Raw genomic sequence first — 71,787 nt, forward strand, 5'->3', positions numbered from 1 at the left:
GGTTCACTGATTTTTAGTGGATTTTCACTAACTGTGATTTAACTTCTAGTGGTGAAACTTATTAAAACCCACAGTTCATAGTTTCGACAACTTCATCAGTTTCAACACGTTTTCACAGGGATTCACTAAGTGAAACATAATAAAAAGATAACAAACTCATATACACAAGTATTACCACAGTTCAGAAACATTTTCACCAACATTCTAGTAAGATTTTCGCCAATTTTTAGTGTAGTTGCATCAATTTGCAATTTTCATCAAGTTTAACTAAAATTTTACCAAGTTTCACGGTTTCATAAGCCTTCAGATCAGTTTCAACAAGGTTTCAATGATTTTCACCTAGGTGAAACTTGATGAAAACTAGAGTTTTAACTTAAACTCAAAAAAAAAAAAAAAAAAAAAACACATAATGAGTAACAAAACTCATGCACACCCAAGGTGCTAAAAAGCTCTAAGCTTTAGTTGGGCGGACATGGCCTCCGAAGATTAATGGTTTTGTATTTAATATTTTTATAATTTTCAATAAATAAATTAGTCTAAAAATAATAATATAAAATATTTAAATATATATATTTAAATATTTGTTACATTAATGTCTTTAAAAAAAAATAAAGATGTGCCAACAAAATAACATTTTGATAGCTTTTTAATTTAACTTTTGGTTATTTAATACGGATTTTAGGGAAGTTCCTCTATATTCTATAAAAAAAACATTATTGGTTTGGTTTCTTAAATTACTTGTACTTGATGAAGGTTACATTGTGACAATATTTACCAATCCAGACACCAAAAATATAGTTTGACAGTTTCATATGATATAGCAGTAGCAGACTTAAGTTTATTAACAGCTGATGGCATTGCCAGCTTGAGTGACTTTAAAGAAAACGAAAATGTTGCATATATTATTATTATTATTTATATAAGAAAATTTAATCTTTGCCATATATATATAAATAAATAATGGATTACATAAGCAAAAGCTGTATTTCATCGACTGGCTCTAAATAGTGGACTACATGTATTTATTTACTGAGAAAGTTACATATACATGAGCAGAACTGGTCTGCTATGTTACATACGCGTTTTCATTTGTTGAGCCAAACAAACCTATTCTTTTATGCATTAATTATTAATTTCTATTACCTACTTCTTCTTTTCATAATATGCCTGCTTGGGCTCATTCCTCCTTTTTTATTATTATTAATATAATAATACTAATAACTTCACAAACTAGTTAACTTGTAATTTGGCCATTATTTGAAAATAATATATCATTGTCTATAATAATGGCTCAACCGTAAAAAAACAACACAACGATTCTAATTATACTATGTTATAAAAGTTTCAAAGGAAACATTCTAATTATAACTAACAACTAATGAGAATGCACTTTAAGTCTAGGGGACATTGTGTCATAAAAATGTATAACTTAACTAGTTTAAATGGTTTCTTCATAATACCTTCACATGAGTTTGATTCTGGTTATCGTTGTTGGAGTCCCAATAGGTTGAATACGTAATATGTTTAAGCTTTTGGTTTAAATAGTTCAATGAGATCATCCTCAGTTAGATTTGATTCCCTTTATTGATATTAGAATCCTCATAAATCGTTCATTGACAACACCCTCTCTTAGATTTGATTCCTACTATCGTTGTTGGAGTCCTAATAAATGGTTCCTTAATAGCATCCTCACTTAGGTTTGATTCTCATTTATTATTGTTAGAGTTCTAATAGGTTGAGCAATACGTAAACTCTTTCTCGTAAATTCTTTTATGGTTTTAAGGTACCCTACATATCAATACTATGCAATTGAAATTCATCACTTACTTTAACAAAAAGAAAAAAACATTAATTATGATACATTAATCTCATTTCTACACATGTTTGAGTGGTTGCACCCAAATAATCAGATCAATGAATTGATCTTCGTTGAACACACTGAAAAATATTATAGTTTGAAGCAAATTGGCCATTTGATTATTAGTTAATTCATATGCTGAAAGAAAGACATGAGCTGCACCAAATAATTGATACATATAAACACAAGTCAGCTCTTCAGCTCCTTGACCTTATCTAACCCCTAACATAAACAATTCCCTATAAACGACATTTTCAAACCCTTACCTTAACTATAAAATGCAGCCTTCATCTTTCACTCCTACAACAAAAACAACTTCAACCATAAGCAATCAAGCAAATGGCTACTCTCAAGCTCCTTTCCTTTGTTTTATCTCTCCTTTTCATCTTAAACCTGACCACTTCACAAGGGTTATACCTTGGTTTTTACAGCAAGACATGCCCCGACGCCGAGTACATTGCCCTAAACGTCGTCAAACAATTCGTATACAAGGATCCAACACTTGCTGCTCCTTTGCTTAGAATGCATTTTCATGACTGTTTCGTCAGGGTAATTAACTAGCCATTATTTCATAGCTATTCAACACTTAAAATTCAGTACTCATAGTTGTAATTATACAGGGTTGCGATGGTTCGGTGCTGTTAGATTCTACAAAGAAGAATCAAGCTGAGAAAGCTGCAATTCCCAATTTAACTCTACGAGGTTTCAATGTGATTGATGCTATAAAATCTGCAATTGAAAAGAAGTGTCCTGGTGTTGTTTCTTGTGCTGATATTTTGTCCCTGGCAACTCGAGATTCAGTTCACATGGTACATATACATACATACATACATATAATCTGTATAATTAATTGAAATATTTGTATATTTTATATCTAAGGATGCATTTAAATTGAATTTCAGATTGGGGGGGCATTTTGGGAGGTTCCAACAGGACGTAGAGATGGAAGAGTATCTAGATCTTCAGAGGCTTTAAATGAGATACCATCTCCTTTCGATGATATATATAAACTGAAGAAGAGATTTTCAGGAAAAGGGTTAAATGTGAAGGACTTAGCGGTTCTATCAGGAGGACATACAATAGGAATTGGACACTGCTTTATAATACAAAACAGGTTGTACAATTTCACTGGGAAAGGCGACACAGACCCTTCACTGGATCCATTCTACGCAGCTCAGCTAAAGAAGAAATGTAAGCCTGGAAATAACATGAAAACAGTAGTAGAGATGGATCCAGGAAGTTCTAAAACATTTGACAAAAGTTATTACAATGTTGTTTCTAAAAGGAGAGGCCTTTTTCAATCTGATGCTGCTCTTTTAAATGATGTTGATACCAAATCTTATGTTTTGAGTCAATCTTACTCTAATAATGGCTTCACTTTTGCTCATGATTTTGCTCAATCAATGGTGAAGATGGGTCATATTGGAGTTCTCACTGGGAAGAAAGGTGAAATCAGGAAAAAATGTTCTTTTGTGAATTAAAATGGGGGGTGTTTTTTTTTTTATGTTTTGTGATTGTGATTTGTTTTCTCATTTTCGTCATTCAAGGAAACCAAAGGGTTTCATAATTCAATTTGTATGATTCTTACTTTTTTCTACATTTGTACTATTCATTTTTATTTACCATCCAATGATGTATATGCATTTTTTTTTGTTATTATCAATGAGAAACATTGCGTCCCAATACTTTTATTATATATCTAGTGAAACCCTGTATAACTATTTTTATCAATTAGTTTATGGTAATTCAAGTTTTCAATTGGTGGGATAATGATACAGATTGAAAGCGATAAATGGAGGTTTTAATCGTAAACCAACAAAGAGGTTCTTCTCTAGCTAAACTAGAAGGAGTGAATCCCAATAACAAGGTATAAACCTTAGGTTCTCAAAGAGAATGATATTTGATTGATAAAAGTTGTCTCATCCTTACAAAATGAGGGTTTAAATACATCCCCCTAATGATAATAAAAGACAAGGACTACCCCTACTAGGGTTTTAATAAGGTTATCCATAAAAGGGTAAAATATGTGATACGCCCCGACAATCAGTACAATGGTACAGGTACGGATTGTTAGGGTTGTTGGTGAATTACTTCGGGAGGAAGTAAATCTAGAGATCCGCCCAGGGTAGATGTTGATACGCCTCTTTGTGTACTCCTAGATCCGCCCCGCTCGTATGTCCTGGGGATCCGCCCTCCTTGGTATAACCTCCGTGGGTTTGATGTCTGAGGATCCGCCAGAGCACGCGTGATCAGTGCTGCCAGTTAGGATGTCCGCATCATTCTCTCCTTCTTTAAAAGATCTCGGCACTGATTCATCTTTGTTGAACTCCAAAGGACCATCTGACTTCCACGGGCTAAGGTCACGGATGTTGAACGCTGGTGATATTTTACTGAACCAATTCGGCAATGCTATATGATAGGCATTGGCATTGATCTTCTTGGTGACCTTATATGACCCGTATTTCCTAGGCCGAAGCTTGCTGCTTGTGGCGTTGGCAAGTCTCTCTTTGCCCAAATATACCATAACCTCATCCCCAACTTCAAACTGTAGGCCCCTACGGTGCTCATCCGCCTTAGCCTTTAATTTCTGATTTCTCTCCTCAAGAGTCTCTCTCACCTCTTGGTGCATCTGTACATAATCTTTAGCCAGCTGGTTGGCAGTCACGTTTCCTTTAGGAAGATGGGCTATATCAAGGACGTGATTTGGGGTCTTTGTGTATACTACCTCAAATAGGGATCTCCCGGTTCCCAAATGTACAGAGCCGTTGTAGGCGAACTCAGCTTGGGCTAAAACCACATCCCACATCCTGGGCTTATCCTTACATTTGCTGCGCAGTAGGTTACCCAAAGTTCTATTGACCACCTCAGTCTGTCCGTCTGTTTGAGGGTGGGCGGTGGTACTAAACTTCAGAGACGTATCAAACAGAGCCCACAACGTCCGCCAGAAGTGACTGAGGAACTTCGTATCACGATCCGAGACGATGCTCTTGGGTACGCCATGTAGCTTGACAATCTCTTTGAAAAATAGCTTAGCAGTCGCTAAGGCATCATTAGTCTTACGACATGGTATGAAGTGAGCCATCTTTGAAAACCGATCAACCACGACAAAGATGGAATCCATGCCCCTCTGAGTTCTGGGTAACCCTAGGACGAAGTCCATGGACAGATCCTCCCATATGGTCTCTGGCACAGGCAAAGGTAACTGCAATCCAGTATTTGTAGTGCGTCCCTTAGCGGTCTGGCAAATATAGCATCGTTCTACTAAGTAGGCAACATCTCTCCTCATCTTAGGCCAGAAATAACGAGAACTCACTACTTCATATGTCTTGTCTCGCCCAAAATGTCCTCCAAGGGATCCGCCATGTAGATCACGAATAACCTTCTTGCGGATGGAAGTGCAGGGTAAGCAAAGTTGGTTGCCCCTCATGAGATACTCATCCATCAGGTGATACGCCCCATCCCCATGCTGATGTTGACACTTCTCCCAGATACTGCCAAAGTCAGGATCCGCCAAGTATTCTCCTCTGATGTGTTCAAAACAATCGGTCTCCAGGTTGACTGTTTTTATTAGTGACACCCTTCGACTCAAGGCGTCCACCACCTTGTTCTATTTTCCAGCCTTATGGATAAGCTTATAGGGGAACTTATCTATGAAGTCGGACCACCGGGCATGCATGGAGCTTCGAAGCTGCTTTTGACTTCCCAGGTACTTGAGAGCTTGGTGGTCAGTGTAGAGGATGAATTCTTTCCCCACCAAGTAATGTTCCCACACTTTCAACGCCCTCACTACAGTATAAAACTCTTGATCATACGTGGCCCACTTTTGCCGTGCCTCACAGAGCTTCTCACTGAAATATGCAATGGGCCTCTTTTCTTGCATCAAGACTCCACCAATCCCAACTCCACTGGCATCACACTCAACTTTGAACAGTTTATCAAAATTGGGATACGCCAGCACGGGCGCTGTACTCAACTTTTCTTTGATCAGGGCGAAGCTCTTCTCTTGGGCATCCGCCCACTCGAACCCCCTTCCCTTCTTCAAACATTCCGTCAACGGGGCCACTATGGCACTGAAGTTCTTGATGAATCGGCGATAAAATGTTGCTAGCCCATGAAAACTCCTGATATCCCCTACATTCCTCGGAGTGGGCCATTCTCGGATGGCTCTTACCTTCTCCCCATCAACTTGGACCCCATCGCCACTAACCACGAACCCAAGGAAAACCAGGCTTTCCATGACGAAATCACACTTCTTAGTGTTGGCGTATAACTGGTGTTTCCTTAACAGGTCAAACACTATCCGTAAATGCTCCACGTGCTCCACCAAGGTCTCACTATGAATCAGGATGTCATCAAAATACACAACTACAAATTTTCCAATCACCGGGCGAAGCACCTAATTCATCAGCCTCATAAAAGTACTAGGGGCGTTAGTCATCCCGAATGGCATAACTAACCACTCATACAATCCATCTCTGGTCTTGAAGGCGGTCTTCCACTCATCCCCAGATCGAATTCGTATCTGATGATAACTGCTCCTGAGATCAATCTTGGAGAAAACTCGGGATCCGCCAAGTTGGTCTAGCATATCATCCAGCCTTGGAATAGGGAACTTATACTTGATAGTGATCTTGTTAATAGCCCTGCTGTCCACGTACATCCGCCAAGATCCATCCTTCTTGGGCGTAAGTAGGGGTGGGACGGCACATGGACTCATACTTTCTCTAACGTATCCCATTTCAATGAGCTCTTCCACTTTCTGCCTCATGATGTCATTTTCCTTTGGACTCATTCGATAATGGGGAAGGCTTGGCAAACTAGCCCCGGGCACAAGATCGATATGATGTTGGATGTCCCTCAAAGGTGGCAACCCACTCGGCAGTTCTTCAGGGAACAGATCTTGATATTCGCCAAGTAGGCGGGTCACTTCATTCGGCATCTCCCTTTCGCCCCTTTGGGAGGGTTCGTGATTCGCCTTAACCATTACCACATACACCATCTGGCTCTCTTCACATTCGCTGACAAATGATTTGTGTGTAGGACAGACTACCAAGGTAGACTTCTCATCGGCCTTTGGCTCTCTCATCATTAGCGTAAGGACGAACTTCACCCCATTCTTCACAAATCTGTAAGTGTTCTCTCTTCCTGCGTGGATGGCGTCGTTATCAAACTTCCAGGGTCGGCCCAAAAATAGGTGGCAGGCATCCATATCGACCACATCACAACAGACTTCATCACTGTAATCACCAATCACAATAGGTACCCTGCATCTCTGGATCACCCTAAGTTCACCCACGTTTTTGATCCATCCCACCCTATAGGGGTCGGGATGCGCCTCCACCAACAACCCGAATTTCCGAACGGCGCTGCTGCTCACAATGTTCTCTTGGCTCCCACTATCTATTATCACATTGCATCGCCCACCTTTCACAAGACAGCGGGTCCTGAATAATCGGTGCCTCTGATCTCCCTCTATCCGGCTGGAGACTAACAAACATCGTACCACATGAATGGCGTATCTCTCTTCATCTGCCTCATCATCATCTTCTCCCAAGGGTTCACAAAATACTTCATCCCCTTCGTCATAGTCATCTTCATACCTCTCCACCATGTTGGCGCTCTTCCTCCTAGGACATTCGTTGGACCTATGGCCTGGCTCATTGCACCGAAAACATTTAAAAGGCGCTGGACTCGCATACGGATTGTTTCTTTTAGGTGGTATAGGTGCTTCCTTGTACGGCCTAGTATCTCCGACAGATCCCCTTCCCACACTGTTGACCTTGGCCCCACTGGCACTCGCCACCTGCTTGCCTTTGTCATAAGACTTCATGTTATCTCTTCCTCCAGGCGTATACTCAGTAGTGGCGGATCTCCTGGATCTTCCGGTTAGTTGAGACTCAGTCTTGAGAGCTAAATTCCTGGCATCTTGTACCCGAACCACCATCTGTGTGCCAATATGATCCTGGATGTTGTATCTCAACCCTTCTAGATACCTAGAGGTCTTTTGGCTTTCAGTTTCTGACAAGTTGGCCCTTGCCGAAAGCCTCAAGAACTCGGAGGTATACTCATGGACACTTCAGGTCCCTTGAGAGCATCCCCTGTAGGAGCTTTAAATATACTGCTCATAATCCGGCGGTAAGAACCGCTCCCTCAACATCGCCTTCATCCGTAGCCAAGATCGAATCGGATCTCTGCCCCCTCTTCTTCTCTCTTCCCTCATCTGATCCCACCAAACTGATGCGCCACCCTTCAAGCGATACGCCACCAGCCTTACTTTCCTCTCATCAGGAATCCCAGCATACTCAAAGAAACGTTCCACTTCCGATAACCAGTCTAAGAATCCCTCTATATCCAGTTCGCCTCCAAAAGACGGTAAGTCTATTTTTAGCTTAAAGGTATCATCTCTATCAAAGTTTCCTAGACCTGGGTATACTCTAGCAACCTCCACACGTCGGTTGTCAACAGGCCCAACATCCCTCATAGTTCTAATGGTATCATCATTCCCGATACCCTCAAAGTCATCACTATCACTATCAGCGTTATGCACAAGGACAAAGTTGGGTCTTCTTACCTCAGGATCCCTAGGACCCATTTGTGGAATCTGTTGTTCAGGGACTCCTTCCTTTCTCTGGGTTGATCCTCCCGCGGTTGGTCGGATTAGAGCCAGAACCCCCAGTTTGAAGTTTTCTAGGGAGGTGGCTAGCTCCAGGAACCGTTGGTCGGTTTGCCTCTGCCGCTCATGGCTGGCTTGGATCTGCTCCGCGAGGTTCTCCCTCAGCTCCTCATACCTCCGGTCACTGGTTTCCATGGAATCTTGCGGTTGTCGGGGTTGAACCATTGCAAAAATAAGTTTCGGGTCAGGAAACGATCGGCTCTGATACCAACTGATACAGATTGAAAGCGATAAATGGAGGTTTTAATCATAAACCAACAAAGAGGTTCTTCTCTAGATAAACTAGAAAGAGTGAATTCCAATAACAAGGTATAAACCTTAGGTTCTCAAAGAGAATGATATTTGATTGATAAAAGTTGTCTCATCCTTACAAAAATGAGGGTTTAAATACATCCCCCTAATGATAATAAAAGATAAGGACTACCCCTACTAGGGTTTTAATAAGGTTATCCATAAAAGGGTAAAATAGGTGATACGCCCCGACAATCAGTACAATGGTACAAGTACGGATTGTCAGGGTTGTTGGTGAATTACTTCGGGAGGAAGTAAACCTAGAGATCCGTCCAGGGTAGATGTTGATACGCCTCTTTGTGTACTCCTAGATCCGCCCCGCTCGTATGTCCTGGGGATCCGCCCTCCTTGGTATAACCTCCGTGGGTTTGATGTCTGAGGATCCGCCAGAGCACGCGTGATCAGTGCTGCCAGTTAGGATGTCCGCATCAGATAAGATGAAAAAAAAATAAAAAATAAAAACTCCTAAGGTTGATAGTTAGAAGCAATTTTACTAATAACGTTGGTAGTTAAGAGTAATTTTACTATTAATGTTGATAAGTTGGGTAAATTTAAGAAAAGTAAAAAGCATCATATATGAGGCCTCTAAACTTTCATTTTTTTTATGCATTAAACCTTTGATTTTTTATTTGAACATATTAGGTCATGATATTTATTTTCTGTCAAATTGGTTACTTGTGAATAGCTAATATACAGTTAAAAAAAACGTTATTAATTTCGTATGTGTTTGAAATTATATTTTTTACAGCTTGAAATACGGTTTTTATAGTTTTTCTATAGTTACATTACACATATTACTGTTTCGAACTGTTAAAAATAAAAATTTATAACACATGTGTAATGAATATATAACACTTTGTTAATTGAGTTTTATATTCAAAACTAACTTTTATGATCATCAAAGGCTTAATGTGACGGAAAATAAAAGATTAGGGGCCTCATGATGCGTGAATGTTGTTGAAAAATAATAAAAAATTATACTGTATTTTATACAAGTTGGACAAAAAAAAATACAAATATTTCGTTGAATTTAAAAATGTTAGATGTTGTTTGATAAACCACTTAATTACTTAAATTAAAATATTAAACACTTATTCAATTTAAGTGCGTTTGATAACATTTGTTTCTCTATCACTTAAATTAGTTAATTAAGTTAAAAATCACTTATTTTGATAAGTCAAACTATTTAACTTAATATTTTAAGCTAAACATTATTAACTAATATTTTTATAAAAGTTATATCATTCAATATTTTCAGCACTTATAATATTCAACACTTCAAATTCAATACTTATTTTTTCAGCACTTGATTTTTAGTTTTATCAAACAGCACCTTAATCTCCAATTCTATTATTAAATCATAAAAAAATGTTAAATATTTTTTTTTAGATCCAAGTGATTGGCAATTGATGCAGAATAATGAGTAAAATATTTGTGTTTTATAATGATATCTGAAATTGATATAAACTTACCAACGTTAGTGGTAAAATGGTTCTAGGCTACTAATGGCAGGAGTAAAATTGCACAAATATTAGAGGTAAAATTGCACAATTTTAGATGTTAGGGCTAGAATTGTTCCTGAATGTCAATGTTAGAGGTATTTTTACATGTTACCCCTAAGATAAATAAATTCAAAGTTTGATAGATAAATGTATAGTGCGGGCTATTCTTCAATGAGATTCTGCCAAGGTATAATAAACAAATAGATCGTATTCGTATAAAGCTAGTTACAATGAGACTATAAGAGTTTTATATAGAGGTGGAGCTAGTCCGGAGCCTATGATCTCACCACCCTTGAGGAATAATGGTGTGGTCCCAGATAGCTCTCTAAGAGAGTTATATTTATACTTATAAAATAGAACATGATTGTAAAAAAGAAAATTATTTGGTATAGTTTGTTTGAGTAGTACCTAATAACTTTTCTATTATAACCAAGTGGTATCTAGTTTGAACCTCCAACTCCTCATTTTTATATCTCATTAAATCCTAGTTTTTTTTTTCTATTTTAGCTTCAAGTTATAAAAAAATAATTAAATGAGAGTTTTAAATCTCTAGCTAAAAAGTAATTAGATTATATGTAAAATTCAAGCATCTAAACTCTAATGTTCAACTGAATAACAGAAGCAAAACATAAAACTAGTAAGCTACTTGTTAAATTAACGCGCATGCAGTGAACGAGTGCTTCTACAGTTGTCCCGGACCATAATTGTGCGGAACGGCTCAAATGTTGCCATGTTGTGAGTGAAAAAAAATGAGTTTTGAAATGGAGGTGACATTTGTTGGTCCCGTGTGAGTAGTTCCAATGGGGGGTTAGGAACTAATATAACTTTTTGCTTTTTAATTATGCTGACTTAATATAATTCTTTGAGTTTTACAACTCAGCTTTGGTCAGCACGGCCGAGTGAGGCATAAGACAGTTTTAGTCAGATACTGACTAGAGCTGTTTTACTTGCGAGTTGGGAAATGACACTTTTATGGTCAGCTTCCAACTCAGCACTCTGATTTACTCAGTGTCAGTTTAAACAATTTATATTCTTAGTAAATATAACAAGCAACACATACAGATATATATTGAGAGAGAGTTATAAATTACTCAGCACGACTTATCCTGGTTCGGCCTCTCCGTCTACGTCCAGTCCCTAGAATCCCTTCGGGCTTTTTCAATCCAATACTGAGCTCTTTAAAGGTAGAGCACAAACCGTTTACAAGGCAGTTGAATATGCAAGAGTACCATCCTCTATTCGTCTACTCAACTCCTACTAAGTGCTATAACCGAACACCTAGATTTCTTTACCGCTGAGTACTTAAAACCGAGTACTCAGCACTACTCTCTCAATTTTACAATTGATACAGAATTGTTCTTTTTCAGACAAAGAACACTTTAGATGATTACAAAAATCACTCTAGCTTTTACACAGAAATGGAAATTTGGTGTAAGATCTTTTTCTTGTTTTGGTGTGCTTTTGTATGTATGCTTTTTCTCTTGTATTTCGGCTAAGGATCTAAGAAGTGTACTTGTCCTTTTATAGGTGAAATCTGAAGCAGAAATGATTTGAATCTGGAATTGTCCGTTGGATTCAAACGGCTTTTTCTTGCGACATGTTCTGGTCAGCTTCAGATTTGCAGGCCAATCCTGTCGTCTGAATTCGGCAGGCGTCAGGCTTGTCTTCTTCTCGCAGGTTTGTCTTCTAGTGCAGGTTTCGTCATTTAGCCAGCGGACATTTGACCCATGCGTCTCGAAACTGTATCCATGCATGATTCCAAAGCTTCTGAATTGGTGCAGATCTCTGTCGGATCTTGTCTTTTAGCAAACGGATCAATGGTGATGTCCTTAAGATCATTCAGCATGACTTTGATAGCCGTTGTCTTTGATTGTTGCCAATTCCGATACTGAGTTGCCTTTTACTCAGCTTCCACGGTCAGCTTCGTTCTGCAAGATATAGTTCCAAAAAAGACTTTTCTTCTTTTATGCTGAGTTGCTTTTCACTCAGCTTCTGCGGTCAGCTTCATTTGTAAGCTTCGGTTCTGAAGAAGACTTTCCTTCTTTCATACTGAGTTATTCTTTACTCAGCCCATGTTATGTTAACATGCTGACTACGTTCTGTCTTAATTTGATTCCTGTTCTTATAAATATTCTTATACTCAACATTGAACAAACGCATTAGTACAATTAAATCAAAGCACTTAAAGTTAATTGTCTTAATCATGGATTAACATAAATAATTTTGTCAAATCAAAATCATGTTGGAAAGGTGTTTCAACAAACTCCCCCATTTTGATGTTGGCAAAATATTTATGGAACTCAGTTTTGAAATTCTCCATGATTGAATTGTCTTTCGTTCTTCTGAAATTACTCCCCCGTAAGGGTTGCATCTATTTGATTCAATTTAACTCTAAACCTTCCAAGATTTAATTGAGAAAAATCAAAGCATGATTGTACTGACTAAGTTCAATTCTAGACCTTCTAAGATCTAATTCAGATGAGCCTAGGTCAGCTTTCAAAAGAGATCAATATGTTGGAACATGTGTTTACTCAGTTTGATACTCGGTCAGTTTTAGGTATCAGAGAGATTATATCTATGAATTTATGTATCAGAGCAAAGTGTTTTCAGGTATCTGAGTAAATGTGTGTTGAGAGTTTCATGCATGTTCCTTTTTAAGTTCGATTGTTTGTTCATTTAAGACAGTTCAGCATATAGCGCAATACTTAAGCATCACAAATAGATAAGTCAGTTTGAAATAAAAGATGCTTTAAAATAGATAGTTTAGTCAGTAAACAAACAGATAGAAAAATGCCAAATAAGTACTACAAGTCAAATTCTAAAATTAACTAATCTACTTCTTCCTGTTGACTTGGGCTTGGTGGGCAGGATTAACTTTGCCTTTTCCCTTGGTGTTTCGTTGTTGCTGACTACCTAATGCTTCTCCTGCTTCCCCTGATCTATGCTGAGTTCCATCAGCTTGTTCTTTCTCCCCCGTTTTGCCAGCATCGGGCGGAGGAGGAATGAAAGTGTCATTGAGAGAAGCACGAGTTAACCTCACTGAGTACGCCTTAAGCTGTTTTGTGCTCTCCCGGAGACCGTCAAAAATAGGAACGCCATCGTCTAGAACGGATCCAGAGACTCGGATGGATGCACTAAACATACTCAGAATATATTCTTGTGATTTCCCAATCCAGGTCAGCGTGTCAGTCAGCCTATCATAAGCTTGATGATACATTTTGAGTAAGGCTGAATCGTAGAACTGACGTTGAGCATTAGTATGACGCACATGTTTGAAGGTGGCTTGGGAGTATTGCAGGATTTTATTTTTTTTCACCAAGTCAGTATCCATCTCTTCCATACTCAAGTTGAGTAGACGGACAGCTTCGCTAATTTGCTCGATCGAACACTGGGAAGAGGAGGAAATTAGCCCACGAGTATCGATCAACTCAGAGTGTAGCTTGGTGAAGTGGTGGTCAACCTCAGCAGAAGTAGCATATCCCGTGTTTACTGCAGACAGAGCATTTATTTGGCCTTGGAGGGAATCCATGTGATTCACCATCATTAACTGCAGTTCAACCAGCTTCACTGTGCAGTCTTGCTTGGGTTGTTGAGTTTGAACAGTTGTCATGACACTCACAAGATCTTTGAGACCTTTGATTTCATTCAGGAGCTGAGTGACAGAAGAAAGTTATGTTGACTCAACATTAGCGAACCCAGCAGCATCGGCATGAGAGGAAGTCAAATCCTGGAGAATGGATTGAGCTGAGTCAATGATTCGACGCCCAGACTCAGTAGCATTTAGGTAGGCATAATTTGCCTCAGGAGTTCGCTAAGCAGCCAGTTTTTGAGTAGGTTGCTTTCCAGTACCAGATGGGCCAGTATTATCAACAACTGGACTTTTGTTCAAGTCAGCACCAGGAACTGACTGTTCAACATTCTGCGATGCTGGGTTAGGAAGTGGAGGATCGGTAGAGATGTTGACCTGCTCAACATTGGTTTGAAATTGAGTTGGTGCAGGAGAAGGTACTTCAGAATTTAAGGGATTTTCCTTTGCTCGCTCACCTTCTTGAGCAGCTTGAACTTCGAGCTCTTGCTCGATAGAGATTGGATTTTCAGGAGTCTTGGCGTGTTCCTCAGTATGAGTAATAGATGCTTGTTTTTGCTGAAACTGGTCAGGAGTTGGCTCGATGACGGAGGAGAAGAATTCATACTGAAGTCCAGTCAGGTCTGTAATTGGTTCTCGAAGAGGAGAATCAGCCAAAAGATCTAGGGAGTTGGACTTGTAAGCTTTGCGTTTGAAACGCTTTTCAGAACTGACCTTGTTGGTTGGAGGTGAGGGGTCAGCAACAATTGAGTCAAGAGACTCAGATGAATAATTGATCCCTAGGACATCATTAAAGTTCCTCACAGCATGAACACTTATAGTTGGGTCAACTTGTGGTTCAATTGGCTCAGCATCAACTGACTTAGTTTACTCAGCAGCGTCCTTATCTTGCTCATCATCAATATTAGCTGTTTGCTCAGCTTCAAACTGGCCTCCAAAATCTCCTAAATCATCTTCCTGTTCAGAGGGTGTTTTCTCAAGATCAATCTTTTGACTTCTCACGAAGTGGGAATCTTCGGAGACGACAAAGTCAAGAGGGGCAGCATTAATGGGACTCAGATCAGATGTTCTTCTCTTCTTCCTTAGATGTGTCTCTAGAGTTTCCTCTTTCTCTTCTTCCTCAGGCTCAGCGGGCCTTTTTCCTGCTGACTTAGCTTGCTCAGCAGCAGCTTTCTGCATGCTAGAGACAATCCGAAGTTTCTTTGGGATAATATTGATGTCTTTAGCGACTTGGTCAGCTTTCCGCTTTTTATCTTGCCGAGTTCGGTCAGTATGGGGTTTCACCACTGCTTTCTTTCCCTTCTTGGTCGGCATATCTTGTGCTTCTTCAACCGCCACTCCTTTTCCTTTCTTTGGTACAATTGGTTGATCATAAGCTAAGCCGAATAGAATACCTGCAGAAATCTTCGTACCCCAAACTTGAATTTCTTCTGCTAAGCTCACTCGGTGATCTTGAAGGATCGTTGTAATAATGGACCCCAACCTGAGTGTCCCTGTGCTCCGCTGAAATCCACCGATAAGGAATACAGGCATGTTGAGTGGCTGGTAGGTCAGCATGTGCCATATAAAGCACTGCTCGAAGTTAGATGTAGAGGATTGGGCATTGATTTTGGAATAGATGAAGTTGGTCAGTATGTAGTGAGCCATCTTTTGATTTTGAGCCATACACATGCTGGCTATTTCTCTCTTGTGATCTTTCGGTTTACAGAACTCCACGGGATAGTCAATTTTGGTGGAATCGTTTGTGGTTCTGAGTTCGGCTCCTTCGTTCTTTAGGTTTAGTAGTGTAGCGAGATAAGGAGGGTTAACAAAGATCCTCTTCCCCTTGACCTTAGTGACCATGTAGTCACTATCATCGTCAGCAGCTCGCAAGTTGGCATAGAATTCCCTTACTAACTCAGGATAGGTGGCTTCCCGAACAGAAAACAATCCAGTCCCGCCATTCTTAGAGATCCATTCGCAGAAGGGCTTTTCAGCTTCGACAAACCCTTTAGAGAACCAGCGGGAGCGATCAATTTTCCATCCCCTAACGCTGCCAAAAACTGGAGAATATGTTCTTTCTGGTTCTTTCTTTTCCTTCTTCTTCTTTTTCGAAGAGGTCGCGAGGTCAGCTTGGGGGCTCTTGCTTGGAGTTTGGTCATGCTGACCTTTTCCTTGAGACTTAGTAGGAGTCTCGATGTATTCCTGCTGAGCAGAATATGGAGGGTGTTCATCGGAGTGATTGCCGTCATAACCAGCTCCGGAGATGTTTTGGGAATCCGACATGATTTTTAGGGATTCTTTGAGAGTGTTTGAAGATTGGGGATTTAGACAGAAATCAACTTGCCAGAGATTTCAAAGTGTAAAGAAATGTGAGTGGGAATTCGTCCACTATTTAAAGAGGGTCGAGTTGATCTGGAATGTTGGAGTAGCTATTTTACCTCGAGATGATCAAATGACAACAATCTGGCATTTATGACACGTTCGGCGCAGTTGTTTTCTAATTATTTCGCTTACGTCATCCTAGGTGGCTATTTAATGTCCAAGTGAACGTTACTCGACATTTATAATTCCAAACATTTGAGATACTAAGTGCTCAGTTTTACGTAGAAGAAATTTTCATACAAAAGTAACTCAGTGTGTAGTAATCACTCAGCATGTATGTCTAGTCAGCATAGGGTGATTCTATGTTATTCAGCTTGGCTCAGTTTGAGTAAGTTACTTAGCATGCAATAACTACTCGGCATATAGTATAATCACTCAATATTGATCAAGAATTTATTGAACAGGATTACACATACCGATAGCTTCCCTTAATATGCTGAATTGCTCACGAGCCAAAGGCTTAGTGAAGATATCCGCAAGCTGTTCATCTGTTGGTACGTAGGTCAGCTTGATCTCACCTTTGAGTACATGATCTCTGATGAAGTGATGCCTTATGCTGACATGCTTCATCCTGCTGTGTTGGATTGGATTCTTAGATAGGTCAATAGCACTCTTGTTATCGCATTTGACTTCAATTCTTTCTGTTTTAACTCCGTAATCCTCAAGCTGTTGCTTAATCCATAGGACTTGGGCCACACAGCTTCCAGCAGCTATGTACTTAGTTTCAGTTGTAGACAGGGCAACTGATGACTGCTTCTTGCTGAACCAAGACACTAGACAGCTTCCAAGGAAGTGACATCCTCCAGAAGTACTCTTACGCTCTAGCTTGTCCCGTCCATAGTCAGCATCAATGTATCCAATGAGTGTGAAGTCATTTGAGTTTGGATACCATAAACCTGCATTAACTGAGCTCTGCAAATATCTAAAAATTCTTTTCACAGCTATAAGGTGTGATTCTCTAGGGTCAGCTTGATAACTAACGCAATAGCATACTGAGTACTGAATATCAGGTCTACTAGCAGTAAGATAGAGTAGAGAGCCAATCATACTTCGATATAACTTGCTGTCTACTGACTTACCTTTCTCGTCAGCACAAAGGATAGTATCAGTACCCATTGGAGTTGATATGGGCTTACATTCTTCCATATCAAATTTCTTTAACATTTCTTTGGCGTATTTAGACTGACTGATGAAGATGTCGTTCTTCCCTTGCTTGATTTGAAGTCCAAGGAAGAAGTTGAGTTCGCCCATCATAGACATTTTGAACTCAGTTTGCATCTGTTTGCTAAATTCTTTGCACATAGACTCGTCAGTAGCACCAAATATTATATCATCTACGTAAATTTGTGCCAGCAGGGTATTTTTACCCTTTTTCTTAATGAATAAGGTTGTGTCAGCTTTGCCTCTGACATAGTTCCTGGTCAGCAGAAAATTGGTCAACCTCTCATACTAAGCACGAGGTGCTTGTTTCAGGCCATACAAGGCCTTCTTGAGTTTATAAACGTGGTTTGGAAACTTTGGATCTTCAAACCCAGGAGGCTGACTAACATATACCTCTTCGTTTATAAAGCCATTAAGAAATGCACTCTTAACATCCATTTGATATAGTTTGAAATTCATGTAACTAGCATAAGCACATAAAATACGTATAGCCTCTAACCTAGCTATGGGTGCAAAGGTCTCACCATAGTCAATGCCCTCTTGCTGACTATAGCCTTGGGCTACAAGTCGGGCTTTGTTTTTGACTATATTGCCTTGCTCATTTAGCTCATTTCTAAAGACCCACTTAGTTCCTATGGTCTTTTGATTCCTAGGTTTTGGTACTAAATCTCATACCTCATTTCTTTTGAACTGATCAAGCTCCTCTTGCATAGCATTGATCCAGTGTTCATCGTGCTCAGCATCAGCGAAACTCTTTGGCTCATGTACTGAGACGAATGCAACATTGCTGAGATACTTTCTAAGCTGGTCTCTTGTCATTAGCTTGTTGTCAGCAGCATCAAGAATGGACTTCTCCGAATGTCCTCTTGGAATTTTGATTTCTTTGGGTAATGTTGAGTTGTCTGGAATATGTGTTTCTATAATATCTGCAGGAGTATTTTGGTCAGCAAAGGTAATTTCGGTTTCGTGCTTACCTTTGGTCAGTCCTTGTACTGATGACTCAGGGGCTCCATTTTGATCAGCAGAAGCTGAGCTTGGTTCATCTTCAGCGGACTGAGTTATCTTTCCTGTAGGGTCAGTTTCATCGAATTCGATATGGACAGACTCTTCTACAACTTGAGTTCATTTGTTATACACCCTATATGCTTTACTGTTAGTTGAGTACCCGAGAAAGATTGCTTCGTTAGCTTTAGCATCAAATTTAGCAAGGTTATCTTTGGTGTTGAGTATAAAGCATTTACACCCAAAGGCACGAAAGTAGCCAATATTGGGCTTCCGTCCTTTCCAAAGTTCATATGGGGTTTTCTTAAGAATAGGTCTAACTAAAGCCCTATTGAGTATATAGCATGCTGTGTGGACAGCTTCACCCCAGAAATACTTTGGAAGCCTATTTTCGCTCAGCATTGTCCTAGCAATTTCGACAATTGTTCTGTTCTTCCTTTCAACAACCCCATTTTGTTGAGGTGTTCTAGGAGCAGAGAAATTATGGTCAATACCACTGACTTCACAGAATTCGTCAAACTGTTGATTTTTTAATTCTCCGCCATTATCACTTCTAATATGAGCTACTTTTAGGTCTTTGTCATTTTCAAGCTTTTTAATCAATGTTGTGAACATCTCAAATGTTTCATCCTTGCTACTCAGCAAGATGATCCAAGTATACCGAGAGAAATCGTCTACAATGACTAAGGAAAATTTCTTACCGCCCAAGCCGAGTGGCTGGACAGGTCCGAAAAGGTCCAAATGTAGTAATTCCAATGGTCTCTTGGTTGAGACAATGTTTTTACTTTGAAAAGACTTTTTTGTTTGTTTTCCTTGCTGACAAGCATTACATAATTGATCTTTCTCAAATTTCAATTTGGGCAATCCCTCAACTAGTTGCTTTCTAGCTAATTTGGCAAGGAGGTCCATGCTTACATGACCAAGTCTCCTATGCCATAGCCAGGAGTTATCCTCTTTAGATACTAAGCATATATTTTTGGAAAACTGTTTTTCTAAACTCAACATATATACATTGTCAACACGAGGGGCAGTTAAAATCAAATTATTTGTTTTTCCCTCGAGTATCCGACAGTGAGTAGCATCAAATATAACCTGTCTACCGTTGTCACACAGCTGAGCTACGCTCAATAGGTTATATTTGAGACCCTTAACTAATGAGACTGACTCAATAGTGGGGTTACCTCCGATAGTACCTGAACCTACTATCTTACCCTTTTTATTGTCTCCAAAGCTTACGTTTCCACCTCGTTTAAGCTCAAGTGTGATGAACTGAGTTTCATCACCAGTCATGTCCCTCAAGCATGCGCTATCAATATACCATAGTTTTTATTTCTCCACACATCTCAGGCTCACCTGCATTTTAAACTATTCATCTTTAGGTACCCAATTCTTTTTGGGTCCTCGCTTGTTAGCATAAACAGGTGATATATCATGTTTTAGTTTGTGACGACATATATTTATTGTGTGGCCAGCTTTACCACAGAAGTCACAAAATGTTACCCTTTTGGGGTGACTTTGTTTTTGGTCAGCACCATTGTGCTGAGCATGCCAGCATACCTTGGTGGTATGACCTTTCTTTCCGCAGAAGTCACATTGGACAATCCGCTTATTATACCAACACACGTCTATTGTGTGTCCTCTTTTCCCACAACAGTCACACTGAGTGAACTGTCTACGCTGACCAGTACCTGAGTACTCAGCATGAGATTTATTTGAACCTTTCATTTGGTTCTGTAGATTTGTGACATCCTTTCTCAGTTTCTTTGAATCTGATTGGACTTCCGAGACAAACTTATGCATGATTTCCATATTGTTATGCAAAGTTGAGTTGTCTTGGAGAACATATCGAAGGTCACTTAGTTTGACCTATTCAATCTCGTCGCACCGCCTGCTGAGTGCCTTTATTTTCTTGTTACACTTTTTAGTCAGTGTATATAAATCACTCAGGGCGTTAACCATTTCATTTCTAAGCAAGTGTAAGGAAGTTACCTCATTTGAGTATCCCTCCTATTAAGATTCTTCAGATAAGTCAGCTTGCTCAAATTGAGTGTAGTCAGCAGCAGCATCGGCCATGAAGCATATGTTTGCTGACTCGGTGGCATCAGCTTCAGATGATGTTGACTCATCGCTGTCACTCTATATAGCCACCATTGCCTTTTTGCTTCCCTTCTTTTCTTTCTTTAAGTTAGGATAGCTTGACTTAATGTGCTCAGTTTGATGGCACTCGAAGCATATGACAGGCTTGGAGCTGTCCTTTTTGCATTTGTCACTGGACTCAGCTTTGTACCTATCGCCTCTTCTAAATGGCCTCTTGCTGTTCTTTTCATTCTTTCTGAACAGCTTCTTCATCTTCCTTGTGAACATGGCCATTTCCTCATCGTCTGATGAGTCAGCTTCGGTTGAATCAGCTTTCATGACAAGTGATTTTTATTTCTTGTCCTCTGACTTTTCTTTTGCTTCGAAGTTTTTCATAGAGATCTCATGAGTCAGCAGAGATCCGATCAGCTCGTCGTATTTGTATGTGGTCAAGTCCTGAGCTTCTTCCATAGCTGTCTTCTTAGCTTGCCAGCTTTTGGGAAGACTTCTCAATATTTTCTTCACCTGTTCCTCTTCGGTGAAGTTCTTTCCGAGCCTCTTGAGCTCATTTATAATATTGGTGAACCTTGAGTTCATCTCCGAGATGTCTTCATTTTCATTCATCTCGAACAGCTCGTATAGTCTCATATGTTGGTTCACTTTGGACTCATTGACCTTGCTTGTGCCTTCATAGGTCACCTCCAGCTTCTTCCATATCTCTTGTGCTGACTCGCAACCTGAAATCTTATTGTACTCTGCAGCATCTAGAGCACAGTGAAGCATATTGATAGCCGAAGCGTTATTTTGTAATTTCTTAAGGTCATCTTCTGACCACTCAGTTTCACTCTTAACAACTTTCTTATTGTCAACAGTTTTATAAGGCACATATGGGCCTTGAACTATTGCAAGCCATGCACTCATGTTTGTGGCTTGAATAAAGTTCTTCATCCTATTCTTCCAGAATGTATAATTAGATCCAAAGAATAGGGGAGGCCGACTAATTGATAATCCTTCAGGGAGTATCTGTGTTGTTTGGTTCCCTGGAAGGAAGCGAGTGCTGTTCTCAGCCATTTATCGGGATCAGCTCAAGGTAGTTATATCTTTGAGTAGTGAGCTATTAGGCTCTGATACCACTTGTTGGTCCCGTATGATTAGTTCCAAGGGGGGGGGTTAGGAACTAATATAACTTTTTGCTTTTTAATTATGCCGACTTAATATAATTCTTTGAGTTTTACAACTCAGCTTTGGTCAGCACGGCCGAGTGAGGCGTAAGACAGTTTTAGTCAGATACTGACTAGAGCTGTTTTACTTGCGAGTTGGGAAATGACACTTTTGTGGTCAGCTTCCAACTCAGCACTCTGATTTACTCAGTGTCAGTTTAAACAATTTATATACTGAGTAAATATAACAAGCAACACATACAGATATATATTGAGAGATGATAGGGGTCAAAAACCCCTATCTTTGGGTACGGTTTTAGGACGGGTTTTAGCATTATTTAGTTAATAAGTGAGCATTTCTCGCATTTAAATGCTTTTGTGTGAGTTAGTTAGGAATTGGAAACGTTTTATTTATTTTTCATTGTTTAGGCTCGTTTTATGACCAATCTAGGCAATTACGGTCAAAATAGCACGTATAGTATAATTCCGTTATCTTTTGAAGCTAATTGGTCCGTCAAAAGTCGCACCAAACGAAGCGTTTGCTCAAAATAAGCGATTGACGGATCAATTTAGCCTTTGGACTAATGTTATCTGGAGTTTCTGTACGTGCGCAGGTATAAGTTCGGACGACAAAGGCATCGACGGCAGTCGGCAAGCACGCGGGGGCATACCGAGCAAAAATGCTCGACGAGCGGGCCTCCGTAGGCCATGCCTGCTCACCGAGCAGGCCCTTGGTGGCCTACTCACCGAGCAGGCCATGCCTGCTCGCCGAGCAGGCCACCAGAGGCCTGCTCGGGCGAGCAGGCCGCTGCTCGTCGCGAGTAGCCCTGCTCGCCGAGCCACGCCTATAAATAGAGTTTTTCCAATGTAAATTGGATATCTTTCAATTTTGTAAATTATCTTAGCTTTCCCCTTGTAATTCCTCTCCATCTCCTCCATCTTCTTCGACTTCCATTGAAGCTCCTTCAAAGCTTTTTCTCGAGGAATTATCAAGGTTCGTCCTTAAGATTAAGTCGCCGGCTGCAGAGTAAATAGGTTCCCTGAAAGGGATTTTTGTATCTCCGTTTATCTTTCCTTGTTTGTACTCTTTGATACAGTTGCCGAACTTAGCTTATTGTATCTTGTGACATTTATCTTCGCCTTTAATAATAATTTAGCTCTTGTTTTGTTCTATGATTATTTGTCTAATCTCTGTCTTACGCTTTATTCAATTGGTTTAACTCATTCAAAAGCCCCAAAATCTAGTAGGCACATATTGCGAGCTGAATCTGACCTAGTCAGAGCCTAGGAGATTGACGACCTCTTAGTTGATTAAGCGCCAATTTACTGAGCCTTAGACCTAGTTTCGGCCTTAGGGAATCACGCGCTAGGAACCTCAGGAGGGTAAGTAGGGTTAATCGCCTTGAATACAAGTGACTCAGATTAGGTTTTTATTCAATAGACCTAATAATCTATCTTCATTATTATCGTTCATACCATGTTCCTTCGGATAATTGCATTAGTGAAAGATCAATTAGGAGTAGTTTAACTTAATTAGGGGTAGAGTAATTTAATTAGGCGTAGAATAACTTAGTTAGAATCAGATAACTTAGCTAGGATTAGTATAATTCAACCTAGGAGTAGATTAACTTAAACAAACCAACTCAAAACCCCCTAAGCCTAGATAACATCTGAAACCGAGTAGCTCGATACTTGCAGAAATAAATCCTGTGGACGATAACCTGGACTTAACCAGAAATTTATTACTTGATAACGACGGGGTACACTTATCCCTTAGTGAGGCTTCTTCACGGAATCCGCATCAAGTTTTTGGCGCCGTTGCCGGGGATTTATTTCTTCTGCAATATCGAACCAAAGGTCGATTTGTTAGTTTAGGCATTCTTTGTGAATATTCCTTGTTAATACCGTTTATACTTGTTTATAATAACTATACTTGTTTATAATCATGATACTTGTTCATACATATCTATACCGTTTATACTTGTTTATATATACTTGTTTATATATACTTGTTTATAATAGTCGTCCTTGTTTATACTTACGCTTGTTTATATTCGTTTGTACAAACGTGTAGTTATACTTGTCAACTTCATCTATACATGTCTGTATGTGTTTATTTATACCGTTCTTATACTTGTACAAAACTGTGCAACCTTGTATGATGTGTATGATTCTCCTTCCGCTTTCATTTATTTCTGTATTTATCTTTTCTCAGCATATGCCTACGAGATCAGCGAAAATACCGTGTGTCCCTCTTAACCCTGAACTTGAACGTACTCTTCGCAGGAGCAAACAAATCGGAAAGCTAAAGCAAGACGAGATCATCGAGCCTATCAAGATGACTGACAATGAACGGAATACTGAGAACACCGGGCCAGAAAATGACACTCGTCTGATGAGTGTGATCCTGGCACCACACCGGCACCAGCATTTGTCAGGCATTGCCGCTCCAAATATTCCGGCTAATACATACGAAATCAAGTCCGGAATAATCCACTTGATCCAACAGATCGGACTGTTTGGAGGAGAAGCACATGAGAGCCCGAATGATCATCTGGATTGCTTCCTAATGTGCGCAGACACTGCAAGAACAAATGGGGTTCCCCAAGATGCTGCTAGACTGAAATTGTTCCCGTTTTCTCTGACTGGGCAAGTTTTGGAATGGCTGAGAACACTGGAGCCCGGATCAATCACGACTTGGGCAGGGTTGGAGAAGGAATTCTTGTCCTATTACTTTCCTCCCTCGAAGACAGCAATGCTCATGGGTGAGATCACATCCTTCCACCAACCCGAGCACGAAGCGCTACACACATCTTGGACCCGATTCAGAAAAATGTTGCGCATGTGCCCTCATCATGACATACCCAAGCATCAATTGGTAAGCGTCTTCTATCACGGACTGACACCCACCAACAGAGCTATTGTAGACTCCGCAGCGGGTGGAGACTTGTTTAGAAAGACAGCAATAGAGGCATATGACATGATTAATGAGCTGGCCAGAAAGAGTGTACAGTGGCAAGAACAGAAGCTCGCTGGCCCCACAAGGCAGCGGGTATTTGCTATGGAAGAACAAGAACAAAATCCAGTTGTTGCAGATTTGAGTAGGAAGATGGACGTACTGTTGGCTAAGCTTAGCCAACCTCCCACCTGTGTGCACTGTGGCGGCGACCACCATGGAAAGGATTATCAAGCAGGTAGCCCTTTCGCTGGAGATGGGGTGGAGATGGTCAACTATGTTGGGGGCAGCCGAGATACAATCAGAACTATAACAACTCCAACCCCAACAACTACAACTCCTACAACAACAACAATAGCAACTAGAGGAGGCCTCAGCACCCGAACCTCTCTTACAGAAATTCAAATCAGAATGTGCTTCGACCTCCCAGCGGTTTTGTTCAGGAACATAGAGATCAGGGGCTTGGCATGCCCCCATATCAACAGTAGAACCAAGGGCCAATGCAACCTCCTAAGGAATCTGACGAGGTGGTCACTCTTTTGAAGGAGATCTCGGCTAGGCTTGCCAACAATGAAGCCTTCTACAAAGATTTGAGCAATCAGGTAGCTCAGATCAATAGGGACAGGCAGGAAAGGCCACAGGGTTCTCTCCCAAGCACAACGGAGAAGAATCTAAAGATCCTGAGAAAGGATTGAGTAAGGGGGAGAAATCGGGTTCTCCTCGGTTTAAATTCAAAGCTTGAACAATTTAATTCTGCATTCCCTTTTCTTTTATTTTTGTTAATTTTGGTTGATTGAATTCTAATCTCATTTGTGTTTTTTTTACATTGTCAAGCTTTGTTCCCCCACACTTTATTCTATAAAAAAAAATGAATTTCGCCCAACCCGGGCGAGTTAGGCACTGCCCAGCTCGCCGGACTGGTCGGCCGAGCCAGTCAGCTCGGCCGACACGGGCTGTTCGGGATTTTAAAATCCCGAACCAAAAAAAAAAGAACAAAAAAAGAAAAGAAAAGAAAAAGAAAAAGAATAAGAAAAGGGGGGGATGACTCATCATCCCCTTCCCCACCTTCTTCTTCCCTTCTCTCTTTCTTTCTTTTTTCTTATTTCCATTCTTTCTTTCTTCCTTTCTTCTCTCTTTCCCTTTCAAAACCTAACCCCCCAAATCCACCATTCTAACCCGAATTCAAGATATAAGGTATGAATCTTTACCCATTTTTTATTTCTAACATGTTTCTAGGCTTAGATTTTAGCTTAGGGTGATAGTTTTTGAGATTTAAGGAAAACCTAAGTTTTAGGTTTCTCTCTCTTTTCTCAAATAAATCTCTTGTTTGCTTTTAATTCTTGATTTCCTTGCAATATATGTTAACATCATGATTAATTTGTGGTTTGGGTGTGATTTCTATTCTCAATTTGTGAATATTTGGAGAAATTGCTCAATTTGGGTAAAATCTCCATTTTAGCTCAAAACTCAACTATTCAATTTATAGTTAAAAACTTGCCAATAGAGTTATGAATTGCATTCTTACCATGTTTTAGTCATTGGGCATCTCCAATTTTGCATGAATTTGTGAATTACGGGTAAAACACTTAGGGACCAAATACTTATGGTTTTAGTCCATAAGTTCCTAAACTATGGTTTATGCCTATGAATGGTTTATTTGGGGGTTTATATTCAAATTGTAAATATGTCCTAACTTGTCCATTTTTGGTCTATTCCTCGGGAGCTATGGGTAAGAAGGGCAAGGCCAAGGTCGTAGTTGAGAATGAAGTCGAGTCGGACGTCGAGTTCAGCGATAGCCTCCAAGCTAAGTATGACCCACCCTTTGGGCTCGTTGATGAACGTGAGGGGGTATTGTATGATAGATTTTCTAAGCAAGAACTTGCCACCCATATAGTTGTTGATCAAACATATTTAGCGTCTATAGGCTTGAAAAAGGATTTTAATGAAATCCTCAAATTCCACGGCTGGTATAGACTAGCCACAAAACCGACCCCAGTTTATCACAACTTCACTATGGAATTTTTGACTACTTGGAAAAAAGAGCTACCCGCGGGCAGTGGTAAGCATTCTTTTAGACTGAATGGTAAACCTTACCGTCTCGATGATACCACACTAGCAGCCCTGATGGGAGTCTATAACAACCCAGAGGCAATCTCAGATTTTGAGAAACCCATGACAAAAGATATGTCCTGGGAACAATTAACAGGCATATCGGACTTTGACTCCTAGACTGCTAGCCCGTCGCTCTCTTGGACCCACTCCTCAACCTTGTTCACAAGTTTGTGGCTCACAACTTGTTGGGCAAAAACGAGAGCAATAAAGTCTCAAAGATAGAATTGCTCATACTATGGTGTGTGGCCAACCACAAACACGTGAATAATGTCAAGACAATCTTTGAGGGCTTCTCAAGCCAAACGAGTAGGAAACGCGGTTCCCTTGGCCTTGAACACTTAGTTACCAACTTACTTGAGAGCCAATTCAAAAATTTGGACAATCAAGAAGTTGATTTTTACCCTACTTTGCTAAACTCCAAGTTTTTGGGGAGATCTACTTTTCATGAAGTCTTAAACAGGAACCCAACTGGAGGAGCAAGCTCTAGCAGAGGGGGACAGAAAAGAGCACGAATTCCACCACAGCATAGGGACGAGGGACCTGAGGAAGAAGAACCTGCGACAGCAGGAGACCAAAGGGAAGACCAAGCACCGGGGACGGAGGCCCAATTCCAAGCCATCAACAACATGATGGCAGAAATGCGAGACCTGAACCTTCGGACATTCAACACTGTTCAACAAATGGACCATCGGTTCACAACCTTCGAACAGAACATGGACCGGAGGCTCACGGGCCTTGAGTATGTAGCGTCAGACTACTGCGAGCGCTACAACATGCCATGGCCACCTCCCCCGGCCGATCAGTAAGTTGTCTTCTCCACCCTAACTCTTTACACTCGTACTTCATGATTTGTGATGCAATGTTGGAACTTATTGCATATTTTTAGTGTGAGGAGGAAGGGTAGACAAACTTACAAAAATTGTATAATTTTGAAATTTTTGTTGCGTCGTGTTTAGTTTAGTTTAGCGTTTTTGGGTTTTGTTTATGTTTTTGCATGTTTAGGACCTAAAACCGTGAACCTCCTTCGAATCTAAACTTCGTTATTTGTCCTTGAGGGCTGAGAACCGAATCTAAGATTGCATGATAACTAGTTTAGGTGTAGGACACAACCCTTGTATCTGTAAAAGCATGAGCTAAAGTTTGCATTTAGACCCTACTTTTGAAGAAATGCTAAAATCATTACTTAGGTAGATAACTTAAGAATTGAAGGCATGTGATGTTGAACTTGAGTTTGGGGAAAACTAGTAAACACAAAATTGAAACCCAAAGAATTGTGAGTTGAATTTGAGCCTAAGAGCGAACATCAAAAAGCTCTTTTTCTTGACATTTTTGTGTGAATGCTTTGACTTGTGGAAATATTACAGATTTTGCACCTAATACTGTGTTGAACCTACATAAAATGATTTGAGATGATAAACGATAAATCAGCCTCATTAGAATTAACCATTTTCTTTACCTTATTTTCTCTTTTTCATCCACTATAGGAAGCCCCTTTGAGCCTATGTTTTTGTAGTTTATAGATTTTTCTTTCATTCTAACCTATTTTTGCAAACCACAACTTGGTTTGCTACTTAACCCAAAATTTTTGCAAAGCTCAAATTGAGTCTTTGTTTTCTTCTAGCGCTTTATCTTTGTTTATGGCATCAAAGTAGCAAGCCAAAAGGCTAAGAAGTGAATGAGCATTACTATCTAAAAGGAAAAAAAAACAGAAAAAGAAAAGAAAAGAAAAGAGACGAACAAAAAGGGGAGAACTCCATTCCCCAGTTCTTAAAATCAAAACGTCTCAAAGAAAAAAAAAAGAGAAGAAAAAGAAAAAGATTTTATGAATAAAAAGCTCAGTCACTTCATATTTGCTAAAGCCATTTGAACTTTGTTTTTCTAGCGCTAGAACTATTAACCCTTGTTGTACCTTTAACCCTCTAACCACATTACAACCCCAATTCGAGGTTGTTTAAGATATCATCGGAGTCATATAGCATAGTAGAGGAACTCGGATGAACGTGCAAAATCAACGTAATCCTAAGCAAGAACATAAGCCGAGAGTAAACACTTTAGCCACCAAAATTGTGTGAAATGAGTGAACTACCTATGGTAAGGTGTTTTACTTAGCGATCCCCCTCAAGCTCGTTTAATTGAACATGTGTCCTTTTGCTTAAAACTATGACCTATGATAATTGAAATGCGGCTTTTGGATATCGTGTCTCTACTTTGTATTTTCGAATGCATGTAATTACAGATGCTCGAAATTGTGTCAAACACCTAGTCAAACCGGGAGGTTTTCTAGCTTGTTTGTGATTGCGGGTTTAGTTTTTTAGTTTACTTGCGGACAAGTAAAGTTTTAAGTGCGAGGAGGTTTGATAGGGGTCAAAAACCCCTATCTTTGGGTACGGTTTTAGGACGGGTTTTAGCATTATTTAGTTAATAAGCGAGCATTTCTCGCATTTAAATGCTTTTGTATGAGTTAGTTAGGAATTGGAAACATTTTATTTGTTTTTCGTTGTTTAGGCTCGTTTTATGACCAATCTAGGCAATTACGGCCAAAATAGCACGTATAGTATAATTCCGTTATCTTTTGAAGCTAATTGGTCCGTCAAAAGTCGCACCAAATGAAGCATTTGCTCAAAATAAGCAATTGGCGGATCAATTTAGCCTTTGGACTAATGTTATCTGGAGTTTCTGTACGTGCGCAGGTATAAGTTTGGACGACAAAGGCATCGACGGCAAGCACACGGGGGCATACCGGGCAAAAATGCTCGACGAGCGGGCCTCCGTAGGCCATGCCTGCTCGCCGAGCAGGCCCCTGGAGGCCTGCTCGAGCGAGCATGATGCCTGCTTGCCGAGCAGGCCGCCAGGCGCCTGCTCGCTGAGCAGGCCGCTGGTCGTCGCGAGTAGCCCTGCTCGCCGAGCAGCTCGCCCTGCTCGGCGAGCAGACCTGCGGGAATTGGTCAAAAAGACCAATTCCGCCCCCACGAAGCCACGATGGACCCCACGACTTCCTACACCAATAAGGACACGAAAATAGGTCAAAAAGAGGGCCGAGCCACGCCTATAAATAGAGTTTTTCCAATGTAAATTGGATATCTTTCAATTTTGTAAATTATCTTAGTTTTCCCCTTGTAATTCCTCTCCATCTCCTCCATCTTCTTCGACTTCCATTGAAGCTCCTTCAAAGCTTTTTCTCGACGAATTATCAAGGTCCGTCCTTAAGATTAAGTCGCCGGCTGCAGAGTAAACAGGTTCCCTGAAAGGGATTTTTGTATCTCCTTTTATCTTTCCTTGTTTGTACTCTTTGATACAGTTGCCGAACTTAGCTTATTGTATCTTGTGACATTTATCTTCGCCTTTAATAATAATTTAGCTCTTGTTTTGTTCTATGATTATTTGTCTAATCTCTGTCTTACGATTTATTCAATTGGTTTAACTCATTCAAAAGCCCCAAAATCTAGTAGGCACATATTGCGAGCTGAATCTGACCTAGTCAGAGCCTAGGAGATTGACGACCTCTTAGTTGATTAAGCGCCAATTTACTGAGCCTTAGACCTAGTTTCGGCCTTAGGGAATCACGCGCTAGGAACCTCAGGAGGGTAAGTAGGGTTAATCGCCTTGAATACAAGTGACTCAGATTAGGTTTTTATTTAATAGACCTAATAATCTATCTTCATTATTATCGTTCATACCATGTTCCTTCGGATAATTGCATTAGTGAAAGATCAATTAGGAGTAGTTTAACTTAATTAGGGGTAGAGTAATTTAATTAGGCGTAGAATAACTTAGTTAGAATCAGATAACTTAGCTAGGATTAGTATAATTCAACCTAGGAGTAGATTAACTTAAACAAACCAACTCAAAACCCCCTAAGCCTAGATAACATCTGAAACCGAGTAGCTCGATACTTGCAGAAATAAATCCTGTGGACGATAACCTGGACTTAACCAGAAATTTATTACTTGATAACGACGGGGTACACTTATCCCTTAGTGAGGCTTCTTCACGGAATCCGCATCAAGAGAGAGTTAGAAATTACTCAGCACGACTTATCCTGGTTCGGCCTCTCCGCCTACGTCCAGTCCCTAGAATCCCTCCGGGCTTTTTCAATCCAATACTGAGCTCTTTAAAGGTAGAGCACAAACCGTTTACAAGGCAGTTGAATATGCAAGAGTACCATCCTCTATTCGTCTACTCAACTCCTACTAAGTGCTATAACCGAACACCTAGATTTCTCTACCGCTGAGTACTTAAAACCGAGTACTCAGCACTACTCTCTCAATTTTACAATTGATACAGAATTGTTCTTTTTTAGACAAAGAACACTTTAGATGATTACAAAAATCACTCTAGCTTTTACACAGAAATGGAAATTTGGTGTAAGATCTTTTTCTTGTTTTGGTGTGTTTTTGTATGTATGCTTTTTCTCTTGTATTTCGGATAAGGATCCAAGAAGTGTACTTGTCCTTTTATAGGTGAAATCTGAAGCAGAAATGATTTGAATCTGGAATTGTCTGTTGGATTCAAACGGCTTTTTCTTGTGACATGTTCTGGTCAGCTTCAGATTTGCAGGCCAATCCTATCATCTGAATTCGGCAGGCGCCAGGCTTGTCTTCTTCTCGCAGGTTTCGTCATTTAGCCAGCGGACATTTGACCCATGCGTCTCGAAACTGTATCCATGCATGATTCCAAAGCTTCTGAATTGGCGCAGATCTCTGTCGGATCTTGTCTTTTAGCAAACGGATCAATGGTGTTGTCCTTAAGATCATTCAGCATGACTTTGATAGCCGTTGTCTTTGATTGTTGCCAATTCCGATACTGAGTTGCCTTTTACTCAGCTTCCAGGGTCAGCTTCGTTCTGCAAGATATAGTTCCAAAGAAGACTTTTCTTCTTTTATGCTGAGTTGCTTTTCACACAGCTTCTGCGGTCAGCTTCATTTGTAAGCTTCGGTTCTGAAGAAGACTTTCCTTCTTTCGTACTGAGTTATTCTTTACTCAGCCCGTGCTATGTCATCATGCTGACTACGTTCTGTCTTAATTTGATTCATGTTCTTATAAATATTCTTATACTCAACATTGAACAAACGTATTAGTATAATTAAATCAAAGCACTTAAATTTAATTGTATTAATCATGAATTAACATAAATAATTTTGTCAAATCAAAATCATGTTGGAAAGGTGTTTTAACAACATTGATCTGTTGGGAGATCAAAATCGAACATGCAAATATGAGAGGTGAACTCGTTTCTATGGGTTGTTTTGGAAAATGATGGACCACAAAGATCTCAAAGAGCATCCCATAAAAATCGACTCTATTGTGGATGATTATATAGTGTGAAGTGGTTGATCATGGGTTAGTGCGTTGTTGGTTTAATTTGCTCCAATGTGTCTTTCCTAGTGGCAATATGGTAGATAAGTTGTTATTTCTTTTTCTGTTATTTTCTTTTCTATCTAAATTCATGTAATTAGCTTGTTTAAGGTATCTTAAAAATTAATTGAAGTGGGTTTTCTCACCCTAAGCAGAAACTTGTTGTTGGACTATTCTTAGCTGCTGATTGGAACCTAATAATTAGATTTAGAGCTGTTCTTTTTTATCATGTCAACTAACAAGGAGAGAATCAAAGCTTTAGAGAAGGATTTGGGAAGCCTCCAAGAGGTAGTGCAACATATGTACATTAGCATGGTTGAGAAGTTCTAAAGGCTGATACTAAATGTCATGACACCAATCTAAGGAACTCGTGCGGTGCTTATTCGATTCCCTAGAAGTAAGCCAGCCAAGAGAAATAACTCACCATATCTGCAATAATCATATATAAAAGTTAGATACAAGCTGTATATCAGAGATATATTAGACATGCATACAATATAATCATATAGGCAACACATCAAGCATACAAGAGTGAATAATACGTGGATGATTTCATTCATAAGCAACGAGAATGCATCCAAGAGGTCTCATCTCGTATTAGTAGGGGGGAATATTAGAGATGGTAGAACACAAGCAAACATAGTGACAAGTCCAAAGCTGGCATGTCACTCCTCCCTATAGTGTTTCTTATACCAAGTTGAGAATGTTTCATACTATATTATAGTCACTCCCCCCCATTACATAATATGATGACAAGGATAGACCCCACTTACACTCTCCCCTATTTAGTGATTCGGCGTCCCCGCCGAACGGGTCTTGATGAAGTCTTTAATCTTTGTCTAGAAAGGTTGGAGCTCATTGGCTTTCTCCCAAGTGGGTACTTCTTCTCCTTGAGCTCTCCACTTGACAAGGTACTCTTTGTAAGAGCGTCGTGATGCTGATGATGTGTGTTCTGCAAGGATCTCTACAACTTCTATGTTGATAGGTACTTTCTTGGTGATTGGAAGTCTTGTAGAGTTGCTGCATTGATCGTCTATTGGATCTGGGTGGTACTTCTTTAAGTTGTTGATGTCAAATAGGATTGATTGACATCCACCGTCGTAGTTCCAGTTTATAATCTACGGGTCCCACCTTTCCCATAATTGGAAGTGGTCCCTCGTACTTTTTCACTAGTCTTCTATCTCGGTTCTGTTTTGATCAGCAAACTTCCGGACATGCTGCAGAACAACAAAAATCCATCAACTCAGGCCAAGCAAGAACTAGAAACTTCCTCTAAACATACAAAATTCAACATAGAAACAAGTCATTATAGCTGTTAGGTGGAAAAGCTTTGGTTCTCATCCAAAACAACGAAGTTGTATTTCTCTCGTTTCTCTAGAGATGACCCTGTAGAGTGGTTCATAAAAGTCCAATCAATTTTTTGAATTCCAATAAATACTAAAGGATCGCACAATACCTCTAGCTTCCTATCACTTGGAAGGAGGGGCTAACACCTGGTGGAAGTGGCTCAAAGAAGCATACAAAGATGGCACTGACATTACATGAGATATCTTCCAAGATGAGTTGTGGACACGATTCAGGCTTACAAAAAGGGAAATTCCAATGAATCGCTGGCCAAAATTAGATAGAAAGGTTCGTTTCAAGACTACCCGAAGGAATTTGAAAAATTGGGAAACAAAGTCCAGGGCTGGACTGAAAAAGCTCTTATTGGAACATTAATGGGAGGTCTAAAGCTAGAAATTCCACATAACATCCGCTTGTTTATACCAAAATCTCTTAGGGATGTCATTGGTTTGGCTCGAATGTAAGATGAAAATGTGTGCAAACAACAATCGTTTACTCGATATGTCCAGACAGCCCGCACTACGCTTTCGACGCGTGTACCACCATAAACCGGACTACAAGTTAAGAGACTCACATGAGATGAGATACGAAAGAGAAGAAGTTAGTGCCTTTGTGTTAATTTCCATTTGCTGTAGGTCATCGATGTAAAAACCTAAGTTATTATTGTGGGAGACATAGGCAAGTCAAGAGATCGAAGAGAACGATTTAATATAATAATCTACGTTGCACTAACCATGGGTAATCCAGGAAAAAAGAAAAAAAAAGTAAAGAATATGAGAAGAGAGAGAGTTAGAGAAAAAAGTCAAAAAGTGATTTTTTTTTTCCAAAAATAACCTTGCATTTTTATAGTGTCAAGCCATCGAATTTTTTTACATAATCAAACTTTAGTTTTATAGATTTCAAAACTATATAGTTTTATGTTAAAGAAATTTCAAATCATGACTGAATTAAATGGCTGCTCTCGAGCAAAGCTCGTTAACAAACTCGCGAACAAAATTTTAACCTCAAGTTTGAACTCGTCAATTTTCTAAGAAGCTCAATCTAATCAGACTAAAACTCGGCTCGACTCGGTTACAACTCTACATATCACCTTGTTGGAGTGTGTCATTCTCTATATTACCAACTAAATTACGAGACCAAAATCACCTATATATGTGTGCTGGGTAAGGATCCTCTAGAGTTGAAAAGCTTCCAGAGTTGGTGGAGTTGTAATCTCAACCATTAATTGATAATATTTAATTGATAAATTTTAGGGAAAAGTACAAAAATAAACATTGTGGTTACACATGTTTTCGATCAACACTCATGTGGTTTAAAAGTTTGCAAAATTGTATCTTGAGATTCATTCCGTTGGCAAATACATGCAAAATTGACTAACAGTGTTAAAAGTCAAATGGAAAAGAGTTAATTTGATCCTTATATTTATTTATTTTATAAATTAATCTCTTTTATTATCTAATTATCACAAACTAACCTCAAAATAAAAAATAAATATCAAATACACCATCTTCTCCATCTCTTTCTTTATATTTATCTCTCTTTCTATCTCTCTTCAAAACTCTTTCTCTCTCTTCCATCACCCTATTCTAGTGATTAAGATTTTCAGAATCAAATATCTGTACAGTTCCAATTTCAAGAAAATTGAATTCAAAGAATTTTAAAATTAATATTTTTTTAAGTTCACTAACAAATCAACCTTATCTTCTTCCTCACAAATCCCAAATTAAATTTCAGGATCCGTACTGAAAAAAGCAATAAAATAAATGAGTCCAATTTTTGAGGTAAAGACCCAACTCAACAAATTCCTTCTTCTTTCTCCTCAAACTCCACACCATATCCGCAAATCAATTACATTGCTTGAATATATTTTCCCAATCGAACACCTTCTTGATTCTTCTCCATGGATTCCTGAATCAAGTAACTTAAATCCTCGACTGCTTCTAGCAACTGCAGATTGAGTCATTGAACTCGACTTAGTCACCAAAACTTGACTGGCTGATGTTTTCACCTCCTTCTCTACCTTAATCTTCTCCGATTGAGTCGATACGGTTCCAATCCCCTTCTTCTCCTCCGCCATCTTATTACCATTACCGGCACAACTCCCGCATCGACCCTTCACCGTGACTCTATTTGCGGTCACATGAGGCCTGAGGAAGGAAGAGAACACCCAATCCCGATCAGAAAAACTACTATCATCGCCAATGAGGGGAAGTTGAGAACGAAATTTCCAGTACTCTGAGCTGGAGACAAATTATCACTGCCGACAGAAACATGAAGACCAGGAAGTTGAGAACGAAATGAGGGGAAGGCGGAGAAGGAGAGATGCGCCAAACGGTAGGAAAAAGCGGTGACGATGATATAGAGATTGAGAGTTGTGTGGTAGAAGAGAAGAAGGAAGAGGAAGAAACAAATTATGGGTCTTATTCCTATTTAAATTTGTTGTTAGGGACAATCCATGGATGGTAAAAAGAGACGTAGAAGATGGTATACGTAGAAGATGGTATATTTGATGTTTATTTTTTATTTTGAGATTTGATTGTGATAATTAAATAATAAAGGGTTTTAATTTATAAAACAAATAAATATAAGGATCAAATTAACTCTTTTTCCACCGTTAGTCAATTTGGTATGTGTTTGCTAACAGAATGAACCTCAATGTACCATTTTGCAAACTTTTAAATCACAAGGCTGCAATCGAAAACAGGTGTAACCACAAGGTTTATTTTTGTACTTTCTCCTAAATTTTAATATTTAATTAGTCATTTATTGATCAATCAAATCTCATCCATTTATTTTGTAACTAATGGTTAAGATATATATAACTTCACCAACTTTAGAGGATTTCAACTCTAGAGGATCTCTACCTACAGTAAAACCTCTATAATTAATAATGTTGGGACCATGGAATTTTATTAATTTATAGAGTTATTAATTAATCGATAAATTAATAATTATTCATTTATAGAGTGATTTTAAAATTTTTTAAAAATAAATTTTAAATTACTAATTTAAATAAAGTTTTTATCTAAAATCAATGAACAAATAAAATCAAATTTGCATTATATAAGTTAATTGAACTTGGAAGTTCATTGTATTTATGTTAAAAATATTTAATGTATCATGGTTAATGAATTACTATATCAATTTATATGGAGTGTTGTTTCAAATCATACCAAAAATGGCTTCTCATCTAAAAGGTGTCAATAAATCAACCATGACCGATCACAAGAATGAAAACAATGAATGCTCACAAGTCTAAAGTTTAGAAGAAATTGTATCGAGCGTTATGCAAAATTCAATTGAGGATGAAGTTGTGGATGATTCGGTACCTTTGAGACCAGTCACAAGAAATGAAGCAATTATAGCATCATCCACTCTTTACAAATTTTTTTTGTTACAATTTGACAAAGATACAACGGAACTTTTGAATTCACTCATAATAATTAGAGATGGAATTCAACTAGATTTAAATTTCAAGAAAAAAAAATACTATAAATTCATATTTTGCTAAATTATCCTAAGTATGTATATCTATATATATTTCACATATTTATTTGAGAAATTATTAATTTATAGAGGTAATAATACAATGTATTTATAAAGGGTTGTTTCAGAAAATTATTATCTTATTAATTTATTAAAATTGATCATTTTTTAAACTGGCCCAAGTCGGGACTAGAAAAAATTATTATTTTAAAGAATTTATTAATTTATCGAATATTAATTTATAGAGGTTTTACTGTATGCTTATTTGACATCTCATCTCATACGCCAAAATATTTAATCTAACAAACAAGATATTATTTTAAATTTTAAGTTCAACTACTAATTTTAAATTTAATATTTATTTGAATTTTTAAAGAACAATATATTTTCTTTAAGAAAAAAAAACAGTATATTATTTAATAATGCCAATACGAACCTTTATCTTGGAGAACCTAAATTACATTCAGGCCATTGAACTTTACTCATTTTAATATTATTGTCACTAAATTTCAATTTTTAATTATATGACCACTGAACTTTACACTTTTTAAATACTGGTAGCCACTTAACTTTAACTAACTCCTCAAAATGATCCTTAACAACTTCAAAATAAAAAGATTCAAGAATTAAAGTTGTTCTGAACGACATTTACCATGAAATCACTTTTTTCATTTTCCAAAACCACATTTTTTGGAGTTATCTCTCTTTAAAAATTCACTATCTTCTAACTAAATAATGCTTAAATAATCTCAAAACGATAATTTTTAAAAATTAAAGTTCCTTAAAATATCACTAAAGTGCTGTTTGATAAAACTGCAAATTAAATGCTGAAAAAATAAATACTGAATTTTAAGTGCTAAATATTATAAGTGCGGAAAGTATTGAATAATATAACTTTTATAAAAATATTAATCGATAATATTTAACTTAAAATGTTAAGTTAAATATTTTGACCTGTAAAAAATAAGTGATTTTTCACTTAATTAACTAATTTAAGTGGTAGAGAAATAACTATTATCAAACGTACTTAAATTAAGTAAGTGTTTAACATTTTAATTTAAGTGCTGAAAGTCGTCATCAAACAGGGTCTAACTCTTTGAATTTTTTAGACCGTCAATGGTCATTTTGAGGCATTGAGTAACCACCTCTTAAAAATTGTAAAGTTAAATGGTCATACCATAAAAACAAAAAGTTCAGTGGTATAATGTTAAAATTTGGTAAAGTTCAGTGCCCACCTACCAGATTTCGGCGACTATTTCCCGTTGTCGAAGATGCAAGAGTAACTTTTCGCCATCCCTGCTTTGGGCCTTGTTATTTCTTTCGGACATTTGGTTGCAAAATTCTGCCTTCCTCGAAGACAATAGGTATTCTCATTTGATTCTACCCTTGAGATTTTCTGCACATTTTGATTTGATGGATTTAGCGGTTTTTGTATCCGAGTCTTTCGTAGTTGTTGATTTTGATTTATTTCGACGAAATGTGGTAAATACGTTTGGTTGAAGAATTGCTGATTTTAGCTAGCTACTTGTAAGTGACCTATGCTAAATCTACTTGGTTATTCTGCCAATCTTAATTTCTCAAAAAATTAGTTCGTGTTTGCTGGTATTGGAATTTTTCCTAACTGTAAATATCTGATATTTACAGAACTTGGCATTTGTTTTTAGGGAAAGGGTGTAGATACAATCCCATTTCCTTCATTTCCCTCCCTATTTCTGCGAATCTTAATTTTCCCAATATATAGGTTTGGTATTCTAGTTTTTTTCTTTTTTCATGTCATATGTAGTGGAGGAAGAGGAGAAGTAGGAAGGCTATGTCATGCTTGTAGGCTTTTTAGCACCCAGTTGAGTTCCTGCTCTTTTTTTCTTGCTATATATATATAGTTTTAGGCATCTGCAAAGATATCTTGGTGGTTTAAAAGTTTGCAAACATGGGTTTGAGGTTTCCTCCATTTATGAAGACAGTTTTTTTTTTTTTTTACTAAAAACAGCCAAATTTACCTACCTGGGAAATATTCAAAACAATGACTTCAGTGGTTTTTCCATCCCATTATACCCCTCCTAACATATAAAACATTTTAAAGCTGAAAAAAGTAATGAAATGACAAATTTCTATCATTTACTAACAGTTTTAGTGAAAAAGTTTATTTTGCAAAGACATTTGTTTGTATACTTTTAAACTACAATGATGTCTTTGCAAATGCGCGGACCCTATATTTTTTTTACCTTCTTAATTAAAAAAAAAAATTAGTTCTACATGAGCTGCTCATTAGGTTGGGTAGCGATGAAAAGGAGAACAAATAAGAGATGAAGAGTGGATAAGAAAAAGATGACAGTAATGACATTAAGTATAAATTGTCAAAAAGTATACTCTAAATTATTGCTATGATTATGCATAAAATGTTTATTGGAATATAAATAGGCTATGTAATTGGAGTAATGCTATATATATATGATTTTCTACTAAATTAGGCAGGAGCAGTATAAAAAGTAAAGACTATAATTTATCATACCATACCTATGTTATTTTCAATTTTTTGGATGTTATTCTGAAAATAATATTGGTTGTATAAGTGCGTTATTGTTCAAATAACCTATGACAGAGGAATGGTATAGTTTGTAGAAAACAAAGCATTGCTTGATGTGTAGATTGCACAGTGGAAATAATGAGGTCATGCCTGGAAAATTAAATGTCTTTTGTTATTAACTAATTGTCTGAAGCAATTTTGATGAAATGGTGGTTTATTTCTGGTATTTGAATATAATGTGAAACTAAGTAAATCATATCTTCTCTCTATGCTGTACATGCGTCTAGAAATACCAAAGTGGGCATTGAATTGGATGAAGGTGTTTGTAAGGATATTTCAACCACGAACATGTTGGGCCTTCGTGTAATCATTCTTTATTATGAAACTCTAGCATTTCCTGTTTGTCATTATCTTAGAAACATTTGAACATGTGTCCATACATAAGAGTTGAATGCTTCAACTTCCTTGATTCCACCTGGCTCTTTGGCAATCATATAACTTGTGTTTGACATGGGATTTTGTCACTAAAACTTTCAAATCTTTCAGTAAAATTCGTTTGGGTTGGTAAAACTTCTAGGTGCCAAGAACTGGAATTATCTTTTCTGAGCTAAAATATGCTATGATATATATACCTTACCTGGTATACCAGGTTTATATCCATTTTTTCTTTTCAGATATTCTTTTTGTTGGTGTTCAAATATGCTGTTGATGTTACAAATAGATCGAGTGTTTCATTTGTGATGACGGTTGTTACCTATTTGCTTTTGGGTAGACCATGGTCATCTTTTATCTTCCACTGAGAGTTTTGATTGAATATTGATAAAAAAAATTCAGCAGTGGGTTTGAACTCATAAACATATGATATGAGATAAAATATGAAGTGCAATAATTAGCCTATATTTATTTATTTGTCTTCTCTGCAGATTATAATGGCAAAACCACCAGGCAGTCCAAAGAGAGGTTAGCTTGCAGCAATGGATGAGGACTAGTTGTGCACAGTAGAATGTGGTTCTTTGGTACTATTTTTTTTCTTTTCCTCAGCAATTATTGCCTAAACAACTTTGTTTAATATTAAAAGGACGTTAAGACCATTACACTGTATACGCTAAACTCCAAATTTAACTTAACGTGATTGATGATGATTGCGATAATGGATTGGAAATTCTTGTGTATGCTGCTATCTTGATCTTTTTCTTTATATTGAATTTCTTGATTTTTTTTACACTACTTAAGACATTTGGTAATTGCCAAAATGGCAGTTTATCTTGTCAGATTCTCTTTCTTAAACTAATTGTTTCCGATTTGCATTAATTAAAGAATTTGAGTTGCCTATTTTGGTTTCATTGCTTTTTATGGGTAATCAGTTTACCTGGTCGGTCTCCTTTCTAGCTTCTCATCTTAAGAGGCAACTAGATTGGACAGTCCTGATGGCTGAATTGAAGGGGGTTATTGTACTTGATCATTTAATTTTATGGTCATAACTTGTGCAACTATTGCTTTTTCTTATATAGTTTGCTGTATGAGTGTCTAAGTAGTTCTTGACGTTGTGATTTTGCATTATAACTTTCACTTTGAATGCATCCCTCAGATTTTGCATTGAAACTTGAAGACCACAAATGCAATGTTGGATGATGAGGTTGATCTGGGACTGACAGGTTGTGGTTTGGCTAAGCTCATGCCTAATTTAGACTGATGTACATCTGGCTACAGTGCTCCTGAGTGTTTAATACTGCAGGTAAATAAATTTTCCTCCTCAAATAACCTTCATACCTTATCTTGTATATTTCTGGAAATCTTGTGGAATGCCAGTTTTTTCTCTCATATGATACAAGAGAGAATTTATCTTTCTTCTTTCCCACCTATTTTCATTATGTAGAAGCTCTTTTTTCTAGTAACACCTCTATTGCTTTATGAACATTATAGAAAACATATCAATTGCTTACTTTGAATATTTGCTTAGGCATGATTGATGAGCTTTACCTGCTTTCTTTTGTTCAACAATATGTATGTATCGTTTAATTTAATTTAGTCTTTACATACACAATGTAGCATGAAGGAAGGATTGAGAGTTTCCTATTGTATATAAACCTTTTATGTCAACAGTGTGGTGAAGAAGGATCTCTCTTCAATCCAAATAGTGTAAGGTAGGAGCTGTTTTTTTTTTTTTTTCTTTTTTGTATAAAAATTGACAGAAATTCCAATGGAATTCAATCAGAAGAATTTTTTTATGTAAATTTCCATCAGAAAACTGTCAAAGGGGTATATGGAATAGAGATCTCCTGCTGGAAATCTTCTCTTCCTATTACTTCACTTCGTGCGAGAGATTTGATCTCATCGGACGAAACATTTCCTGCCTAATGAATTCAGAAAGATGTGTTTTGTCGTATTCCATCTGAAATACATGATTACTGACCAAATTACAGTGACTTCTAATTAAATATTTCATCTGGATTCACCTTTTCTTTTTGGTAGTGATCTTTAGTTGATAAAACATGAATTCTTTAATTACAGATTTTAGGAACTTAGCTGCGAATTTATCTTGGATTTCTGTTACGCATGTTAGGAAACATCTAGAGAATCCATTTGGAAAGAGGACTTTAGCTAAATCTTGGTGGTCAAAGTCTGCGGACATTGGTAAATCGCTTTTGAATATATGTATATATATCCTCCATTTATGTGTGATCTAGGATTGTAAACTTAGTAAAAACTTGTTTAATTCTCTTAAGAAGTGTAAGAATTATCCAAATAAAATAAAATAATGAACTCTACAACAACTCGCTAACATTAGGTTTAACGACCCATTTCAAGAATATCGGTATATGACATTACAGCTTCTCCACAAGTAAATTCATTTTGATTTTCAACTGGTTCGTTGATTGCATCAATAGGCATCTGGTTAGGAAGGTTGGGCAAAGCAGCTTTAAATTTAAGCACGTGAATAACTTGGCTTATAGATGGCCTCTGATCAGGGTCAGGATGAGCACACCAGAGCCCAACAATCATTAAACACTCTGCTTCTTTAGCATCTTTAACATCAAAATCCCTCTCAAGTATCTCATCAACACCATTCCTCAGTTGTCCACTTCCATAAAGATCCCAAACCCACTTCCGTAAAGTCAATATTTGATCATTTTCTACAATTTGTTCAACAGCTTTTCTTCCTGTTGCAATCTCCAAAGCCACCAAACCAAAGCTATACATATCCGATTCCTTACTAGCACTGCCTGATTTTATGTATTCAGGAGCCATATAACCTGGTGTCCCAGCCAAACCTGTGGTCTGCTCACCCAGTTCATGCTCAATAAATCGAGCTAATCCAAAGTCTCCAAGCTTCACATTAACACTTTTGTCCAGCATTATGTTACTAGGCTTGATATCACGATGAAGAACACATTTTTCCCACCCTTCATGAAGGTAGAGCAAAGCAGAAGCCAATCCATTTGCTATTCTGTATCTAGCAGCCCAAGTAAGATGAATTTTCTTCTTGAAAAGATGAGAATCAAGGCTACCATTCGACATATATTCATACACAAGAAGAAATTCTCCCCCATCATGACACCAGCCCAAGAGTCGTACAAGATTGCGCTGTCTTAACTGACTAATTAGCTTAACTTCATCCATATAATCTTTTTTCCCCTGTTTTGAGCCCCTTGACATTTTCTTCACTGCAATAGCTGTACCTGAATGTTTTAGGTATCCCTTGTAAACAGCACCAAATCCTCCCCGGCCCAATTCATTCTTATCAGAGAAGTTGCTAGTAGCTGAAACAAGTTCTTTATAAGAAAATTCTCTTGGACCTGCTTCTCTTTCAAACTCAACATTAATTGATCTTAAGTTCATTGTTTCTTTCCTCTTCTTCTCTAGTCTCATCAAGAAAACGAATGCGATCCCAGCTATTAGTATCCCGCCTCCTGTAACTGATGCAGCCAGTATCAGTCTTGAAATTTTAGGATTGTTTTTCTTCTTTTCATGTATAACCAAGGTTGAATCGAACTTCCATGACTGTAGTACATGGCGTTCAATTCGATTACTGGTGCTTGCTGAAAACCCAATTGTAACCCACTCAGGAAGAACCTGCATCAAATCAATAATTAGGGAAACGCTTGTATTCTCTCCAGGAATAGAAGTGGTGTGATATTTCCATGATACACTTAGGTTCTTGGTCTTAGAGTCATACTTGATCAATACATCAGCAGGATCTCCGCTGTGATTTTTAGCTTGCCAAAGAGCGTATGCAGCTGATTGGATAGAGTTATTGTTAATCCCAACATGAAGATAGTTGGGCTCCCATTCACGATTCCAATAAGTGTCGAATTCAACGTGAACCATTTGGCTCTGAGAGGAAATGTCTGATGTGTTATATAGGCCAAGAAAACCTCCAGCTGAATTGAGTGGCAAGTGAGATTCAACAGGGGCCAGGAAGAATGCTAGGCCAGATCCCCATTGGTTACGGCCTTGAATGTCGAAGAAAAAGGAGAACTGGGTAGTGAAATCTGTGAGCTGTTGAGTTCTCGAATCCCAGATAGGTATCTTCTCCCCATAAGTTATTCGACCAGTTTGACACATGTAATTGACATCGTTAAACTCGATATTTCCTTCAAGATTAGGTGTTGCACCTCCCTCGTATCCAATGCTGGTATCGTTCGAATCAAATCGTGTTTTATGAAAGGATATTGAAATGGTGGTAGGGAGAAGGAAGAGGAAGGAGAAGTAGATAGAGAAAAACTTGAAGTTGAAGAAAGGGTTAATGATCATTGGGAAGTGGAAATTAAATGAGTAAAGAGTAATAGACGAATCAAAAAGGAAAAGAAGCAAATAAAGAGTTTTGGCTAAATATGCTAGAATGATTTGTTATATCGAGTAGCAAGAGGTTCAATTATAGTCTGATCGAAGAGCAATTGTAGGTACTAGGAAAATGTTATACAATGATGTTAAAACTGAAATAACAATGCTTTCATTTATTAATTGAATATATTCTTCTAGTTGTGATCTTCCTTGAAAATATAACCCAATATCAATACGTCCTTAATTTTTGTAGTCAAGTACTGTTTAAGGTCCCAAACCGACAAAACAAACGACAACATTCATGAAATTGTCTATTCATTGCCTGGTGATAGTTTTGAATCTATTTCCACATTGTTACATCACATTAACAAAGAAAACGAAAGAATTCCATTAAAATAAGATGCTATATAAAAACAACTATTTTCACTGAAATTGGAGTATGATGTACTCTACAAGATAAAAATGCCGGCTACTATCCTTTTGTAATTAAATCTTATTTAACAATATGAATCATTATCAATTGAAATAATATGAGAATATTATAATTTATATCATTTTTTTTTTCTTCTTTTTTAATTTGACAATGATAACATCAAACTTTTGTTTAGGATTTCAGACAGTGTCGGCGGTGTAGGTTTCCCAGTTCATGCCTTTCTGTTAAATTAAGCAAGTTCTGCTAGAATTGTAGCCCGCACTGGTGATGCGTCGAACCTGCATTTGTATGCACGGTTCTTTCATGCTCTTTTTACTTCTATATAATAGCTTTTTCGTTATTATTCCTAATGTTTAAAGCTAATATTTAACAACTATTTTAAGAGTCTTATTGACGTTTAATTATCCCTTAAGCGATAGTTTCGTATGTTTCAATTAGTAGTTTGATTATAATCACATTCTTCAGAGACTATTGTATCACTGAGGTCAAGTTTACTTGACATGCTCATTTAAATACTCAACTAAAGATTTTTAGGATGCTTTATGTGGAAGGACAAAAAACCAAATTAAAATTTTTTGATCTTAATCACTTTCAAAATACATTTATAGCTAAATTAAATATACAAATGGATAATTAACGGATTATTTCTAGAGAAAAGCTTGTTCTTCCAAGCTTGAACATGACATCAATGTTTCACCGTCACGGTAACTAGTGGATGGTGTGGACTGTGGACGTCTACAATGTGTTGAAAGATTAGGCAGCACTGCATCAAAATTAAGGACATGAATTACTTGGCTTATTGAAGGCCTAACATCCTCATCTGGGTGTGAACACCATATTCCAACTATCAACAAACACTTCATTTCTTTCTCATCAAAACCCATTTCAACTAATTTCTTATCAGCTGCCAACCAAAGTTTCCCATCTCTATAAAGTTTCCAAACCCACTCTACCACATTCATTTCAGACTTGGGTCCAATCGGATCCCTTGCCCTTTTTCCTGTGGATATCTCTAAAGCAACCAAACCAAAGCTGTGGACGTCTGACCCTTTACTATCTCTGAAATTTTTTCCATATTCTGATGGCAAGTGACCAAACTTCTCAGCCCACCCTGCTGTTTCTGCTAATCCAAAATCACCAAGCTTGACATTGGAATCTGAGTCTAGCATTATATTGCTCGATTTTACATCCTTGTGCTCAACTCGCTGTTCCCGTTCTTCGTGAAGGTAGAGCAAAGCTGAGGCCAATCCTGTTGCGATTTTGTACCTGACATCCCATGCCAGAGGAGCCATGTTTCCAAACAAATAAGAATCTAGACTACCTTTTGGCAAAAATTCGTACACAAGGAAGAACTCATCCTTCTCTTGGCACCATCCTACGAGTCGTACCAGATTCGGATGCCTCAATCTGCTAATGATCTCCACTTCCTTTATCAAGTCTTTTTTCCCCTCTTTTGAACTGCATTTAATTTTCTTGACTGCCACTGATATCTTTAAATGAGGAAAATATCCCTTGTACATTGCGCCAAATCCTTCTTTCCCCAACTTATTCTCGGAGGAGAAGTTTCTCGTAGCTAAATCAATATCCGCATAAGAAATCCTTCTCGGACCTGATCCTTTTTCAAGATCAAATTTCATGTTTTCCAAGTTCGTTTTCTCTGCTTTTGCCCTCATCAACTTCCTTGTCCACAAAACGCTAAAGGCTACAATGACAACCAAAATCAGGAAACCGGCTGGTGGTATTGTTTCAAGCATGAGCAGCTTTGTGTGCATATTATTGTTATGGCTTGTTTCATCTGTGTCCAAACTGGATGAGAAATCCCACGACAGAATTGTATGATCTTCTAAATAATCTCTCGTCGAACCTGAGAAACCGATGGAAACCCACTCAGGAAGAACCTCCCTGAGATCGATTCGGTGAGAAAGACTGGTGATTTCCTCAGAATTACCAGTAAGCTGATAACTCCAGGAAACAGTTAAGTTCATTGTGCTACTATCGTAAGTTATCGAAACTATAGTAGCATCTCCGCTATGCATGGAGGTATACCAAGGGGTGTAAGTGGCAGAAGAAAGAGAGTTGATGTTAATGGCAACATGCTGAAATAAGGGATCCCATCCAGGATCAGGAACGGAGTCGAATTCGATGTGAACAATTTGGCCTGGAGATGAGTTCATTGTGGTTATATTATACAGGCCCAAAAAACCACCAGCTGAATTTAGTGGGACTCGATAGTCCACGGGGGCGAGGAAGAAAGCAAAACCAGAACCATATTTATTAAACTCTCGACGCTGAACGTCTACAATGGAAGAAAAGCGGGTGCTGAAGTTGGTAAGCTCGTGTGTCGTTGAATCCCAGAGTTTGATTTTCTGAGCATAAGTGGCATGGCCAGCTTGACATTGGAAAGTATCACTGTTAAGTTTGATTCCACCAACAGAAGGATATGCACCCCCTTCATAGATTATGCTTGTGTCTTCCAGTTCGAAACGGGTCTTATGGAATGAAAATGGTTTAACAAAGGGTGCTATGACTACAAGAAGTAGAAGAAGGAAGTGGAGGTATAGAGATATCTCAGCCATGGTGAGTGAGAGGTACAGAGAGAGAGAGATAGTAGGTGAAATGAGATTTATAACATCTTTTGATTTATCAGGAATTATTTGTCATTTAAAGAAACAAAACCGCAAAGCCAATGTACATCAATAAATATTCTAAAATGTCAAATACAGTTGTCAAACTTAAAAACAAAAATACCAGGAAGAGAAACCTTCCTAAACAAAACAACAAGCACTTATATTTGACATTTTAACTTATTTTTCTAGAAATAAACTTTGTTATAGCAGAAAATACCAGGACACCCTCACATGATTTTTCTCACTGCAAAAACATTAATTTGAAGAGTAGTAGGAGCTAGACATTACTGCTTATAATTGAGCATCATTGAACTTTCATTACATTCATTTCAAGTCCCCAGAATATGAATTTGTACCAGCAGAACCATTTGAATTAGTGCAGAATAAACAATTATAATTCCATCTAACTTCTCCAGCATAAGGATTCAACTCAGAACATTTCCAGTTCATCGACCTTCCTCGATGCTTGAATTCGTCATCAATGGTTCACTGCAGCTGACCGATACTGAAGGTACTTCATACAAAGGAATCGGCATTTTTGCAGGAAGATTTGGCAAGACTGTTTCAAAATTCAAAGCTTGAATCGCTTGCCTTATTGAGGGTCTCAGGTTGTAATCAGGATAAGCACACCAAAGCCCAACAGTCATTAAACACACTGCTTCTTTCTCATCAAAATCCAAACCAAGTCTTTCATCAATTGGGCAGCTAAGTTTCCCGTCTCCAAACACATCCCAAATCCATTCCACCAACTTCTTCCCTGATTTCTCCTCCACAACAGTATTTGCTTTCTTTCCTGTAGCAATCTCTAAAGCTACAATCCCAAAACTATATATGTCAGCCTCTTTGCTTGCCCTGCCTGTGCTAACATATTCTGGAGCTAAGTAGCCTAGAGTTCCTGCCAATGCTGTTGTCTGTGGACCCAGCTCATGGTCCATGAGTCTAGCTAACCCGAAATCTCCAAGCTTCACATTAAAACTTGAATCCAGCATTATATTGCTTGCTTTGACATCACGGTGTACCACACATTGTTCCCATTCTTCGTGAAGATAGAGCAGAGCAGAGGCTAATCCACGAGCTATTCTGTATCTGATAGGCCAAGTAAGTAAAGTTTTCTTACCAAAGAGGTGAGAATCAAGGCTACCATTTGTCATAAACTCATAAACAAGCAGGAATTCTCCTCCTTCGTGGCACCAACCAATCAGTTGCACCAGATTTCGATGCCTCAATCTGCTAATGACCCTGACCTCTGTTAAGTACTCTTTCTTCCCTTGTTTTGATCCCCTGGAAATTTTCTTCACAGCAATTGGCATGTCTAAATCGGTAAGGTAGCCTTTGTAAACAGCACCGAAACCTCCTTCACCCAGTTTCCTGTCGTTTGAAAAGTTTTTGGTAGCTGAAACCAGAGCTTCATAAGAAAATCTTCTCGGAATTGCTCCCCTTTCGAGGTCTTCATTAATTGAGGTTAGATTCATTGTCTCAGGCAGCATTTCTTTCTTAATCTTCTTCTTCCTAATCCACAAAATCCCCATTACAAGAACCATGGCAGCCATTAAAACACTGATGGAAACTGATAGACCAACAACCAATCCTACATTTTTCGAACTTTCAAGCCTTGTTTCCTTTATCTCCAAACTCGAACTGAATTCCCAGGACTCAAGTACATGCCTTTCTATAAGGCTACTAGTGGCAGCTGTAAACCCAATCTGTACCCAGTTAGGGAGAATATCCCTGAGATCAATTGTATAGGAAAGACTTGTGTTTTCTTGAGAAGTAGATTTTCCTTCATATTTCCATGAAACACTTAAATTCATGGTTGTAGCATTATAATTGACCCAAACATCAGCAGTATCTCCACTGTGCAAGCTAGTATTCCAATAGGTATATGTGGCTGAATGAACAGAGTTGTTATTAATCCCCACATGCTGAACCTGAGGATCCCATTCAGGGTTCGGAAAGGAATCGAATTCGATATGAAGGAGTTGATTCTGAGGAGAATCACTAGTGGTTATGTTAAATAGGCCTAGAAATCCACCAGCAGAATTGGGTGGTATGTGGAATCCAACAGGAGAAAGGAAGAAAGCAAAGCCAGCCGCATAAGAAGTTTTTCCTTCAACATCGATGTAGAAGGCGAAATGGCTACTGAAATCAGTGAGCTTTCTAGTCTGGGGATCCCATAAAGGTACCTTGTCAGCATAAGTAACCCTACCAACTTGACACATGTACGAATCACTGTTGAATTCAACACTTCCAACTGATGCTGTTGCGCCTCCTTCATAGATAATGCTGGTGTCAGTAGCATCGAATCGTTTTTTCTGAAACGAAATTGAATTGGAAGAAAGAGGAAGGAGAAGCAGCAGAATAAGAAAGATAAAGAGAGTTAAAGGTTGTAAATTGCAGGAAGTGTTGACCATGGTGGTGTGAATGTCTGAAAGACAAATACAACAGAATGGAAATATAGCACCAGAATTACTAATGTAAGGATGGTAGAATTAGTCTTAATCTTGAAGGTTACGTTTCAACTACCAAGTAATATATATATGTAATCTTCAATGTCTTTCGGAAACATCATTCAAGATGATCTGTATCTTAAAATATTTCAGCTGAGTTGAAAATTTGGAGGAAATAATATTTATATAATGCTTAATAATGACTTTAAACATTATAAAGACATTTGAATTGAACGCAAACTTTAGGCTCTCAACTCTACATCGTTTTTCTTGCAACATTGAACAGAAGTTTAAGATTAATTAGAGTGGTCTACTCTTTTTGTTTGCATTCAATCCTTTTTTTTTTTACTAGTTGACTAGGCACAAAGCTTTAATGGTATGCATTACTACTTTCATATATATATATATATGGTAAATTACACACATGGACCCTAAACTTTGCTGTTACTTTTATTATCGCCCCTGCACTTCAACATTGAACATTATGGCCCCTCAACTTTGCACTTTACTAACATAATGACCTCTTTTACCGTTGACTAAGTCAAAATGACTGATGATGATCTCAAAATGGAAAAATCTGAGAATTAAAGTTGTTTAGAACCACATTTTCGAAGGAACCATAATTTTCTATTTTCCAAATTACAACTTTCGAAACTTTATCTCTTTAAACAACCACTTTCTCTTCTTAACCAAACAACCTCAAGACTAAAAGTTCAAGAATTAAAGTTTCTTAGAATATCATTCCATCCACTCTACAATGAAAGGTTATCTGTTATTGGAGTGGTTATTTTGATAAAGGTTAAATGGGCCATTATGTTAGTAAACAAAATCTAGGGGTCATAATGTTCAATTTTGAAGTTTAGGGGCCATAATGAAAGTAAAAGGAAAGTTCAGGGGCCATGGGTGCAATTTACCCCATATATATATATATATAAACTTTCCTTTGACAACTCTCTCCGTCCAAAATAATAATAAATTTTTCATATGATGACACATCTATTTCAAAATTAAGGTAATTACCTCACAACGTTAGGTCCACCACGAACTTGCTTGCCACGGCTGAATATATTAACATATTGTATTGCTGAAATCAAATTTGCAGCCGGGATTTTTGGAAAAGGATATTTTAATGCAGAAGAAACTGTATTCACACTTTTTTTCCTTATGTTTTCTTCTTGTCTTTTGTTTTCTTCAGCATTATGAGCTGCTAGAAAGTCATATATTTTCAACTTCACTTCACATCAGATTACTAGCTCAACTGAACCTTTAATGATGTTTGAATTTTCAAGTTGATAAAGAAAAAATGATTTTTTTTTTTTTTTAATTTATCTTTGTAAAGGTAAAATTTTAGTTAATTGTTCTAGAGGATCTGATGGGTGCAACGATCTTCCATTATAATTCACAAAGAACTGAATGATCCCTTACAAATGGGAAAAAAATAAGTAAAATTTGTTTTGACTGCCAAAATTAACCTTACAAAAGTGCAAGTTAAATGGAGTTTATTTCAAGGTTTGAATCAGGTATTAAGGGTTCAACGGATGAAGTTGGTGAAGATATATGATACAAGGGAACAGGCAGTTTATTAGGAAGATTAGGCAATGCTGCTTCATATTCAAGAACATTAATCGCTTGCCTAATCGAAGGGCGCAGATTACGATCAGGGTGAGCACACCATAATCCAACGATCATCAAACGCTCAGCTTGTTTCACTTCCAATTCCAAATCTGTATGAACAAGTAGTCTCTCATCAATGGCAGACATAACTTTTCCATTTCCATAAAGATCCCAAACCCATTCCACCATACTCATTTCGTGTTCTGGTTCAACTTGATTGGCTGCCTTTCTTCCGGTGACAATCTCCAAAGCAACAATTCCATAACTGTATACATCTGACTCTTTACTAGCCCTGCCTGTGGTCACATATTCTGGAGCTAAGTAGCCAAGAGTTCCAGCCAACACTGTTGTTTGAGGTCCTAGCTCATGGTCCATCAGTCTAGCTAACCCAAAGTCACCAAGCTTTACATTAAAGCTTGAATCTAACATTATATTGCTTGGTTTCAAATCCCTATGAACAACACATTTTTCCCATCCTTCATGAAGGTAGAGCAAAGCTGAGGCCAAACCTGTGGCGATTCGGTATCTTAAACCCCAACTAAGAGGAGCCTTGTTTCCAAAGAGATGAGAATCAAGGCTACCATTTGGCATAAATTCATAGGCAAGCAGGAATTCACCTCTTTCATGACACCAGCCTATCAGTTTTACAAGATTCCGATGTCTCAACCGGCTAATCACCTTCACCTCTGTTACATACTCCTTTTTACCTTGTTTTGATCCCTTGGAAATCTTCTTCACTGCTATTTCTGCACTATAGCCTTTCAGGTATCCCTTGTAAACGGCTCCGAACCCTCCCTCCCCCAATTTCCTATTATCTGAGAAGCTGTTTGTTGCTGAAATAAGCTCAGTGTAGGAAAATCTTCTCGGAATAGCCCCTTTTTCGAGATCTTCAGTAGTTAATGTTAAGTTTTTCGTTTCTGTTTTTTCCTTTCTGATCAGCTTTCTTCTGCAGAAAACTCCGAATACTATTGCTCCCACAAGTATCATACCACCAACTGAAACTGCTAAACCGACTGTAAGTTTGTTCTTCTTATCGTTTGTGTGGCTCATTTCATCTATATCTAGACTCGAATCGAATTCCCACGATTGAACAGCATGCCTTTCGATAAAATCTCTTGAAGCAGCTGAAAATCCGATTGTGACCCACTCAGGAAGAACATCCCTCAGATCAATAATGTAGGAAAGACTTGATTTTTCTTGTAGAGAAGAAGTTGTTTGATACTTCCAGGAAACAGTGAGATTCTTGGCATTACTATTATAAGTGATCCAAACATCAGCAGGATCTCCACTGTGTAAACTAGCATTCCATCTGGTATATATGGCTGAAGAAAGTGAACCATTATTGATCCCTACATGTTCAACGGGAGGATCCCATCCAGGATCAGAGTAAGAGTCAAATTCAATATGAAATATTTGGTTATTTGTGGAGTTGATTGTTGTGAGATTGTATAGGCCTAAGAAACCACAGGCAGAATTCGTCGGAATTGGAAATTCAGAAGGAGCAAGGAAGAAGGAAAGCCCAGAACCGTAAGAGGGACTAGCTAGAACATCAATGAAAAAAGAGAAATGGGTTGAAAAATCCGATAGCTTTGCAGTTTGAGAATCCCAGAGAGGTACTTTCTGAGCATAAGTGGCTCTTCCAACTTGACACATATATGAATCACTGTTAAGTTCAATAGCTCCAACATAAAAATATGCACCTCCTTCCAGGATGATGCTGGTATCACTCGGATCGAATCGTGATTTCTGAAAAGAGATTGAATTAGCAGAAGGAAGGACAAGAATAAGTAAGTAGAAGCAGAAATATGTCCCCATAGTTTGAACAGATAGAAGAACATTTAGGTGAAGAAAGAAAGCCAAAACTAAGTAGTAGTCTATATCCCTTGATCACTAAGTTTCAACTACTATCATTTTATATATTAATGTTAAATTCAAACAAGTTTGAGTGGAAATATGTTGTTTAAGTATTAATAAATGGAATCAAAAGGGAAACAAATTTAATTTATAGCAGTGTAAAAGGATATAGTTGGGAATGAAAGAAATGACCAATTTCATGAGTCCATGACCTCAAGCTTTGAAACGTGTTCACTTTCACCAAACATTGATTACCTGATTGAATAATTTATTACAATTAGAAATATCTGTTAGAGACTAAAATAAAAGAATGAAAGAATTAGAAAATTATCTGATGAGAGTTGACTTATTATTATTTGGGGGCCTAATACACAAATAACCCCTGAACTTGTTCAAATGTTGTAACTGCTTCCTCCAACTTTCAATTGTAACAACTTACCTCTCAAACTTGTCCAATTATAAAACATAACCCCTCAAACTTGTCCAATTGTAAAACATAACCTCAAATTGCTGACATGGATTGCAATTGAAGAAGCACGTGAAATACAAAAGCTACAACACTGAGTGTGATAATTAGATCTTTGGCGTGATACGAATCCGGGGAAACGTTTTTACGGTTGCTTCAAGTACGGGGTAAAAAAAAATTCCCAATTTGAGGTTATGTTTTACAATTGGACAAATTTAAGGGCTAAGTTGTTACAATTGAAAGTTGAGGAGGACAGTTGCAACATTTGGACAAGTTCAGGGGTTATTTATGTATCAGGCCATTATTTGGGGGCATTGCATAATATAAATGAATGTATGACAGAAACCAAATAAGCAAACAAGTAAAGTTGTAGAGAACTAAGAGAAGGATGTCAACTATATATATAATATAATAATATACACACAAACGCGCAAGCATATAATAAAATAAGAAATAAAGAGAATTTATCTATTTCTCCTAAACATTTTAAAAATACTTTTTCATATAGTCAGCGAGAACAAGTACTTCCTTGTAATTTCGTGGATTTATCACTTAAAAGGTTGTTTTTAACAAAGTTACAACACTAGGATCCTTCTAAAACTAATTTCCTACAAAGGGGTTGTTATACCCATTTTCAAAGCTATACCAATAATTTTCAGTAATTATTTATTTGAATTTGAACTTAAATAAACTTTCTATTTAGTCATTGAATAGATAAAAACAATTAATTATTTTAATTAAGTTGCGAGCTTAATGGGTGAACTGGAATCCATCTGGATTGATTACACGATGAAATGAATAAACTTCTTATAGAATTCAATGCAAAAGGAATGATAGGAGATTCACAAAAACAAAAGTCTTAGCCGGTCAGGTCTCTACGTTCTAAGCATTTAGAAATCCATCTTGTTATATAAATCATAATTCGAGAAAATATGCGTCTTTTATCTTTCTGCTATGCCTTAACAAAAAAATAGATCATTATATTTATTGTTCTAGGGTTTGTAATGTGTAACATGACAGATTTACCTCTGAAACAGGTTGTAGTTGAAAACTATTTAGTGATTGAGTAATTTAAATACATGTTTATTATTTTGTATTACATTTTTATTTGGTTTAATTATAAGTAGATGTCTTGTGGTTACGTGGATTAACAGATGGATACCTGTGATACTTTTCTTTACAAACGCAACCGTGTGGTTTACAAAATTTGAATTATTTTTACTAAATTTGGCCGATAACGATCTCAAAATGAAAATTTTCAAAAATTAAAGTTGTTTACTATCATCATTTTCAAAATGAATTATTTTATTATGGAACCATATTTTTTATTTTTCAAAATCATCATTTTCGGAGTTTTCTCTCTCTGAACATTAGCTTTCTCTTTTATAAAACCAACACTTAAATAACCTCAAACCTAAAAAGTTTGAAGAATTAAAGTTGTTTAACTCTTGAAAATTTTCATTTCGAGCTCGTTATCGGTCAAATTCTGACAAAGTGAACCTAAATACAAAATTTTGCAAACCACATAGTTACGTTACAAAAAAATAAATAAATAAAACCACAGTTACCCATCTGCAAATTGGTAAAACCATGGGACATCTATATATAAGTAACGCTTCTTATTTTGTTTTGTATATATATCTGGACATTGACCAAGTTTTTGCGTATATTTGATGTAGTTTTCTAGATTTCTGAAATTTGACGCCATTACAGGGTTTGACTTCTTTCTCCCGCTAGACAGCTCTCAAGGAGCATACAAAAAGAAGAACCAAATGAACCATAAGAGGCGAAAGATGAAAAATTGAAAGGATGGAACCTATATACAACTCTCTAGAAGAAGCCCATCCAAGGCACATAGAACATATGAAATTTCATCAAGAAACTCTACATAAAACCCATGATTATCATATTTGTATAGAGTTTCTTTACCAAGTATCCATATACAAAACCACTTGATGAGGTTCCATCTATTTCATATACCTTAGCGGTTTCATCTAATTCAGGGCACGATATATACAACTCTCTAGAAGATCTTCACGGCCCATCCAAGGCACATGGAACATATGAAATTTCATCAAGAAACTCTACATAAAACCCATGATTATCATATTTGTATCGAGTTTCTTCACCAAGTATCCATATACAAAACCACTTGATGAGGTTCCATCTATTTCATATACCTTGGCGGTTTCATCTAATTCAGGGCACGACAAAGATATTAAGCCTTTTATATAAGTGTTTTATTGTTGTGTTGAATGTATTTTATATACATTCAACATAGGAACTGTAATATTTGTGTGACCTACGGTAACGAACTCATGAAGACTTTTCAGATCCACGCTTGACGAGAAAAATAATAGCATTGGTGAAAATTCTCACCAGATGGATCGGGGTAGTCTTCGGTGAAGATATGGTTACACATTCCTATAAAACGAAGATGAGCTGAGATCCGATAGGGGATTCTTCTGGATTTTGCCCCCATTTGGAGCTTTTATAAAAATTTATTCTCATTATATATGTCTTGGTTTAACATATTATCCACTTGGGTTTCTGCTAACTAAGGTCGAAACCGGTAGTTTACCTACTGGTTTTAAATTGCAAAGGAACCGGTAGCTAATCTATCGGTTTCATAATAACATAAAAAAATTATTTTTTTAATTTTTAATTGAAACCACTAGTTAATCTATCGGTGTCATCTATTTTTTTCCGAAGGCTTTTATCAATTGTTCCACAGCAGGCTTTTCAAAAATTTCAAAGCAAAATTTAAAATTAGTCATTTTACTTTTAATTTTTTAAATTTAACTTCAAACATTAATCTTTAAACTTTACTATTTAATTTTAAAAAATGATTATTTAGACCTAATGTGCGAAATAGTATAAATTTAAACCTAATGTTTTTAAGCAAAATCAATTTTAACCTAACGTCACCGGAAATTTGAAAGCTTTGAGAGTTATTTAACTGTCACTTCAGATATTCCAAACATCAATTATCGATAGACTCGTTTGGATGGTTCGATGTGACAATTAAATAACAATTAAACCATTCTGTTCAAATTTCACTTATGTAAGATTAAAATTGATCATTGCTTAGGCCATCTCCAAGGGCTCTCTAAAAATAGAGAGCTCTTGGAAAATCTAGCTCCAATGGAGCTGGATAAGCTTGCGGCAAAGATGCCGCAAGCTTAGTGGTACTGTATATATGCGGTACCACCTTGCCTTGTGGCATCTTTGCCGCAAGGCAAGATACTATATTTTAAATTTTTTTTTTTGAAATCTGATTTATTAACTTAGTTAATTTATTTTATAGAATATTTGTTTTATGTTGTTTGTTTTAAATATTTGTTTTGGTTTTAAATATTAATTTCATGTATATTTAGTTTTTTTTGTAAATGTATATTTATTATTTATGTATTATTTTTTAGAAGTATTCGTGTTATTTAATTTTTAATTGTAGTGTTATTTTATTTTTTATTGTGTTGTATATTTAAATATTAAACTATAATTATAAAAACATTTAAACATTACACGAATTATAAAAACATTACAGGAATTAGAAAAACATTACACGAATTAGAAAAAACAAAAATAAACTAGAAAATAATTATCATTTAATTATTTAGTTTAAAATAAAAATATTAAATTATAAAACGTGATAAAAATTAATAAATGGTGATTCAAAAAAAAAATTAATAAATGGATATAAATGTTTTTTTTTTATAAAGATTGGGACGGTACGGGAGCAAGAGCCTATAAAGAATATAAATGTTATGTGAAAAATGAATATAATAATAATAATAAAATATTTAAAGAGTGTATAAAATAGAGTAGATGGTTGAAGAAGTTTTACTTTAGCAACTCTATATTTAAAGATAGAGTATAGAAAAATGAAAATAGAGTAGGTAAAATAGAGAGCATGGTTGGAGATGGCCTTAAAAATATTATGGTTAAATTTATTATTTCAAACTATAGAAACCATAACTGTAGTGTGATGTGAATGTAAAGAAAATGTAATAAAATATAATTTCAAACACATTTGAAAAAATAAAGCATTTTTAATTTCAACCTAAAGGGTGTCTGGCGAGTCTCGAACCGAAAAATCGGATAAACTATCAATAAAAACGTTTATCATGTATAAGTTAATCACAAAAAGAAATATATTGTCAAAATATTTAAAATATTTACTGTATTACTAATATAGTTACAAATAATTAACCAAAAACGTATGAAACTCTTTCAATTTATCCACAAACTCGTCTAGAAGATTCGATGTGACAGTTAAACTATTTTTTTCAATTTTTAGAAACATAAGGCTAAAATTGATCTTGTTTGGAAACTTTATGGTTAAATTTATAATTTCAATCTGTAAAAACTATAATTCAAACTGTAATGGGACTATCAATGAATTGTAAAAAGCCTAATATAAACTGTAAAAAGTATAATTTCATATTAGGAATTTATAAAAACGATCATAATACCAAATTCCTCTTCCAGGACACAACGATAAAATGCGGAAATAAAACACGGAATACAGAAATAAACAAACAAGAAAAAACACAATAACTTTTACAAGGTTCACCACATAACAGTGGCTAATCCTTGGAGTTACTGCAAATAGCTCTTTGCGCTATAGGAGAATGGAGTACAAGTATTACAACACTCAGTCACTCACTCACAACCCAAAACTCAAGTACACCCTACTCAGTTTTGATCACACACAATTTGCACAAGTGTGCAGAATGAGAATCTAAGTAATACTTCTAAGCAAACACTCACATCCTTTTTGCAACTCTCTATTTCTCCAGAAATATGTAGCCTCTATTTATAGGAAGTAAATAATGATACCAAAGGGTGTGATGCTTCTTAAACTCCACCTACAATTAATATGTTATAGAGATCAAGAAAATTTTTAACTTCTTGACTAGGTTCAAAGCATAATCCTCCATCTTCTTAATATAAATGCTTCATTTAATATGCAAATAAAAACATACATGCACCAATTTCCAACATTTCAAACTCACGTTCAAAAGAATAAAACATTTTTAATGGAATTAGATGTTCATTACTAACTAATTTAACAAAAAATTAATGAGTTCAAAATTAAATTAAAATTTTAAAAAAGACAAAGAACTATTTCTGAAATTTTTGTTCAAAATTTTGAAAAACCTATCACAAGTGAACCAATAAACTAGCTACCGGTTTCACTTGAATTAGAAACAAAAAATTAATTTTTTTTATAAAATCGGTAGTTAATCTACCGATTTCTTTACAAAATAAAACCGGTAGCTTTTATTGGTTTCGACTTTAGTTAACATAGATATTACCTATTACATAGGTTAAACTATGACCTATAATGGAAATAAATTTTAATAAAAGTTCCAAATAGTGACAAAAATCCGCCAATTTAGACTTTAAGAGGACTACTAATTAATGAAGCACAAAATAGTTTAATCTCATGAGTGGAATATAGTGTACCTTGAGGCCTTGAGAGCCCTTTATATATAAATGTGTAAGAATCCTATTTAGAATAGGATTAGACTTTTCACTTTGCTATTTAGGAATGAAATAATAGGAGGTCTTTTTAGTAAAATATGAAAAAATCTTAAAGAGTTATAATTCCTCTAAAATAGGAGCAAGACTCCTAATTAGGAAATGATTCAATTGTCCTAATTAACTTAGTTGCGCTTAATAGGCCGGTTTGGCTTCCTATCTGCCGGCTACTTACCTTACCCACGCTACACTTCCACTGAAAGTTACGCTTGAGCAAGATGCATTGTGATTTCCTTTCCTATGGACGCATCGGAATATGATCCGGAACGAAAAGAGAGAGAAAGGCTTTTTTCTTCGGCAGGCTTTCTCTTGTAAATGTAAAGCCAAAAACGCCCCAAAACAAGATACAACTATTAGAAGTGAGACATGAACAATAGAACCTGGCTGGATCGGGGCTGGGATAGTGACGTCCATTCCTAACCAGTTCCGAAAAGCTTCGCTCATACTGGAGGGAGAGCATCCCCGTAGTATTTCTGGAAACATGTTCCTAAATCCAACACATCATAAAATATTTGGCCAAATACCTCTCAAACCAAATCTAAAAATATCAACAAGGAAAATGTCAATATTTTTTTTCTTTCTTTTCATTTCTTCAATAACCCTTCTTTTTACACATAGAGCTTTAGGGAAGATTGTTTTGACAGACTATCTTCCTTGAAGATTAGCCTTAATTTTATTTTAATGTGCCTCGGTTAATTAAGACATGAAAATGCTCTTCACCTCTTTCTTTGGTTACATAAAATAAATAAACAAAAGCTTGACAAAGATTCATCAACTTACATTTGTAGGTTGTCTCAAAAAAAAAAAAAAAAAAAAAAAAAAAAAACTTACATTTGTAGGCGCCATTTTTTCAATTTGGCTCAATCATTCTTAATTTCTACCAAATTAATTGATTCAGCATACATAAAAACACATATGAACTATATGGTTATTATTTGGTAAATAAATTACTAGTTTTCAATCAAAAAAAAAAAACAACTTACTAGTTTATAGTTTTTTTTTTTTTTTTTTGAAAAAGGTTTATGATGTTATAGTTAAACAAACAAATTAAATTATGTTTCAACTTAATACATACGGAATATAATGGAAAACTAAATGAAAATAGAAAAGTAGAAAAATAGAGTTACCATAAAAAATGATATTTGTTTCCAATATTGTCCATCATGATATAAATGTACCTAACACAGCGGATATACAACTATCTAGATATAGGATACCCACCTAAATATATATATGCAACAATTTAATTTACTACTAGTATTAATTAAGAAACGATATAACGGAATTAAAAAACTAAAATCCAGTATTAATTAAATTCCAAATCAGCACAACCATCACAATCATCCATCCCCCCTCTAACGTTGCCATATCAAAAATCAATCAATCAAACGTTACAGGGGGAAGAACTAAATCTATATAAAATGCAAGAACTACTTGCACCTTTAAATTATTATTTTATGAGTAATAGGTATTTCCTTTTTTTCTTTTACTGTGTCAAATAAGAAAGTTATATTTTTTGTTTCTTACATAATTATATATATTTATCAACTGTTTGTAGCTAGATGGCAATGGTTGCTTGGTTGATTATCATCTTCGTCTTTTCTACTGCTGCTTACTCTTCTTCTGGGTAAGTTCTTAATTTATTATGGAAAGTCTGATTTTAGGTCTAAAATCTCCTGCCTTTAAGTTGCGTACAAAATGTATCTGAACTCTGAATTTCAAAACGTTATAACTAATTTTTTCAATTTTTTTGTGACAAATAAGCTCTCAAATAAATCAATATATGTGATTTTTTGAGAGTTTTGGGAGTTCATTTTGCCGTTTTGTAACATTCTGAAATTTGGAATCAGTTGTAGTTTTTTTTTTTTTTTTTGTTAACAAAAGTTTAGGTAAGGGTAAGTCCACCCACTCCCAAGGTCAGGACAAACCACAGACCTCGATGAGAGTTTACAGTAGAATTTACAGATCACCTATCAATGAGGGCTAAATTTTGACGGAGGAATCCCTCTATTAGTTTCTAAACAACTTGAAATCTAGAAAATGTATCTGGACTTGATTTTATTAAAAAGTGTTGCATGTTATATTGCTAATATACATATAAATGAAATAGAGATAATTAAGAGAAAAATAAAACTGAATTTTGATTTGTTGGTATGCAATTAATTAATGCAGGGAAGTTTCATCCATGAATTCCTGCTCATCTCCTGCGGTTCGGCTGTACTGGAAGAAGCACAGAGTAATTATTATCTGCTGATCCCTTTCTTCTTTTTTTTATAATGCATAGTATGCTGATTTCTATGTAAATACATGTTCATTTGGACAGTTACATTTAAGTTTATTAAATCTTTATCTTAAGATTTTAATAAACCTAATCCTAATTATAAATGACTTAATTTATTTCATCATTAAGAGTTCAGATAAACATTATTACTACAAAACACGTACTCTTATTTTAAAAGTTTAATATAATACTAATTAATTAATTAATTACTTAATTGCAGATGGTGTTAGATAATGGGATAGTGCAAGTAACTTTATCATGTCCAGCCGGCAATATATTTGCAATAGCATACAATGGAATTGATGCACTTGAATTCCACAACGGAGAAACTAATAGAGGGTAATTTACTATATTTTCAGAATAATACACGACTAATCAATTAATATCTACTTTTTTAATACAATTATCCGATATTAATCTCTCTTTTGATTGATCGGATATATATAGGTATTGGGATATTGTGTGGAACAAGCCAGGAACTCGTGTAGCCTATGACAAGTAATTAACTGTCCTTAAATTTGATTATTTTATATATGAAAATTAAAAATAATAGTTATAAAAAAAACAGATTAAGAGGAACAAATTATAGTGTGATAATGGAAAATGAAAACCAAGTGGAAGTATCATTTACCAGAACATGGAGTGGAGGCAACTCCACAGCCCCTCTAAATGTAGATAAGAGGTAATTAAATTAATTCTTTTCTTCTCCCCAATTAAATTGGAAATTACAAAAATGGAACATAACTTAATAAAGTGTGCAATGCAGGTATATATTGAGGCGTGGGAGCCCAAGGATTTACGTGTATTCTATATTAGAACGCTTACAAGGATGGCCGGATGTTGACATTGATCAAATTAGGCTTGTTTTCAAGCTTCAAACTCAAAAGTACTATACCTAATTTAAGTCTATATTATATATAACTAAACTAAACTAAACACATCTTAAATTGAGTAATTAATGAGAGTGTTAATGATACTAATGCAGGTTTAACATAATGGCATTATCGGATGATAGACAAAGAAGAATGCCTTCTGCTAAAGATCGCAGCAAAGCCAAAAAACTTGCATACCCTGAAGCTGTACTATTCACTAATTCAACCAACCATCACATTAAAGGAGAGGTATGTCTTTTCGTGTTGTGGGAAAAATTGACGTGGGATAAAGTTGATAATTGTTCGGTAAATACGTAATAAAAGTTTTGATATGAATTATAATTGTAGAGAAAAATAAAAAATATATATATTAAGTTATTTTGAAATTAAGTTAAAAGTTAGGATTGTTTTGTCCGGAAAAAAAATTAAGATAGATTCTGAAATTAAGTTTAAAATATCTTTTTTTTATATAATAATTTATAACATATTTTCATCTAGTATTTATTTTTTTGACTTGTGTATTGCGTAGGTGGATGACAAGTACCAATACTCAAATGAAAACAAAGAAAACAGAGTACATGGATGGATATCAGAAAATTCGGGTGTAGGATTTTGGATGATAACGCCGAGTGATGAGTTTCGTGCTGGCGGCCCCACTAAACAAGAACTCACCTCCCATGTCGGCCCCACTACTCTCTCAGTATGGATGGCCTCCCTCCACTCTACTCTATATATTTTGATTTTAATTTAATCTATTTACTAATTAAGAGATTCATTTGTATAATAGATGTTTACCGGTACCCATTATGCCGGGAAAGATTTAGATACGAAATACCGAAATGGGGAGGCATGGAAAAAAGTATTTGGACCTGTTTGTGTATATCTCAACTCTATTTCACCTCAAGATGACCCCTTTCTCCTTTGGGAAGATGCCAAAGAACAGGTTTTCTTTTTTTTAATCTATTCCATAACTTAAATTTTTTAATCCTCCAATGAAATGAAATTGAAATTTTAAACTTTAACTATGTAGTCAATAATTCATTTTAAAAAAATTATAAAGCAAATTTATTATTATATATTAATTTTAAGACTCGAATTTTGAAAATTAGATGTTGATTGAAGTGGAAAGTTGGCCGTATAACTTTCCTCAGTCGGAGGATTTCCCTTATTCAGATCAGCGAGCTACTATTTCGGGTCAATTGTTAATCCATGATAGGTATAAAGAATATCAATTTATATATTCTTACAATATTCTCAATAAAACTTAAATCTTTATTATTTTTTGGAATAATTAACAAAATATTGTATATCTTAATTGATTAATAGGTACATCAATGAAAGGTTAATGTGGGCCGGATTTGCTTATGTGGGTTTGGCAGATCCAGGAGAAGTGGGCTCATGGCAAACTCAATCTAAGGTCCTCTTGCACAACTTTGATTCCTTTTAATTAACCCTTTCACTAGTATTCCGGGTTTGATTTATCTGTTTCTGTTTACTGTTTACTATTAGCTGTTAATTGTTTGGTGTTTGATATTGCTAATAAAACATTTTTTATCTCATATTTAGAATTAAAAAATAAAAAACAGTTGCGAAAAATGAAAAAAAAAAAAAAAAACGCTAATTAGTAAAAGTAATTTTTGGCGCAGGGATATCAATTTTGGACGAAGACTAACAAGGAAGGTTATTTCATAATTGAAAATGTGAGATCTGGAAACTACAGCTTGTATGCATGGGTTCCTGGATTCATTGGTGATTGGAAATACAATCATGATTTACTTCTCCAACCAGGTATTATTATTAGCATTATGGCCTCTCATATTTTCTATTTTTACACATTGAGCCCTAATCTTCAAAAAAAAAAATGTAATTGTGTACGCAGGACAAGAAATGGAATTAGGTGTAGTTGTGTATGAGCCACCAAGAAATGGTCCAACCCTATGGGAAATAGGCATTCCTGACCGCACTGCTGCCGAGTTTTTTGTGCCAGACCCATACCCAACCCTTTCCAACAATTTATACCTCAATCAACCAACACACAAGTAACTATTCGTCACTAGCGTTTCTGCTTTTTGTGTCCGTTTTTGTTTCCATAAGCACTAACCAATGTTTTGATTTTTTGATCAGGTTTAGGCAATACGGACTATGGGAAAGATACACTGATTTATATCCAACCCATGATCTCATTTATACAATTGGCATCAGTAACTATACTCAAGATTGGTTCTTTGCTCAGGTACCCCGGAATATAGGAAATAAGACCTATGAAGCAACAACATGGCAGATCAAATTTGAACTAGAAAATGTAGATAAATCTGGAGATTACACACTCCAAGTAGCCTTAGCATCAGCCGCTGGATCAGAACTACAGGTATATAGGGTAAATTACATACCTGGTGTATAACTTTGTTCTTTTTCATGCTTTGGTCATAATTACCGGCCGTACACTTTAGTGGAAGGTCACCAAAAAGTTGTACATTAAAGGTTGTACACTAAAGTGTGAAATAGGACAAAGGTTATACGGTATATATAGTATTTAAAGAATCAAATTGAATCAACCAATTGATCATTTTGATAATAACATAGTTAAATTGTGGAATTAATTAATTCAGGTTCGATTCAATGACCGAAACAAAAGAAGGGCGCATTATACAACAAGACTAATAGGGAGGGACAATGCAATAGCGAGGCATGGAATACATGGATTGTACTGGTTTTATAGCATAAATGTCCCAAACAGATTGCTTAAAAAAGGAAAGAATACAATATATCTAACACAAACAAGAAGTGATAGCCCTTTTCGTGGAATTATGTATGATTACATTAGATTTGAAGGACCACCACTCACATCTTTACTTTCTGCAAACTCATACCATTTATGAGTTCAAATTATTTAGATCTTACAGTTAGGGGTTAATTAGTAAATGTAGTTAGTTAGGGGTACTTGATTACCCTTATTCATACTCATTACTGCTATATACACCAGAGAATATATACAGTGTAACGTTTAGTTCTTGAATGAATCAATCATGAGTTCTTTCTTTCTCTCAATCTTGTTATAGTACCGGAGCTTATATTTTCACAATTGTAGAGATTATTCTCTTCTTTTTCCTGTTTGAATTTTGTGCTCGGTTCTTCTTGCAATCCTCTTAGTATTTTACTTGCGACCTTTCTCTAGTAATCATGAAGGACCCAAAAGACGGATTACCAATAACACACTGAATACCAATAACAACACCACAGGGATCTATCTCACAAACAATCAACCAAAGTACAAGTCAAGTTCCAAATCAAAACAGCTAATATAAATACAAGAATGGAAATCTATACCACAATCAACAACACGAGATATGTGGAAAACCTCTTCGGTGTGAGTAAAAATCACTAGACGTTTGAAGAGTCCACCCTTCTTCTCTTATTATGATAAAATTGAGAGCAAAACAAATCCCACAAAAAGTCTTACAAAGGTTTATAACCCACCAACAACAATCATAAACAATAAGAGATCACAAGACAAATACCAAAAAAGAGAAGAAATCAGACTAAGAATCTGGTCCAACCCGAACAGACATTCCAGGCCTCCGAACGACAATTACAACGGTGAGAACAAGGAACAATATGTCTAGAAGCTCTTGTCCAAACATCGTGACGATCCGACGGTTCAATTTCTGGGAATCCACAAAAACGTGGACTAGCCTGATGTAGGAGAACAAAAACGAATTTCTTCTTCCTTCACTTATCTCAATAATGATAACTTATTCACTTAAATACATCTTAACCTAAGCTTCTCAGAGAATCCAAAATTAATAATAAATGGACCTTAAATATAGGCTGGACCTATAACAAATCAATTGCGTCTTACATTATGGTTGTGCTTGGAGGGAATGGAAACAATCAGAATGGAAAATAAGAAGTAACACAAATCCCGAAGGTCCAGAGAGAAATAATGTCAATCATGAGAAATGAGGTAATGATAACACGAATATTATCTTTCTTAAATACAAATATTTCCATATCTAACTCAGGTTAAATCTCTCATTAATCGACTTAAAAAAACAGAGGAAAATAGAATTAGCAGTTATATAGTAATCTACTAATAGAAGGAAAAAAAGAAGTGTTAACTAACATATTAGAGACATATAAGGAAAGAATGTTCTGCGTTACATCCTATGTTACATAGTGTGAATCTTCATTAAATGCTTAATTTCAACACTCCCTCTCTCAAGTTGTGAATGGGAGATTGACCAATCCCAACTTGCTCAAACTTGGATTCATTTAATTCGAGTTTAATGGCTTGGTTTTTTGCTATTCACATGTGATGTAGATATGAAACCATCTATCATATATTCCCTTACCACATGACATTCAATAGCAATGTGTTTCATTTATTGATGGAAAACATGATTAAATGCAATATAAATTGCAGATTGATTCTCACATCTCAAGGGTATTGGTAAATGCAATTCAATATTGAACGATTTAAGTAGATAAGTTAATCATTTGATCTCACAAACAGTCGTGACCATTGCTTTATATTCCGCCTCAGCTGAAGATCATGTTACAATGCTTTGTTTCTTGGACTTCCATGAAATAAGGGCATTCCCCATAAGAATGCAATGACTAGTTACTAATCTCCTAGTAATCTTGCATCTCCTCTAATCTGAGTCACAATAAGCATAGAGATGGAAATCATTGTCACTAGGATAAAATAATCCTAAAGATGCATCACTTTATGTTAAACAGTGTCTGAGATAATAATAATAAAAGCAATTCTTATACTCTAACTATTAGCTTAAATTTTTTGTTCGATTGGTTCATTGACATGGTATTAGAGCCTCTTAAACCAAATTGTCGAGTGTACGAAACATTGTAATCTCATTTATTGATGGAATTTCAACACATGCAGGGTCGTTCCTGGCCTTTTAGAGGTCCGGGACGATATAATAAATTTGGGCCTCTATATATACATTCTACTTTTTTTAAAATTGGAGGCTAGATAATTTTTTTATTAATACAATGGATAAGGTACAAGTTTAGTCATATGGTTATTAGGAGAGAGTAATTAGGATTCATACACAAAATAGTGCAATTTTAAGCCTAACGTTTATCAATTGGTACAGTTTCAAGCATAATTAACGAAAATGGGGTTTTTTATGCGTAATTTCTTGTTCTATCCTCACACCAACATCCACCATTATTATCACTTAATATGGTTTAACTTGCACAATTTATGTTAATGAAAAAGAAAAGGCATAATGCTCATTCAACCCCCTTAACTTGTCCAAATTGGTCATTTTACCCTTCTAACTTATCAAATGTCCTATTTACCCCCTCAACACCATAAAAGTGGTATTTCTCACACCCTCAACTTGTCCATTTACCCCCCCCCCCCCCCTCCCCCAACTCATAGAATGTTCTATTTACCCCATTAACTCCACAAAAGTGGTATTTCTCACCCATTGCAATCCGTTATCGATGCCTAAATTGATACCATTTTTTAAACGTTAAACCTATATTTGTGTATTTTATACATGGGACCTAAATTAATACTTTTCCAAAAACCATAGGCCTATTTTGGTATCTTATCCTTACATACAATATATTTAACTTGTTTATATTAATGTTCTTGTTTATTTGTATCTTTTATTCATTCCTTTTCTTTTCAATTCTTTGGCTAGTTAAATTTTGATCATCTAATTATTGTAATACAATATTGTTGTACTAAACACATCAAGGATCAATATAATTATCAAATTAAAATAAAATAAAAAAGTTGATATTAAAAAAATATATTTTCAAACTCATTTGAATAAATCATATTAATTTTGCACTATAAAAGGGTAAGAAAAACTACTTTTATAGAGTTAAGGGGGTAAATAGGATCATAAGAGGTGAGAAATACCACTTTTATGAAGTTAATGGGGTAAATAGGATATTCAATGAGTTGGGAAGAGGTAAACTGGCCAATTTAGACAAGTTAAGGGGGTGAGTAATACCATTTTTATGGAGTTAATGGGGTAAATAGGACATTCGATTAGTTGGAAAGATAAAATGGCCAATTTAGACAAGTTAAGGGGGATGGAAAGCATTAAGCCAAAAAAACTCATTTTTAATCAACTAGAGTTGAAATTGCACCAACTCGTAAACATTATTTAAGATTGCAATATTTTCTGCATGAAAGCTAAATTAGTAATGAATATACTAACTATAATTATTTGTGTACTAAAATAATAAGTATATACCATATAAAATTGAAAGAGGTAAATAAGTACATTATTTTTCATATTGAATATATATATATATATATATATATATATATATATATATATATAAATTTAAGAATAAAAAATTGAAATTGGATAGTAATAAAAAAATTTGGAAAAAAAATATATTTGATAATAATGAAATGAGGAGAAGGAGGTTCGAACCTCCAACCAAGGGAGTAGGAGAAGGGTGTACAAGAAGCTCTCCCGCACAGGGCCTCAAATCTAAAGGGGTCCAATTTTTATTATTATACAAATCTAAATAAAATTATTGTTATTAATTATTATTAGAAAAATTAAGTGAATGTTAATTTATCCAGAAAATTAACGCTCTAAAAGTCTTAAGGGGTCCAATTTTTTTATTGTTATTATACAATATCTAATTTAAGTATTTTATTATATTTATAATGCTAAAAATCAAGTTAAAAATATTTTGGTGTTTTATTTTGCAGAAACATTATTATTATATGAAAGTATTAATTTTTTTTAATGAATTTGGATCCAATTTTTTTTTCATTTAGCACAGGGTCCCAAAAATGTTTAAGACGGCCCTGCCTCCAACCTCAATTTTAATCAACTAGACTTGAAATTGTATCAGGTTATTTAAGATTGCAATATTTTATGCATGAAAGCTAAATTAGTAGTGCAGTAATAATGAATATACTAAACTAGAGTTATTTATGTACTAAAATAACAAGTATTTATATCATGTAGAATTAAAAAAATTAAATAAGTATATTATTTTTCATATTAAATACATATATTGATATTTAAATTTAAGAATAAAAAATTGAAATTGGATAATAATAAATTTTTTGGAAAAAAAATATTTTGATAATAAAAAAATGAGGAGAAGGAGGTTTCAACCTCTAACCTCAAAAAGTTAAGCTAGACAATTCTTCATGCCAACTTAACTAATAAATAATAATATTTATCATCTCTTTTTTATATGTATATTATCCTTTTTATACGTACAGTGTAAAAATATTTTTTTTGACTCCTTAGTATCATGAGTTCTGGACGAGTGTCCCTCATTTCATAGCCTAGACTGACTCTAAATACATAATAGGATGAATATGTGTTGTACACGCTTCAAATTCAAAGGTGTTCGAATGAAGGGATGTATAAGAAATAATAGTAATAAAAACTATTGTTGTGCCTTAATTAAACCATTACTTGTGACAACTTGTGCAATTATTATATTTTGGAAGGAAAATGAAGATCTCCTAACAACCAGAAACAAGTTAAACTACAAATTAAAACGTCAAATTGACAAGTAAAGAATATTCAATTCAGAATAAAAACAGTTCATTATGTGGGATAAGAAGAGTTGTTTTATTAGTTAAAAATGAAAGAAATTTTGTGTTAAAAACATGATCAGGTGGGCTTTGCAGATCTAAGGAGTTAGCCATATCTTCCCTTCTTGGTAGGAGAAAAAACAAGTGATAGTGATGATAAGAGTTCATGTGCATCAATATATTAAAACTCAAAAGAAGTGACTTTTATCAATGCTCGAATGTCTCTAAACCCACTATCTTCATTGCTATCTTCACTTTCACTAAAATATTATTATGTAAAACCTTCTTTCCTCGGTCTTCGCTCATATATCATTAGTTGATGATTGACACCTGTCTAAGCTCAGATAACAACTGCATAAAATACTCGTAATCTTGAAATTAGGGTTCCTTAATCCAAGGATTTATTTGATTTTCACTAATGCTAAGATCGAATCTAATTGGTCATCTTCACATGGCCTCTACCCAATAGCATTTAAGTTTGTATCAACTGCCCTACCAGACTTTTACCATTGTTGCAGATTTGACCTTAATTAGTTTTTTAAATCATGTAATTAATAAAGGATATTCGGGAGTTTTTTTTATATTTTATAGATTAAAAAGTTATTTATATTATGCCTGTATGTTATTCATTATTTACAGATTAAATAATTAATTAAGGTTATTGATTAATTATCACAAACAAGCATTAATGGATGTGATGTGAAGACTTGTTGGTATATATACTCTGTGGATAATCACAGAAAAAAAGAAGTATTCTTATTGTTTCTATATGTTTTTTCATTCAATATGTTTATGCATCCTTTTTTATACTCTAACTGGAACATTTGCTTTCTAGAACCAGACCAGGGGAGTAGGAGAAGGGTGTACAAGGAGTTCTCCCGCACAAGGTCCTAAATTTAAGAAGGCCCGGTTTTTTTTATTATACCAATCTAAATAAATTATTATGTGAAAAATTAAGTGAATGTTAACGTATCCAGAAAATTAACGCCCTAAGAGTCTTAAGGGGTCCATTTATTATTATTATTATTATTATTATTATTATTATTATTATTATTATTATCTAATTTAATTATTTTTATTATATTTAGTATGTTAAAAATCAAGTTAAAAGTATTTTTGTGTTTCATTTTGTAGAAACATTATTATAATATGAAGTATTAATTTTTTTTTTAATAAATAAAGCCTAATTTTTTTTTCATTTAGCACGGGCCCCAAAAGTGTTTAAGACGGCCCTGAACCAAGCTAATTAGTGGAGTTGTTCTTGTTTCTATGTTTCTATACGTTTTGAACCATAATTGTTTTTTTTTTTAGATATCGCTTAATGTATAAAATGAATTACGTTTAAGTGGACTTTATTTTATTTTTAGGGAGATCATGAGGTTTATCTGACCTAGGATAGGAGGAAACTACTTTTCAAGAAGCTATTTAATTTTTTTAATATGTTTTATACGAGTCAATTAAGAAGTAGGAAATTGAAAATGTGCTAGTGTCAAGTCGGTCATAGAGATCATGGGTAGCCACGAGATGGAAGAGGTACTCAAACACGTGATATACAATCTGATGGTATGGAAAACTAAAAATTACCACTACCATTTTAAACGGGAGAACATTAAGATGGAAAAAGCTCTGCACACTCGCACTCAAAGACATGGAATTTAAGCAAGTTTTGCAAAAAAAATTCTCTAGATTTCTCAGTTCATCGTCTTTTAATTTTCTTTCATGGTCATTTGTCATTTGTATTTCATTCAAAGTTTGTAGAAAGTTAGTTAATTTCAATCAAGTACTTTATTTTGCTTCAATCAAATTACTAGTTATCTTATTTCATTCGTCAGATGTTATTTAATGATGATATT

The 71,787-nt window shown here is 36.0% G+C and overlaps 6 protein-coding genes and 1 long non-coding RNA gene across 10 annotated transcripts; 3 read left to right on the plus strand and 4 right to left on the minus strand.

Moving 5' to 3' along the window:
* The first annotated feature begins 2,182 nt into the window (after positions 1-2,182).
* Positions 2,183-3,470, plus strand: LOC136230622 (peroxidase 27-like). Its single transcript, XM_066019749.1, has 3 exons — positions 2,183-2,407; positions 2,479-2,667; positions 2,761-3,470. The coding sequence occupies exons 1-3, from the start codon at positions 2,198-2,200 to the stop codon at positions 3,337-3,339; spliced, it is 978 nt and encodes a 325-aa protein (XP_065875821.1). The 5' UTR covers positions 2,183-2,197; the 3' UTR covers positions 3,340-3,470.
* A 34,695-nt stretch (positions 3,471-38,165) lies between these two features.
* On the plus strand, positions 38,166-56,112 carry LOC136228587 (uncharacterized). 3 transcript variants are annotated; one of them, XR_010688757.1, is made up of 4 exons: positions 38,166-38,290; positions 40,374-40,466; positions 41,039-41,185; positions 55,390-56,112. It is a non-coding gene; the product is annotated as an uncharacterized lncRNA (long non-coding RNA). The 3 variants fall into 3 exon arrangements; XR_010688756.1 differs by lacking the exon at positions 55,390-56,112 and adding an exon at positions 41,500-41,596; XR_010688755.1 differs by lacking the exon at positions 55,390-56,112 and having other exon boundaries at positions 41,039-41,399.
* LOC136229034 (L-type lectin-domain containing receptor kinase IX.1-like) lies at positions 42,241-44,315 on the minus strand. Its single transcript, XM_066017572.1, has 3 exons — positions 43,827-44,315; positions 42,738-43,748; positions 42,241-42,674 (listed from the first exon to the last, which is right to left on the minus strand). The coding sequence occupies exons 1-3, from the start codon at positions 44,203-44,205 to the stop codon at positions 42,241-42,243; spliced, it is 1,824 nt and encodes a 607-aa protein (XP_065873644.1). The 5' UTR covers positions 44,206-44,315.
* LOC136230451 (L-type lectin-domain containing receptor kinase IX.1-like) lies at positions 45,154-47,264 on the minus strand. Its single transcript, XM_066019515.1, has one exon. The coding sequence runs from the start codon at positions 47,242-47,244 to the stop codon at positions 45,316-45,318; it is 1,929 nt and encodes a 642-aa protein (XP_065875587.1). The 5' UTR covers positions 47,245-47,264; the 3' UTR covers positions 45,154-45,315.
* On the minus strand, positions 47,740-49,971 carry LOC136230450 (L-type lectin-domain containing receptor kinase IX.1-like). Its single transcript, XM_066019514.1, has one exon. It carries the CDS (start codon positions 49,704-49,706, stop codon positions 47,742-47,744), a length of 1,965 nt encoding a protein of 654 aa, XP_065875586.1. The 5' UTR covers positions 49,707-49,971; the 3' UTR covers positions 47,740-47,741.
* LOC136228586 (L-type lectin-domain containing receptor kinase IX.1-like) lies at positions 51,002-53,294 on the minus strand. Its single transcript, XM_066017014.1, has one exon. It carries the CDS (start codon positions 53,169-53,171, stop codon positions 51,231-51,233), a length of 1,941 nt encoding a protein of 646 aa, XP_065873086.1. The 5' UTR covers positions 53,172-53,294; the 3' UTR covers positions 51,002-51,230.
* Positions 56,113-60,746: 4,634 nt separating the features above from the next.
* On the plus strand, positions 60,747-65,416 carry LOC136230140 (uncharacterized). Of its 2 annotated transcripts, XM_066019082.1 has the most exons (15): positions 60,747-60,850; positions 61,396-61,459; positions 61,725-61,843; positions 61,952-62,002; positions 62,073-62,186; positions 62,271-62,390; positions 62,490-62,625; positions 62,906-63,076; positions 63,164-63,319; positions 63,486-63,592; positions 63,703-63,793; positions 64,023-64,164; positions 64,256-64,415; positions 64,501-64,744; positions 64,986-65,416. In XM_066019082.1, exons 1-15 carry the CDS (start codon positions 60,786-60,788, stop codon positions 65,253-65,255), a joined length of 2,010 nt encoding a protein of 669 aa, XP_065875154.1. In that variant the 5' UTR covers positions 60,747-60,785; the 3' UTR covers positions 65,256-65,416. The 2 variants fall into 2 exon arrangements, with proteins under 2 accessions (XP_065875154.1, XP_065875155.1); XM_066019083.1 differs by lacking the exon at positions 62,073-62,186 and having other exon boundaries at positions 60,748-60,850.
* Positions 65,417-71,787: the final 6,371 nt, after the last annotated feature.

The sequence above is a fragment of the Euphorbia lathyris genome, chromosome 5 (assembly GCF_963576675.1).
Source record: "Euphorbia lathyris chromosome 5, ddEupLath1.1, whole genome shotgun sequence".
NCBI lineage: Eukaryota > Viridiplantae > Streptophyta > Magnoliopsida > Malpighiales > Euphorbiaceae > Euphorbia > Euphorbia lathyris.

Coding starts and splice junctions, on each gene's coding strand:
- LOC136230622 (XM_066019749.1), top strand. CDS start 2,198: ATGGCTACTCTCAAGCTCCTTTCCTTTGTTTTATCTCTCCTTTTCATC. Junction 2,408..2,478: donor TTCATGACTGTTTCGTCAGG/GTAATTAACTAG, acceptor GTAATTATACAG/GGTTGCGATGGTTCGGTGCT. Junction 2,668..2,760: donor CTCGAGATTCAGTTCACATG/GTACATATACAT, acceptor ATTGAATTTCAG/ATTGGGGGGGCATTTTGGGA.
- LOC136228586 (XM_066017014.1), bottom strand. CDS start 53,171: ATGGGGACATATTTCTGCTTCTACTTACTTATTCTTGTCCTTCCTTCT.
- LOC136230450 (XM_066019514.1), bottom strand. CDS start 49,706: ATGGTCAACACTTCCTGCAATTTACAACCTTTAACTCTCTTTATCTTT.
- LOC136230140 (XM_066019082.1), top strand. CDS start 60,786: ATGGCAATGGTTGCTTGGTTGATTATCATCTTCGTCTTTTCTACTGCT. Junction 60,851..61,395: donor GCTGCTTACTCTTCTTCTGG/GTAAGTTCTTAA, acceptor TAATTAATGCAG/GGAAGTTTCATCCATGAATT. Junction 63,593..63,702: donor CAATTGTTAATCCATGATAG/GTATAAAGAATA, acceptor ATTGATTAATAG/GTACATCAATGAAAGGTTAA.
- LOC136229034 (XM_066017572.1), bottom strand. CDS start 44,205: ATGATCATTAACCCTTTCTTCAACTTCAAGTTTTTCTCTATCTACTTC. Junction 43,749..43,826: donor GCCACTCAATTCAGCTGGAG/GTTTTCTTGGCC, acceptor ACACTTATTGGA/ATCGTGAATGGGAGCCCAAC. Junction 42,675..42,737: donor ATTTATTGAGCATGAACTGG/GTGAGCAGACCA, acceptor ACATAAAATCAG/GCAGTGCTAGTAAGGAATCG.
- LOC136230451 (XM_066019515.1), bottom strand. CDS start 47,244: ATGGCTGAGATATCTCTATACCTCCACTTCCTTCTTCTACTTCTTGTA.